The sequence below is a fragment of the Nymphaea colorata genome, chromosome 14 (assembly GCF_008831285.2).
Source record: "Nymphaea colorata isolate Beijing-Zhang1983 chromosome 14, ASM883128v2, whole genome shotgun sequence".
Classification (NCBI taxonomy): domain Eukaryota; kingdom Viridiplantae; phylum Streptophyta; class Magnoliopsida; order Nymphaeales; family Nymphaeaceae; genus Nymphaea; species Nymphaea colorata.
In genome coordinates this window covers 1,098,813-1,165,094 of record NC_045151.1, presented here as the reverse complement: position 1 = coordinate 1,165,094, position 66,282 = coordinate 1,098,813, and the positions used below count along the sequence as shown (strand labels likewise).

General features: G+C 36.4%; 5 protein-coding genes across 6 annotated transcripts in view; 3 read left to right on the top strand and 2 right to left on the bottom strand.

The window, feature by feature from the left end:
- The first annotated feature begins 13,016 nt into the window (after positions 1 to 13,016).
- LOC116267418 (alpha-amylase 3, chloroplastic) lies at positions 13,017 to 30,448 on the top strand. The gene is made up of 13 exons (XM_031649121.2): positions 13,017 to 13,455; positions 15,138 to 15,268; positions 15,697 to 15,751; positions 16,152 to 16,274; positions 16,372 to 16,492; positions 18,040 to 18,368; positions 21,791 to 22,533; positions 24,020 to 24,209; positions 25,887 to 25,993; positions 27,703 to 27,952; positions 29,382 to 29,504; positions 29,751 to 29,918; positions 30,012 to 30,448. The coding sequence occupies exons 1-13, from the start codon at positions 13,192 to 13,194 to the stop codon at positions 30,168 to 30,170; spliced, it is 2,763 nt and encodes a 920-aa protein (XP_031504981.1). The 5' UTR covers positions 13,017 to 13,191; the 3' UTR covers positions 30,171 to 30,448.
- A 7-nt stretch (positions 30,449 to 30,455) lies between these two features.
- On the bottom strand, positions 30,456 to 33,202 carry LOC116267419 (uncharacterized). Its single transcript, XM_031649122.2, has 2 exons — positions 31,899 to 33,202; positions 30,456 to 31,597 (listed from the first exon to the last, which is right to left on the bottom strand). The coding sequence occupies exons 1-2, from the start codon at positions 32,029 to 32,031 to the stop codon at positions 30,465 to 30,467; spliced, it is 1,266 nt and encodes a 421-aa protein (XP_031504982.1). The 5' UTR covers positions 32,032 to 33,202; the 3' UTR covers positions 30,456 to 30,464.
- Positions 33,203 to 38,918: 5,716 nt separating this feature from the next.
- LOC116267622 (pectate lyase-like) lies at positions 38,919 to 42,875 on the top strand. The gene is made up of 5 exons (XM_031649477.2): positions 38,919 to 39,484; positions 40,041 to 40,689; positions 41,107 to 41,210; positions 41,517 to 41,655; positions 42,305 to 42,875. The coding sequence occupies exons 1-5, from the start codon at positions 39,243 to 39,245 to the stop codon at positions 42,524 to 42,526; spliced, it is 1,356 nt and encodes a 451-aa protein (XP_031505337.1). The 5' UTR covers positions 38,919 to 39,242; the 3' UTR covers positions 42,527 to 42,875.
- Positions 42,876 to 48,880: 6,005 nt separating this feature from the next.
- On the top strand, positions 48,881 to 52,176 carry LOC116267753 (zinc finger BED domain-containing protein RICESLEEPER 2-like). Of its 2 annotated transcripts, XM_031649639.2 has the most exons (3): positions 48,881 to 49,014; positions 49,706 to 49,840; positions 50,144 to 52,176. In XM_031649639.2, exon 3 carries the CDS (start codon positions 50,170 to 50,172, stop codon positions 52,159 to 52,161), a length of 1,992 nt encoding a protein of 663 aa, XP_031505499.1. In that variant the 5' UTR covers positions 48,881 to 49,014; positions 49,706 to 49,840; positions 50,144 to 50,169; the 3' UTR covers positions 52,162 to 52,176. The 2 variants fall into 2 exon arrangements, with proteins under 2 accessions (XP_031505499.1, XP_031505500.1); XM_031649640.2 differs by lacking the exon at positions 49,706 to 49,840 and having other exon boundaries at positions 48,882 to 49,014.
- A 3,243-nt stretch (positions 52,177 to 55,419) lies between these two features.
- The window catches only part of LOC116267762 (FACT complex subunit SSRP1), a 17,644-nt gene continuing 6,781 nt past the window's right edge, over positions 55,420 to 66,282 (bottom strand). Inside the window, exons 5-16 of the mRNA XM_031649651.2 lie at positions 65,817 to 65,900; positions 65,133 to 65,227; positions 64,880 to 64,988; positions 64,630 to 64,716; positions 64,433 to 64,525; positions 58,981 to 59,178; positions 58,648 to 58,799; positions 58,412 to 58,565; positions 58,217 to 58,315; positions 57,903 to 58,085; positions 56,288 to 56,366; positions 55,420 to 55,845 (exon numbers count right to left, since the gene is read on the bottom strand). Coding sequence (XP_031505511.1) covers positions 55,721 to 55,845; positions 56,288 to 56,366; positions 57,903 to 58,085; positions 58,217 to 58,315; positions 58,412 to 58,565; positions 58,648 to 58,799; positions 58,981 to 59,178; positions 64,433 to 64,525; positions 64,630 to 64,716; positions 64,880 to 64,988; positions 65,133 to 65,227; positions 65,817 to 65,900 — 1,458 coding nt within the window. The 3' untranslated portion in view covers positions 55,420 to 55,720. The remainder of the gene's footprint in view (positions 55,846 to 56,287; positions 56,367 to 57,902; positions 58,086 to 58,216; positions 58,316 to 58,411; positions 58,566 to 58,647; positions 58,800 to 58,980; positions 59,179 to 64,432; positions 64,526 to 64,629; positions 64,717 to 64,879; positions 64,989 to 65,132; positions 65,228 to 65,816; positions 65,901 to 66,282) is intronic.

Below are 66,282 nucleotides of genomic sequence, written 5' to 3'. Positions count from 1 at the left end.
ATGACTCTGCATGTTCTTTTTGTTTCCTTGGTATTTCTGCAAGGGTTCCATTGATTTGACAAGACCATTTTGCTCTTTAGATTTTATATCCGGAAAAGTGAAAAAATCTAAATCTACAGTTCTCATTCGCTGTTTCTCTTTTCTCTTTATGAGTCATTGCATTTACCTGAAACGACCGTTATATTAGTTTTACCACTCATTCTAGTTTTATCTTTACCATGTACATGCTGACCAGAAGAAAATACTGTTAGAAATCTCAAAAATTGTTCCTGGAAGGAAAAAGAAAGGACTTTGGCGGAGGATTTCTTTAGAGTAACATGATGGTTCTTTTCAGTTAGTTGTTTACGTGTCTTAATCAACACTAAAGTCAGAAATGACAGAATCATCAAAATTGTGTGTACAGATTTCCCAAAGCCATTCACGTATTCTAATGATTTGTGCATGAAAAGGTGTTAGTTCTGCTGTAAAAGGCAGAGATTTGGTCGGACAACTGCTATCTGGTGGGAAAGTTACTGATTCTTCATGAGCAGGCAACCTGATTGAGCCACTTGCGTTGTCTTAGACTCGGATCCTTTAATTTTTGTGTCGTAAATGGTTATGTATATCTTTCTTAGAAAACAGGCGGATCCAGCTAATAAGTTCTGCAAAATGTCTTGATAAGATTATTATGGAGGGTCTGATCTCACTCTAAGTTGGGATCTGTCAGTAGGTTTTACAGTAGTTATGATCAAGATTTACATTTGTCTAATTGTTCTTTCTTTTTCTTCTTACAATTTGCACATAGCTTAGAACACGGTGTCAAATGAATTCAGGAGAGAAGAAACGGTTGATAACTCCTGTAAATTACTAGCAAAAGCGCCTCACATGATGAGATTGAAGAAAATAGTATGAAACATCTAAAGGCGAGATGATGGTAACACTTTCGAATCCATTTATCCGGAAAATTTGTCACCAGAAGTGATTTATTTATGTCACTTCAGGTGACATCCACCACTGTTGTCATTCTCCTTTCCTCGATTTATTTGACCATTGAAAAGTACTATTAACGGAGGGCCATGAGAAAGAAAAGGTTGCAACTTTTCAAATCAATATCAACGTCCATTAAACAAATCCACATCATTAAACAATGAGAACCCTTTATAAAACATCTTTGTCTGATCAAATTTCTAATTTTCTACTACGTTTTATTTTACTGTATAAGAGAATGCGCTTCTTCTTTCCTCCTTCTGGTTAAATCGGCCCGGAAATGATGTCTGCCATTAATTTCCTGTTGCTCGTGGGGATTATTGACATCTGAGGTTTACAAGGAACCCACGCTGGTTGGAATAAAGAGGTGAACTGGTAGGTAAGCAAGAGACTTAAAAGTAAAAGATCTTTAACAGTGAACAAGAAGTAATTCTTTTGGCAAAAATGGAAAAAAGAATGGGAATATATGCACCAAGAAACTTGCTTTCTTTGGGATTGTTTGATTATTAAGGCATGAATATCTTGTACCCATTTCATCTTCACTGGTAATCAAGTTGAAGGAGGAAAATATAAACATAATATTAATTCACATTAACAGTATACAACTTTCTTTTGATGCATAAGTGCTGGCATTTATAGGGACAAAGAAACTCAGAAAACTGATAACTCTTACAGACCTAAATCTTGAACTACAAAAATCCATGTCTAACATTTTAACAGAAGATCTATTCTTCCTCCGTTTGTGTTTGTATGTGCAAGCATGTGCTTAAAATTTTATAGTTGTAAGAAGTAGTGATTTTTTTAAGTATCCCCTGTTTTAATACTTCTCTTTAGGTAACCTCACTGTCATGTTTTGCTCCATAAAGTTATTTGCTTTATGCTCCCTGTCGTAACTTTTGCGGTCAGAAATGACTAGTCATGATCTCACCAATGTTTTTTTTATTCAGATGTACTTTATTGAAGTTCACTAAGAAAATGTAGATGGCAATTAAGAATAGAGAAATTAACTTTTTGATTTGATTCTTCCAATATACAAGTTTAGTTGATAAATGTTTTCAGGTCAATCCTAGTACGTGATTGGTATAACTTACTATTTCTTTTCACAAAGGTGGGTTTAGTTGGGTTAAGAGTAGAGTATATTATAGTGGTTAGTTATCAAACTTTTCAAAGTAGTTTCTAAGTGAGAGAAGGAGATTTAGTGTCAGCAAAAAACCGAAACTCCTGGTCAACCCCTTATCCTCATAGAGTACAATGCTTACTTTTGGTGCCTTAAGGCGTCACCCTCTATATACTTTAACTTGTACATTGGTGACCTTGTGCACCCTCCTCAACCCTTCTTTGAAGACTGAGGTTTCTCTTTATTCCTAGCGCCTGAAATGGATCTTCTCTTTGATTGTTTGATTCTAAATCGCATTATGTCCCTAATCATAGTTTCCATAAAAGAAAATAAATGAATTAATTTCAGTCCTCATTGTTCATGCACTTGATTTGTGCCAAAAAAGTTGGCTTCAAGTGAGACTTCGTCCAAACGGTTTAGAATATGTGCTTCTTCTAAAACACATGATCCAATAACACGTCATGTTTTAGGCAAAGTCATGTTGTTTGTAAATCTGCATGTGTATATATATATATATATATATATATATATATATATATATATATATATATATATATATATATATATAGAGAGAGAGAGAGAGAGAGAGATAAGAACATGATGATATATTATAAGAACATGTTCTCTAAAAATAAAATATTCTTACCAAATACCATCTGATAATTAATCTACCTTGCCTAATGGCTGTCTGGACTTGGGTCAGTTCTAATATTAATAGTCGTTTTGAAAATTATTTGGTTTTAGTGTTTAAAAATATCGAATCAATTTTATATTGGGATGTCGATCCATTTTGGGGTGAGATTCAAATGGATATATAAATATTAGAAGAATCAACCTGAAAATTAATGTGATTATGCATAAACCAATAAGTTACATATACACCCAAATCCTCCTAAACAGTTTATGCCTAATCTATTGCAACTAGGGTTGGAGGCCAGGAAATTTTCATGAGGCGGGTTCAATTATAGTTTCAAAATTTTGATAAAGTCTGAAATATAATTTTTCAAAATTTTTACATCAGATAAATAAAACTTTTTAAAATTTACAAGTAAATTTAAAGAAAATAATTAGGGGGTTCAGGGCACCTGCCGTCTCCCTTTGGCTCCGCCTTGGACTGCAACCAGTTTGTAAGGCCAACTCATTTTTTATCCGACCCAACTTCAAAACCAAAACTTGTATCTATAGCAAATATAATTTACCGCAAACCATTAACTTCCTACCGCAATTAATTAAAAGTTACTAAAAGAAATTGATTGTAAATCCAGTTTTGCTCCTTAAGAAATGATTTAAGAAACTTAGAATAACCTCTATGTTTATTTTTTTTTTTGACAAATTGAATTTAACTGGACACCAATCAATTCATGCCAAACAGTGCAGTGAAGTATTTTGAACACCCTAAATAGAATGTAGTGGGACACCTCATCTCAGACATGCGGTCGCGAGATGGAGTGGACATTCTCTCTCCCGTCACACCTTTTTAAATCTGCACCGGAAAACCAAGAAAGCCCAAGAAAAAGTATAATTGACACGGTTGGCGTTGAGATTGTGAAATTTTACTTTTTGATTTTTTCTTCTTTTAGAATAAATGATGACTGTACTAATTTTTGCAATGGGTATCTCTGGCCCGATCATGCAGAAGGGCAGGTTAGGGTCGGAGCGTTTAATTTTTTATTATTTTTATTTAATAATAAAAGATATTATTTTTATATTTAAAAATTTTTATTTTAAAAAATGTTTGGGCTTGGGGCATTGGGGGGGAGCCCGAGCTCAAGTTTTTCCCCTGATTCCACTCATAATCAAAGCAAATCTTTGGCGTTGTACCAAGATGAAGGTGCATTGTAGACAGTTCCTTACATGTTAAAAATTAAAACATAAGTTTGTTCAACTTGTTAGCACTTCATATCTACCTTCATATTCAAATCATATGACTTTTTTTTACAACCCACCAATATAAATTAATTTTGTTAACATATTCCGATGCAATACTGTGGGAGAGTAGGAGTCCTTAACCTTTATTAATAGAACAAATGGGTTGGACAAAACAAACGAAACAACTCACATCCAAAGAAGGGAATTAAAGCACTGTTGAGACAAAATACACTTCACATTCCATCCAGAAATTAGGCCATTGATATATAGATTCATGGTGGTAGCATTGATAAAAAAAAATAAAAATATAGACAAATAAAATTACTTACATAACAAATAACAACATATATATATATATATATATATATATATATATATATATATATATGTATATATATATATATGTGTGTGTGTGTGTGTGTGTGTGTACGCGCGCGCGTGTGCTCACCACATCCGCACCCAAGTTTTTTTTGGAACGTGCTGCATTCCGCACTGGCATCAGCACCCACGCCTCGCACCCATGTGACATAACTTAAGAGGCAAGCTGCATGTCCCTCATATTAAAGGCCAAGAATACAAGACACTTAAGAAGAAGAACATTGCCAAGCATACTTGGAACTCAGCATTTCAGGCCAAATTAGAACCAACATTTGCTGTACCGTGTGTTAAAGGAACCAAACTGTCAACGAAGAGTGATGAGCCCATCTGCTGAGAAACTGAAAACAATGGCGGAGCCTATGAATCTTATTCTAATAAAATAAAACCTAGAAATCGATCATGATCCAATTTGTAAAATTTTTTTATTTTTAAATAAGCATCTTTAAACATTTATCCTTATATGTATAAGTGCCGAACCAGATATGAGTATTTTTAAAGGAGTGTCCTTCCAACCAATTCTTTTGACTCCGCCACTACTGAAAACCCAGTTTTTGCACGTGACCATAAATGAGAGTCACTAGGCAGGCAAGGATTCTTCCACAAACTATTTTTCCATCTCTGCCAAGGATAGACTTTGCGGATAAACTTCAAGATGTCGTGATTTAACATCTCTCCCATTCCATTGAAGAACATCACATCTCTCATCCGCATCCATTTGATAATTCTCTAAGCTTTCGTTGATGAACTAACTGCAACAGGTCCCTATCCGAATTTGTTCACTTGGAAAACAGAAGCTCATAAGGTGGGGAAGATATCCACAAGGAACATTATTAACATATTCATTTTTACATAATGACAAAGAAGATAATTGGCCAGAGTGAGGCGTCGTGGTGGGTGGCTACTGATCCAATCGTTCAACTCATGTGGGTCTATAGGTTGAGAACTTAATTCAAGGGGGAGTGAATAAGACCCCACCTCCCATCACCCAATGTCACCTCTAATCCCTTTTTTAATGGATATGGATGGACTTCTATCCATTATATTTCACTTGTGGTCTCGCTCTCTCTCTCTAAGTCTCCAAATCTTCATCCAATCGCGGCCACCGCCCAATGCGTTGCATCGAGCGGACGTGATTAGACGCATCGCCTGGCCAATGCAATGCATCAGGCGGTGTGTTGCGAGAAGTCGGAAGATTTTTTTCATTCAAACCTAGAGGCAGAGCCAAGGGGGGGCCGCATGGGCCCTGGTCCCACCTCAAAATTAAAAAAAAAAATACAAGTAAATTTTATAAAATTTTATTTGTCCTCTACAAAAATTTGAAAAATGATATTTCGACACATGTCAAAATTTAGAAATTTTAATTCAATCCCCCTCATGAAAATTTTATGGTTCACCACTCTCTCTCTCTCTCTCTCTCTCTCTCTCTCTCTCTCTCTCTATATATATATATATATATATATATATATATATATATATATATATATATATATATATGTATGAATCATGGCCAAAGAGGGTCCTCTTGAAATTGATTATTAAAGCGCATTTTTTGTACAATCTGACTTTATAAATATGATCTTAAACGGTATACTAAATTAATCACTTTTTTTAATGTTCTTGTAATAAAAAGAAATGAACAGCTCTTGTAGCATCAAAATTTTAATAACAGAAAAATCATAAGAAACTCAAGTAAGATATGTTTTTATTAAACTGGTGTTTATAAACATATTAGGACATTTATATTTTGTTTAAAATATTTTTGAACAAAACATTAGGAGGCTTGATGTTTGTCCATGAAATATGAGATATATCAATTCCTGTAGTTGGCAACCAAAAAAAAAAAAAAAAACTTCAATTTGACTATATTTCAGTTAACCGTCCTAAAGTTCACCGCCTTTCTAATGTATCACTCCTATCAAAGTATGCAAAAAACAATAACAAAAACGTATCGTGGGTTATTAACTCTTAATGAGTGTTAAGCTTTGTGGAAACTTAGCTTTATGAAAATTAAAAATTTTCAATGCATGATCCAAAATTAGTTTATTTGTTTGAATGATACACTTGAAACCTAGCTTTCCATAAATAACTTGAAAGGGGTTAGGTTTTTTTATTCCTTTTTACAAAACAAGGTTTTGCTAAAAACTAAGTTTTCCTTTTAAGTGCAGTTTTGATGGCGCCCAAGCACTCTAAAACATAGTTTTGAAAGCAAAACCAGGATTTGAGGCGTCATCCAAACGCTCTCAAGCCTTAACCCTTTTTTCACCATGAATGGTTACAATTTTGCTTCCTAATCCAGTTGAGGGTGATCTTATTGGTATCTACGAGTCAGTGTGATGCAGCTATTACCTGCTAAGAGCTCCGGATCATCAAATTTGGATATGATATAACACCATCTCATTATCCGAAATCTCTATGTCAGACCTCTTCTCTCTTCATTGCTTGCACGCATGACTAAACTAGAAGGCTTCATTTCCATACAGGTCCAGAAATGTAATAGCTGCCAGTGGCCGAGCCACACATAGGTAGGTGCGGGCAGTTGCCCACACAGCCCAATAAAAACTCTTTGTTTGTATATTGACTAGTTAAAAAATTTGCTTGTATGTAATAAGTGGTGCGTCTTATATACCCCTCGACCCAGAATCCATGGGCTGCCCACTAACTGGAACCATCGATATGGAAAGAGTGTTGGCTAGCTAGACGGACCAACAACCAGACACTGGTAGACAGTCAATCTTTGATTTCAACCTCTTCCTTAAAGGTCAAACAACTCTGCAGTCCACCTTCTAAGGCTACTAATGTTTTACCTATTTTTTAACGTTTCATTTTTACTTTTTTTACTGTTACTTAATCATTCTTTTTCAATTAATTGGGTCACATAAATAATTTATTATTATTATTATTATTATTATTATTATTATTATTATTATGTGTGTGTTTTGAGGAATTAAAATCAATAGGCTGTTAAATGTTGCTGCATGACTAAATATTTAAAAGCTTTCTAAAACGTTAATAACTATTTATGTTATGATATAATCATATTCTGCCTTCTTTTCAGTGACCATTTATGTACTTGAACTGTAAATATTTAATTATATGGCAGCCTTTTAAGTGTGTGTGTATATATATATGAATGATTGAAAAAAAAAAATGAAAAAAAGTGTAAAATAATACTACATTATGAAAATAACCATATTTTTTTTCTACAATTAAATGGTTGAGTATATATATACACACACACACGTAGTCTTCTCTCTCCTACCTAGTCACTGGTAGGATAGATAAAAGATTTTATATATTATCTTGTGCTCAAAAATAATTATTTTTTACATTAAATAATAGGACTATGCGGACTTTGTTTTGTAAGTCTTATAGTTCGTAACCTCTCTTACTTGCAAACTATTGTAACATTGGAGTTTCTGTATACCTTTTAGCTAAACCAAAGGACCTTTTTTATGAAAATTTATAAAAATCATTGATAACAAAATTCACATTTCAAATAAATCTCAAGATCATTCCTAACTAATTTCGCACTTCAAATGAATCTCATCATTATACTTTCAAAGAAATATACAAAATAACTAAAACAAAAAGAAAAGTACTTACGTTATTTCAGAAATAACTAAAAAATAACACCTGACACTATTGGACTGGTTAGTGAATTAAATAGGCTTGCCATTAAAATCGGCACAGATTGTTGATAACATTGGCATCATTTCGATTCACATGCAAAAGAGAAGTAACGTTTTACGTAAAAGTTTTATACAACATCTCCAATGGGATTCATCTTATGTGGCAGTGATTCTTATCGCCATCCAAAAACCATCATTCCCACACGAAATCAAGTTGCTTGCACCACCTGATGCACGCCATAATAAAAAATAAAAAAGAGACTTGAGGGACTTTTAGAAATTTTTTTTTAACTTTTTGAATTTTTAACTTTTTCATAACTTGTTGTTTTAGCAATACAAACTTCTCTTTTTACTTATAATAAAAAATAAAAAAGAGAGTTGAGGTACTTTAGAAATTTTTTAACTTTTTAATATTTCCATAACTTCTTGTTGTTTTAGCAATATAAACTTCTCTTTTTACCTAAGCAAAGTATTTTGGTAATTGTACACGGGCTCGAAAGGTGTGCACATAACCAACACCGTTGAAATGCGCGATGATCGGCGGCGACCACCGTCATCCGCTGGTGGCCGTGGCGGCGACGTGTTCTGGTCGCCTTTCTCTTTCACCTCCCTCTTTTTTCAACCGGATGTCGTCAAACAAACGTGTTAAACCTTTCCTCTTTCCCCTCTCGCCGTCGCTTTCGGCCCTTTCAGATGACACCTGGCCCGTGGAAAGCGCAAAAACGCCTGAGAAAATGACACCAGAATCTTCAACAACCACGATTTTATCCCTTTGAAGTTTGACGCCCCATGACGCTCGTTCCATCGTCGACTCGTTTAAATGCACCAACCGGATACCGGTCTCTAATAAGAGAGGGGAAAAGGGTCTGATTTTAGATGTTTGCTTATTTGTATTGTAATAAATGTGGCTTTCAAACAAATAATTTAAGAGTCTTGTTGAAAAATTATAAAACAAAGATTTAAAATCTTGGGCATTTGAGGATTGCAAGATTTACACCATTTATTGATAATAATTAGTCAAGCTTTTTAATTCAGGGCAGACCAAAAAAATTTTCGTGAGAAGGAACAATTATAGTTTCAAATTTTGACATGAGCAGAAATATAATTTTTCAAAATTTTTATATAAGATATATGAATTTTTTAAAATTTTATATGTAATTTAAAACAAAATAACTATAAAACAAATGCTTGGAACTAATGTTTAAAATTAGAGATGTCAACAAATTCGATTTAAATTTGATATGCGACTGAACCACACAAAAAAATAGAATATGGAACAAATTTTGACCTTTGATTAAAAATTCAGATTAAATTGAAATATAAAAATGACATCTGATGAGATTCATATTCAAATAAATATCAAGCAGATTCTGATTCAGAACGGATATAGTTTTTAAATAAATATTTTATACTCAATGTTAACAATATAGTTTGGATTAATCAGTTTAAAAATAGAACTTTGATTCGGATGTTAATCTAAAAATTGGATTTCGAATTAGAATATGGTATAAATTTTTTTTTTCATTTGAATATGAATATGCATTTGAATATAGCTATCTCTAGAATCAAATATGACAAAATATATATTTAATTTAAATTCGATCCATCAACATCCCTATTTAAAATAAGCGGCTGAGATTGTAGTTGCCCTTTGAAGTATGATTCCGCAGATTATAATGAACGCAACTTGCTCCTGAGAAATATCCCGTGAGCCTTGTCAGCTTCTAGTGTATGATTGATATGGCAACTTGCCTAGGCTCCTGCTCCTGCTCCTCACGGCTCAGTCAATCATAATGGCGAATGAGTAAAAGTTTGTGATGACGATGGTTAAAACGGTCCTCCTATGAAAAGCGCTTTTCACCTCCATACGGTGCCTTTCGAGGCCTGGGAAGGTCCTTTTGACCGTACTGTAGTAAAAATAATGTCGTTAAACTTTAGTTGACGGTACTGCCCTTCTCTCCTTAGTCAATCACAAACAAAGCTAATTTGACAACATAAAATAGTTTGCCTCTTTTAAAAGCTTGACAAATTCCAACTCCGCTAGGTGCCATCTTTCGTTAAACATTTCTAAAGAACTACAACTAATATACATACAGGAAAACTAACATAGTGTTCTATGAATATGCGGAGTGAAGGAGGCAACTGATAACAAGAACACTAATACATAGTTCCTTAGGAACACTAACACAGTGTTTTGTGAATATGTTTCAAAGAAACTTTAGAAATTTTGCATTTAGTATTGCAGTGCTAATGTTCTTGTTGCCAAACACCTTCATAAGGACCTCGCCTTTACCTTAAACTGGCGGGAGCACCTAACTCAACCAATTCCAACTCATGTTCAAGCCCCATGATTAAATGCAGACTAAAGGGGGGAGATAAGCAATGAACACTAATATAACATTCTATGAATCTATTCCAATGAGATTCATAGAATATTTCATTCTAATGTTCCATAAATCCAAGGGCGGAGGGAAAGGGCGGGCCTTGTCGCCTTGACCCCCCCCCCCCCCCCCCCAACCCCAGATTTTAACAACTTTAAAAATTTATATGTAAATCTAAAAACTTTTAGTTTAATATATATATATATATATATATATATATATATATATATATATATATATATATATATATATATATATATATATTATTTCAGTCTTGTTAAAATTTTGAAATTATAGTTTGGTCCTTAAAAATATAGCTATTTGATGCTTTCCAACTCAAATTATCAACCTATATCTACCCTAGTGGAGCTATATCTTAGATTCTTTGTTCTCCTTTTTTGGTGTTAAAACAAGGTCACATGATTCTTTAATTTTTGAATTTATTACAAAGGAAACCAAGCGCCAAACCCCTTTGTGGGGTTTGCTGTTTTTGTTGCTAAGAAAAGAAAAAATTGCCTTACACGAGTTTTGAGTTTAAGAACATTTTTGCACAAATAATAGAACCTTTCTTTTTTGTTGATTAAAGAACTAAATGTTTATGCGTTCAGTGTCTTAGGGGTGTAGTGTCGCTGGTCGGTTTGGCATGCTCATGAAAGCTCGGTTGTTAGCTTGATTCTCATAAGTATTACTCATTTAAACTACAAAAGGTGATAGTGTGACACTTTAATTGATTGTTATACCATAGGTCCATTCAAGTCCTAGATATCCCTAGACCTTTGGGAATAGAAGAAATGAGAAAACTTCGCCCAAAGTTAATATATGCTTTCAACATTATTGATGTAAGTTATTTTAGCTTGAGTTTGAGAAACCTTTTTTTCTATCAATAAAATAACTTTTTGTGTTAAAGTACTCATTTACTGACTTCACAGCTTAGTTGATCATCCAATTTGCAGAGAAATTCATTTCCTATTTTTTAGTCTTATTGCGAAGAGGGCCATGAACCTACCCACCACTTATAAAACAAAATTTTTAATATAAAATATATTTTTAATAATAAAATATATATCATTATTGAAATAAAAAATAATTTTTGAAAACATATCGAACCGAATTGGGCCCCATCAGGTCAACGTTGGCCGGCCTGGTTTTTTAAGTTCCGAACCTGAGCTTGATCGGTTCGGGTATTGGGTACCCATCCGGTACTTGCCGGATGCCCCGCCTTAATCAATATGTTCATTTAATACGAAAAAGAATGATCAAAAGACCACTCCTACCAAATATTTAAAAAGTGAAGTCTGTCATTTTCATATAGAAAGAAGAACATTTAATACCAACTTTTGGAAACCTAGTTTTAGAAGGGATTTGTATTTCTCAAGTTCTAGATACAAGGAGGATTTGCAAGTGATGACACCGCTTGAGTTGGAAAATGAAGTTCTTAATTAAATTGTAAACATGCTAAACACATATGGCTTACCAGCTTTAAGTAAAAACCTGCTTTAATCTCTTTTAACTTGATTTGCTTGTTTGGGTGACCCACGGAAAATGACATTTTGTATGAAAGCCGAGAAACAAGGATTATTTATTCCCTTTTTAAAATGTCAAAACTAGTTTTTGGAAAAAATCAATTTTGACGTTCATTCGAACACACCTTATAAAGGTTGATTGTAGATTGGAATCTCTCAATAGGGCTGTTCAACGAGTTGAGCTAACTCGATAAACTTGACTCGACCTCGAGCCGTTTATTAAACGAGTCGAGTTCAAGTTAAGAAATGAACTCGACAACTTAAGCGAGTCGAGCTCGAGTTAAGTGGGTTCGGCTAGGTTAAACTTGGTTAAGCTTGAAAAAGAAAATATATAAAATACGTCTCCTAAAATTATCAAAACAAATAATTTGCTCAAATAGGTATACAATTGGTATGTGAGAGGTTTTATGTTCAAGTCTATAAGTTGCCTCTTCTTTTCAAAAACAATTTTTTTTAATAAAATGTTTGGCTTGGTTCAAGCCAACCTTTTAACTTGAGTTTAATCGAGCTGAATCGAGCCGAGTTCGAGTTCCTTTCCGGACAAACAAGCCAAGTTCAAGCTAACTCAACTGGGCTCTAACTCACTCATGAACTGTCCTATCTCGGAAACCTTAATTTCTTGTGCTGGAAATGAAGGACCATCTACATGCAAACTGAAGCGCGAGAAAGGTGGCACCTTGAGGCCTTATACCATAGAGGGTGAGGGCTTAAGTGAAGTTTCGATTTTTTATAAACGGTAGAATGAAATACTTTTCCAGAAATACCTGTAATTTTGAAAAAATCTACATTATAAAATTATGAAAATGCTCATTTATATAAAGTAGGACTCTCCTGTTAAGGAGATAACATGGAAAATTCCAGAAAGTTTTGAAACGGGAACTATTTTTATCGTTTTCATTATGCAATGGGAAAAAAAAAAAATTGGCGCAAAGTGTTCCTTCTCCCAGGCTTGTATGGATATTTTTCGTCCATGAAAAAAAGGTCACGTACTTTATGGGGAGATTCGGTGTCTCGCTTTCGGAAGAGCCTGATCAGAATATCCGCCACCCATTATTTATTTTATTCATTTTAATTAATTGCTCAAAGCCGCGCGAGTTGGAACGATCAAATTATGAGATGAGGCACCCCTCTCTCCCTATAAATATCTCCCCCCTTTATTTTCTGCCAGTGAGTCGGAAAATTCGGACTCAACACGAACCAAAATATCATCTCTTCGCTGTACTGAGCAGGAGGAGGAGGAGGAAGAGGAGGAATTTCCTTCCATTTTTACTGTTATTTGAGTGTTGTCGCGATCGCCTTCCTCTGCGTGAGCGATCGAGAGGATTCTGATGGCGACTCTGAGAGTCAGGCCGCCGCTGTACCAATTCCGACGAACGTACCCGAGGTTCGTCCACAAGCTCGGCGGATCGAGGCCTTCCAGCTTGAGCTTCTCCCGGAGCGTCTCGGATTTCCGGTGCTTGTGCAACTGCAAGCTCAGGGGGAGGTTTAGGGTGAGTGCAGGCCTCGCGGAGTCTTTCGTTGAAGCGGCGGAGGCTGCCGCGTCGGAGGAGGTCGTCCTCAGGGAGACGTATCCCTTGAAGGTCACGCAGAAGGTATAGATGCATGGACTTTTTTTTTTTTTTAAGTTTCTTTTTTTTTTCTTTTCTCGTTTCGTTTTGTCTTCTGATTTTCAGGGGCAAGGACGAATAATGCTATTTTTTTTGTTGTTTAATCAGCTAGTTGTAGTCTTAACGTTTGATTCCTTTTTCTTAACGTTGATCACTTGAATTTAGATTTGTGGTAGCGTCGTGGCGAGGATGGAATGATGATGATATGCTTATATCTAACTGCTGCTATTTGATAATGATGATGGTCATAAAAATAATAAGAAACCGGAGATATTCTGATCTAATAACTAATTGCAACACAGAAGTATTTGATCAGTCACTTGACGCAATTTTCTGCGGGCAACCCGATCATAAATGATGTTGATAATGATGATGATGTAACGGAAGATATATTCCCCAACGAAGCTAACATTGCAGGAAGTTTTTTAATATGCGGCAGAACATGTTCGGATGGTTATGCTTGACTATTGCAGTGCATGTTACAAAATTTGATATCATCCTCACCAAATGGCCCCCACACCTATGGGCATAGATGCGGATGCAACACATGATGCAGGAGAACATTAGCTTGCCGGATATGGGTTGCTTTATGCAAAAGGTTTATGGTTTAAGTATTGTAGCATTTGTATGGGTATGCAAATTACTCCAGGTCCACTGAGATCGATTTGGAGTTGCTGCGTCTCTCCATATGGTTGATTCTGAATCAGTTTAAGTAGTTTGTAGTTTTAGGGCAAACTCCATCGTCATTCAGCATTGCAAAACTGTCTAAGGAATATATGGGACAGGTTTGGTGTATGCTCTGCTACACTATTATGTGTGATGTACCCGTGTTCGTTCGGCAATTCTGGGACATAGGTGCTTAGACTTCATGGCCGGATCTGAGTCAGATCCTGATCTCATCCATTCTTTTAGGACGTTGTAGCCCCATGTTTTTATTTTATGCGATGAACATTTTTTTATCTCTAATTACAATGGATTATTGATGAACTTACGTGACTATTGCTTGAATTTTGTGGTCCATTGCAATGAATCATGTATGAACTATGAACTAATGAAAATTATATTGCTTGAATCTTTGTGGATCTTGCTTAGTTGTTCCCATGTACCACCCAAACATTTTCAAATTGCTGTGTCATGACCTCCGAAGTCCACATCCATTCCCGTACCTACATTCACAGCCATAGCTGCACATATCTGACTTACGTTCCCAAGAACTTTTGATACCAGCTGAAGCAGTGGCAGAGCCAAAAAAGTTTCAGGAGGGCAAGTCTATTTTCCTTACAAATTTCAGGGAGCTCTAATAATAATTATATTTTCAACAAATTTAAAGGCAGCAGGAGGATTTTTCTCCAGAAATACCAATGGATTTTTAAATGTTTAAAAAAGCTAGGGGAGGCCTGTTCCCCCCGGCCTTCGCTTGGCTCCATCCCTCAGGTAATGTATCAAACCACTTCCTGCTTTCTAGCATTAATTAAAGCATGACCATAGAGAAACATTGACTCCCATAGTGAGTATCTACGTGCATGTTGTTTGTGTTGACTTCTATGTTGACGACATCATGTGAGCTATTTTTTGTTGAATTGTCTGTGTAGGACCAGTTTTTTATGGTTTGACCTTTGTGTAGTGTTGCTATATTCTGAGTCGGAGGTTTTGACTGAATTTAACAGGTAGAGGGGAAGGTATATGTGAGGGTTGATAATGGGAAAGATGATTTGAATTGGAAGCTTACAATAGGATGCAATCTGCCAGGGAAGTGGGTCTTGCATTGGGGCGTCACTTACAATGACGAAATTGGCAGGTATTTTTTATTACCTCAAATTTGAAATTGGCAGGTATTTTTTATTACCTCAAATTTGAACATTTTATTATTCAATCTTAGAACAACTTCATTGGTTCATTGAGGAACTTAGTTGCTTCATTTCATGTTTAGTTTTTCTTGCCACAAAAGAATTGAGACCAAGAAGCAGACTCTTTTATGTCTCTGTCCGATATTCATCTTTCATTCCGCTCTTCAACAGCTTGATAATATTTGAATGGTCTGGGTGAACATATTTGCACAATCTTTGAAGTGCATTTGCAATGGCTGTCAAACTGTCATTCTTACTTGTTACCTTAAATAATATTTGCTTTCTATAAAAAAAAAGTGTCAAAATTCCTTGCATTTGTTTTCTTTATTATATGCACTCTTGGTAGATTCTGAGTTCGTTGTGCTGTTTTCCTCCCCAGTGAATGGGATCAACCTCCTGCTGAGATGAGACCTCCAGGATCTGTTCCGATTAAGGTATGCCTGAATCAGAAAATTTCACTTCCCAAAGTTGTGGTGGTCATGATCAACCAGAATGCAGTTCAAAAATTTGTCCTCAAGTGGAGAAAAGTGGCATTTTACTACAATTGTATATGGGTCTGCCAATTAATTTTCTGCTTGATAGTATCAGGCGAAGAGCTGACTTGTGGTAGGCTAGCAGCCACCTGCGACATGCCCCTGACACATTGCTACCTCTTATTCAAAAAGGAAAGAAAAAATGAAAAAGAAAGACATCACTGTTATTTAAATGTGGTTCATTTCAGTGTCATCTTTAACGTGGTCTTTTTGAATGCATGTGGAACATATGAAATCTGATAGGACCTTCCAATTTGATGATTTTAGAAATATCTATATTCTATAAATTTTGTGTGTTTAGGACTATGCAGTGGAGACATCTTTGAGGAAATCAACTTCATCTGATGGAGAGCAAGAACTTCATGAAATTCAGATTGATGTCAGCAATAGTTATTCGATTGCTGCTGTACATTTTGTTCTAAAGGTTCTTTCTCGCTCTCTTCTCTGTGTGTGGTTATGTGTAGGCCTACAATTTTTCACGTAATTTCAGCTTTTCTTATGCATCACACACTTTTCTGTAGGAAGAAGAAACAGGAGCTTGGTATCAACATCGAGGGGGGGATTTTAGAGTTCATTTTGTCAATTCTGATCCTGCTGATGGTCATATTGACTCTAATGATAAAAGCTTTCAGATATGGCCAGGTGATTTACTGGAATGTTCTTCTGCTCTTTCTGTCACTTTATACTATAATCACAATCCATGTTCTTAAAGGCTTGGCTACTGTCTAGGCTTGCTTCGGCCCCAGGTTTGGCCTGTTGCCTAGGTTAGCCTTGCCTATGTGACAGTGTGTAGGAATGTCTGTGAGATCAATAGCCTAGAGTCTAGACATTTTTTCTTAGAACAACTTAAACTTTTGTTCTTTTTTCCTTTTCTTTTTCCTTCTTTTGTGCAGTTTATTTTTCGCAGTTTCACTTTTTGGCGTTGTTGCATCTGATTTTGCATTTAAAATGTATGTGCATGTACATGTATGTGTATATATGTATATACGGAGACACACTAAGACAGATGCATGTATATATGTATGTATGTATGTATTATCTTCTTAATCTTTCTCTTGCTTATTAGATTTATAATATAAAGTAATTTTTATGAAAGCTATGATTATATTTGGGATTTGTATTCCTTTTCTTAATTAGATGTATGATTGTATTTGGGGATTTGTATTCCTTTTCTCAGTTAGATTAATTTTTTAGTGTTTTAGTATTTTAGTTTTTAAAATCACAATTATGGTTTTAGCTTTGGCATTTAGGAAATGAAAATATTTTGCATGCTCTGGAAGACTGGAAAATTGAGACCCACTGATATTTACTTGGAAGTTTTTTTTCTTTATGATTTATAACTTGTAAATTTTTAATTTTGGAACTCATTAAGTTTGATCTTTCAAACTTTTGATTTTTTTAATTGGTTTATTTGTTACAAGTTGATAGTTATAGGCTTTTCATTGAAAAATTCAGTGCCATAATGCCATTGTTAATTTTAGCAATTAATATTGTTTTTTTTTTGTTTGCTTTTTTCTGAAGGGTACCACTTAATACACTTAGTCTAGTGACTGTGTCTGTAGTTGTTTGAAAAACTCTATATTATTTCAACAAATTTTATGTTATGTGACTGTGTAGAACAACATTTAGTGTTGCATTTTGTCAGTTTCTATGTTTTTCCTTTTTTTGGGGGTATCGCCTTAAAGCACCTCGTCTAGCCTAGGTGCGCCTAGATTCTAAGCTATACTCATCACCTAGACTCTGCCTAACACTTTAAAGTTTAAGCAACATAGGTCAAAATATTGTTTTTGGGTTTTTATTGACAACATTTTTCTCAGATATCAATTAGAAATTTTGTTTTTGTTAGGGAAGTGTCAAAAATTCAAAAGGCAACAAAATATGACAATTGACAACAATGATAAATAAAACTATGAAAATTTGAGTTTTCTATTATTTTCTTTCGTAAACATTGATAACAATTCCAAATAGTTAGCAAAATATTGAAAGAAACTGGAGAAAATTTAAACTATATTAAAAAAATATTTCTTCTGAAAAAAATGAGAATGTATCAAAGAGATCAGATTTTTCCTTGTATGATTGAAGAAACTCATTCTTTCCATTCTTTCTTTGTCTTCATGTTTCTGACAAAATGACATGGTTGACACATGATCCTGGTTCTTTTCTCTGAGCTTCTACTACGTTGCTTGCAGTTTTGGACCAAATGTCTAACATGCTGCTCAAAACAAAGGGGTCTCAATCAAAAGGTCAAGGGGAGAAGAAGATGAAGCAAAATGATGGAATCTATGAGGAGTACCCCATTTTAAAAGAAACGATAGTTGATGGTTTTTTGAGCATTTCCGTTCAAGAGAGCAAAGAGATGAAAAAACATCTTGTGTTTTTTGATACCGATCTTTCTGGTGATATCATTGTTCACTGGGGTGTTTGCAAAGATGACAAGAAAAGATGGGAAATCCCAAGTGGTCCTCATCCTCCAAAGACACATATTTTCCGTAAAAAAGCACTCCGAACTTTTTTACAGGTCAGTATATTCATATTCTTGCTCCACTGGTACTTTTCTTTAAATCCTCTAAAGGAATTGAGCAAGTTTTCGTCAATCCAAGCTTCGATTAGGTGAAGCCATAAGGATGCGAGTTTGGGCTTGTGAAAAATGGTTGTAGTTTTACACTTCGATTCATTTTCATAATATATGATCCATGGCTAGGGCTGTTCACGAGCCAAGTTCAAGCCAAGCTGGGCCAGCTTGAACTCGGCTCCAGTGCCAAAGGGCTACTCTTGCTTGGCTCAGGTCGAGTGTAAGAAGCATAGTTACAAAAAACGCAAAAAAAAATGTGATAAATTAAATTGCAGTTTAAAACTAAAAAATGCGTTTTTTTGAAAAAAACGTTAAAAACGGAAAAACAGCTTTTTTCACTTTTTTCATTTTTTTAATGACAAACAGTTTTTTTTTTTCATTTTCTATTTTTTATTTGTCGCAAATCTACTTATCTTTTGATGTTTGTGTTATTAGTTTCTCACTTATTTTATTTTTCCTCATTTTTATTTTTTTAAAATTTTTAAAAATTTACCATATTTTTCTCATTTTTTTCAAGCTTGCCGTATTATATAACCAAGAAAAACCTCACCTTTTAAAATTTCGAAACGTTATTTGTGACTATGGTAAGAAGCTTAAACTCCACTTTGTTAAAATCAAGCCTACGTCTGGCTTGAGCTCAGCCGAGTTGTTTGAGTTGTTCATTAAAAAAATTATTTTGTAACTTGAAAGAAAACGATCAGTTCGAAGGCTCAGCTTGATGCTTGCTAGCCTCAAGGAATTCCATTATGGCTATTTGTTTTTGTGATATATTGTATGACACATTTTATATATTTTCTTTCCATAAGTTTAATAGAGCATAAATGATTTTAGCCTGCTTAGCTCGAGCTCAACTCGTTTATTTTAGTGAGTGTATTTTTTAACTTGACTCAACTCATTTATTAAGCAAGTCGGGCTTGAGTTTAACTTAGCTGAGCGAGTTCAAGTTGGCTTGACTTGTTGAACATCCCTATCCATGGCGATGAAGTTTTCAGATGTCTTGTGTCTCCAAGTTCGTGTTACCAGTCTTTTCATACACATTTTCATATTTACTCTTCAGGTTGCTCCATAAGAGTTTACAGTTCTTGTGCCTGATGTACTAGGTCATGTTCTTATTTAATGGTGCCAATTGTATCGACCAACTTTGAACTGTTAGATGGGAGACATGCAGTTAAAAACATCTTCACTAGAAATGGATTTTTCTTTTGTTTTTCAGGGTACTTTGTTCTTCAATAGGCATACTTGACCTGTTGATTTTCTTTGCTGGAGACATCCTAGCCACCAATCCTTCCCTATCTAATAGCTTTGAGTTGTTTGACATAGTAGACACAATTAAATAGTTGATACAATCTAAATTCTAAAGAATGTGTGTGTGTGTGTATATATATATATATATTATATAGACACACACACACACACACATTCTTTAGAATTTAGATTGTATCAACTATTTACCCCTAATATGAATGACATTTTGAGAATTTATTTTTATTGTCAAAGTACATGTGAAAGATAATATCTGTATAATATCACAATATTTTCAGCTTGGAAAAATAAGATTAATACATATGGTGATAATATCTTGATATTTTCTATGTTGTAAGTGTATTTTTTTCCATCTTTTGTTTCTTTTATAATTATCAAGTTTTTTCAATATTTCTTGACACTTTTATAAGAAAAGATATCAGAAAACTTAGAATTCTATATCTTCTCTGTATTGTTACGTATAAATTTTTGAGTTCCCGATGATTTGTGAAGAGAAACAAAATTAAAATTCTTTGAAGGAAATTATTCTTGAGAAGTTTCTAGAACAATATAATTGGTAACACACAGGCGCGCATATGTTTGTGTTTGTATACATGTGTGTACTCATACACATACAGAGGCAATACTAGAGTAAATACCTAGATTCTTTTTCTGATGGTGTTAACTTCAAATTTTACTGGAAAGGACATCAGTAGTCAATACATATGTAACTCCCCGTGTTCCTTTGATCGCATGCTTCTGGACAGTTGTCTCCGTTAGGTGAAAATAATTGTGAAATTTAGTAGAACTTTCTGATAGTAAACTTAAAAGCCTTTCATAGAAATCTTTAAAGTTGACTTAGGATACAAGCTGCTCGTCCAATAGATATAGTAAATCTTAGGGGTTTACTGATGTATTTTCTTGGAAAGTTTGGATTAGTTAGTGTTTAGAACTGCATGCAGGATGGTGCTTTGTTATGTTGTAGAGGCAACATGCATAATCTCTTTTTGACATTGTTGGTGCACAGGGGCATACGGGGGTTTGTATCCAAGGTTGCTCTTTGAGAGCTGGTCATAGGTGTGCACCTTAGATGGTCATATGAGTTAGAGCAACCACAATCACCGTATGATCAGGAAGGATGCAGGGTAGGAAAGAACCTGAAGTAAAGAAAACAACTCAATCACATCAGAATAATTGAGAATAGTTAGACAGATCATTCCTTGCAAAATATAAAGACAGCTGTATCCTGTCACTCAATTTACAGGTTCACCTTGATTACACAACTATTGGTCAGCTAATGTTTATCAGAAGTCCTGAGTCCCAACAGATGGATATTTATGGAATAGAAGATAGTTTCATGCAGCTCCTACTTGAATACTAAACATTTTGTTTTCCACATATCTATAAGCTTCCAATTCTTTCATAAATATACATTCCCTAAACAAAACGATTTGAGATTTCTTACTGTAAGCTTATGAACATAGTGTATCTTTATTTTTTGGTTTTCATATTCCATTTTTTTATAATTTTGCATTAGGCCGTATGATGCATCTCATAAATTGCCCTAGATTGCTTCTGGAATCGTTAGATCCATCACATGTCACTTTTCGCTAGTTTTCAATCTGGGAACTTAGGACTGTACTGCAGGTACTGAATGAAATTTGCTAACCCACAGCTGTGTGTTGCCAACATATCTTGCAAAATAACACAAAAAATCATAACGAAAGCAACATAAGTGATATAAACAAAAACATGACATAATGAACAATAACTCTAGAAACAAAGTGAAAATTGAGTTGGAAAAAATTAAATCAAATAAAATTAAGCAGTTTTGATCTAAAAAGCACCAAGTGTGTCCAAATACCCACTTTGGGTATGGGTACAGTGACACGGGTACATGGACCTTACTGAAGTACCCATGTGACTTAGCTTGTTCTGATATCTATGGTAAAAAAATATGCTAATTTACTTTTGCACATGTTGTTCATACCACAAGTTTGAACAACTTTAATTGTGTTTTTGCCAATTCCATACTGTGAAATATAATTTTGCAGCATTCTCAACAAGTTATAGGGTTCTCATTATTTTAAATGTTGGTAATTCTCATGGTCCATTTCCTTGTACAGCCAAAAGAAGATGGAAGTGGCAGCTGGGGCTTGTTTTCTCTGGATAGGAAGCTTTCAGGATTATTATTTGTCTTAAAAGTTAATGAATACACTTGGGTGAATAACATGGGGAATGATTTCTATATTCCCCTTCAAAGTCAATCGAGTCTATCAACCCTGATGGAAGAGATTTTGGAAGAAGCTGAAAATGAAAAATTTGTGACAACTGGGGAGTCTGATTTAGCAATAACTGATGGAGCACTAAGTAAAGATGAATCATCTTTCACAGATGGGACTGTCCTTGGGACATCTGAAAACGAAGATGAAGGAGCCACTGATGTACAATATACAAATGAAATTATTAATGAAATTAGGAACTTGGTTAGTGATATCTCTGCTGAAAGGAGCATAAATACCAAGAGCAAAGAAGCACATGAAAGCATCCTTCAGGAAATTGAGAAGCTTGCTGCTGAAGCGTACAGTATTTTCAGAAGTTCTCGTCCCACATTTTCAGAGGAGACCATAGCTGAAGTCGAGGCTTCAAAGGAAGTAGCAGTATCCTCTGGAACTGGGACAGGTTATGAAATACTTTGCCAGGGTTTCAACTGGGAATCTAATAAATCTGGAAAATGGTATCTTGAGATGCATGATAAAGCTGCAGAACTGGCTTCACTTGGTTTCACAGTAGTCTGGTTGCCTCCCCCAACAGAGTCTGTTTCACCTGAAGGATACATGCCGAAGGATTTATACAACTTGAACTCAAGGTATGAATTTCATCAGTAGGTTTCAAAATCCATCAACATTATTTAATTCCAACCCGTGGTTAATTTTTTTTGGGGAATGTAATCTTAATTAGTGAAATGTTTGTTTTGGTGGTGCATTCTTCGCTGTGATAAATCTTCAAACTTGCAGGAAAGGTACCTTGTGAATCAATTCAGTGCGTGCAATTAATCACCATCATGGTCAATGTAATGAGAAGACGTTCAAAAGTTTGACGGTTTCTATTTTTGAGAAAACATTTTTTAAGTACTTTGTCTTATAGAATATTCTTTCTTATTGCTGCATGTGCCATGGTGGACAATGAACTGGGTCAAAATTTTAGTTGCAACATGTAAGACCATTTTATCTTTTCTTAGTGCAAATCAGAAGCTTCCATTATTAACACTTACATGATATAATTACTCACTTGATTTAACAAGTACACTCAACTACAATTAGGTGAAAAGGGATATAATGGAACATAAAAAAATAATAAAAATGCTTTATTATATCCTAAATGCATAATTAGAAGGTCAAGAAGGCCCTTATGGTGCAACAAATGGAACTGCTCTAGCAGTTGAGAGTGCTCAATGGTAGTCATCTAGCCGTGGTACATTCCCAATTTTTAGAATTTGTGCATTACATTTATTACATAAAAAAGAACAAAAACCAAAATAAAAGAGACAAAGAAAGAAATATTTTCATCACTATATATTTGTCTGTGTATATGTGTTCTGCGTGTTAATGCCATTATAATATACATCCACATGTACATACTTGTATACGTATCTGTGCACACACACACACACACATATATAGTGATATAGACACACATATACATCATAGGCATGCACACATATATCTTTACAATATGCCCCTTTAACTGCAGGTTTATATGACTGTATCTAACTTATGGTTAGCTTATGATTTCTTTCAGCTAATTTAAGTAACTTAGAATAGTAACATTTTTCTGTTACTGCTTGTCATTCTTCTTTATAATTTAGGTCTGTTTAAATTTTTGATACTCTTATACATTTTTTTCTCTAGTACCAATATGGATCACATCATTCTATATAAGAAGCTTCATCTCTATTAAGAATTTGAAATCCGTGTTGAATTCTATGATGATGTTCCAGATTGCTGTATGGCTGTAGTAACTGTGTCATGCTCTTACTGTAACTGGGTAAACCCAGAATTCATTCGTTTATTTATTTCATGATCCAATTAGATGTAACCTATGTTCCATGACCATTAACTTTTCCATGACCATTAACTTATTTTTGTTGATCATTATTTTTTTTTCGTATACCCTTTCTATTCCTCAAGATTTTACTTCAGATAACAGCCTATGACTTTTGATATGGATCTTCTTTAAGATACATAATGGCTATGCTTGCATTTTCATGACTACATGCAAACTTTGACTGCCTCATGGTGCATCTCATCTCTCTTTCCCCTTTGCTTATATGACATGGAGGGTATATATTTCAGGTATGGAACTATGGAGGAATTAAAAAGCCTTGTTGCAAGGTTCCATGATGTGGGGATTAAAGTTCTGGGTGATGTTGTCTTAAATCATCGGTGTGCACATTCTCAGAACCAAAATGGCATCTGGAATGTCTTTGGTGGTAAACTAGCTTGGGATGCTCGAGCTATCGTAGCTGATGATCCACATTTCCAGGTATTAAATCAAACTTAAGGAGGCTTCTCATTTTAAACTTCATACTACTTTGTGAAGTATGAACTGGGGCTGAGCTAATGAAGATTAACTATATTGATTTCTTTAGTGGCTGCATCGTGTCCTTTTGTGGTTAACTATGAACTTTTTTTGTCTTGTATTATGACTGTGTTATTGGAGAATCAACGATTTATGTCTTGGTGCATTCTTAGGAAAATTCTTAAATTACATGTTCTATTACATGAGCAGTTGCATCTTTGAATATGATACTACCTTATTATGTATGGCGTTCAATTTACAAATCAGATGTTTCAAATGCTAGTTAAACTAAGATCAAGTGCCCTTCCAGTAGGTATGTGCTTTTGTGCATGTCTAAGTGATCCTTATAGGTATGTGCTTTTGTGCATGTCTAAGTGATCCTTATAGGTATGTGCATGTGCATGAATGCAAAGTTGCAGGAAATTCTGAAAAATTATAACATCCAATCATGGAGTTGCAATGCTATTGAATGCTGTGTCATAAACTGACAATCATACTGCCAGAGCAGGTAGTAATATTGCCAGGCAGTTTCTCATTTATTATGATTTGGATACTCATTTTTAGCTTGTAAGTCTGAAACTTATGAGAACACTCACAGCTGCTATTAAACAACTTTGATGTATAAAATTCTCTTTGGTGCCCTCTGAAAATATCTTATTTTAAATATTATAACTCTGATTTAACATGAATAGATAAAGGTAGCAATGAGGTGGTTAATGTTATTTGAAGAGATAGTTACTGCATGAGTGGGAGCAGGTAGATGCTCAAACAGGTGGAACCAGATGTAGAGGGCATTATTATTTTTTCAAATATTTGAGGAGCCTGTTGAGGTTATTTTTAAACTTCAAGAAGCAGCCAGGTTCCCCTGGTCCCTGGCCCTGGGTGCACATTCTGTTGCCAATTGGACAATCCGGCACACTTGATGTCTGCTCTGAGTCCCCCAAGAACTGTCACCCGCTGCTGCACAATCTGTAACGCACCTGGTCGAGTGGCTTTTGGATGAGATTATGCTCTCATTTGAACATCCTTCTGTAGGGCCAATTCAAAGAGCAGATTCAAAGAGCAGAAATGTACCTTCTTGCAGGAAAGGCAAGGAATTGTTGAACTCCCAAAAATCTTGGAGATCTGTTATAATTTTTGCCTATTCTGAAAAGAAAGGAGAACAGAACATTGGATCATGTCTTGCGAATGAACAAAGAAAACCTCCAAACCTTCTACATGAGAGAAATAAGATCATTGAAGCATATATTGAAAATGATTAAAGCAAACACATACACACACAAAATGTATGTATGTATTCAAATATATTCTACTACAATGGACGAACAAGGCATAGACTTTTGCCTCATTATGCCAACGGATGCTCTAAGTATCGAACTGTTGGCTGCTTCTACTTGAAGACCTTGGGCTAATCACTGAGTTGGATGTAATCTCGAGTTAAATGTTGTAACTATTCATTTGTGATGAAAAATAAATTTTTCTCACATTATTGAATTAGAATGTTACGCAATGATGATCAAGTTTGAAAAACATGGGACCCTATTTTTACTTTGCCGCAAATTTTCACATCCATTTTATTTGTTTCTGGAAGTTTTTTGTTTTCTTTCAATAACGGTATTCTTACAATGTTATAATTTGCAGGGGAGGGGTAACAAAAGCAGTGGTGATAATTTTCATGCAGCCCCAAATATTGACCATTCACAGGAGTTTGTGAGGAACGATATAAAAGAATGGCTCTGTTGGTTAAGGTCTGCTAGTGTATATTCATACATCAAATCCTACTGCTATCAGTGCATGGTTTATAATGTGTTTTGGTTTCTTTTCATCAAATTAGTTTTCTAGCGGTAATGAATGTGAACTATGACAGTAGGAACACTTTTGCAACTTATTATGATACCTGGCAACATTATTTTTTAATGAATAACTAGTCAGACTCGGTTACTGTGGGTAACATGTCATGTGTCATACATGTGCTGCAGTTTATAGACACAGTCATGGGCCACATACTACAAGGCATTCTGTTGAATGCTGAAGCATATTTACATACGGTGATACAGGACATGAGCTTTAGGATATAGTCTATCATACTTTCCAATATAGCAAGCAAGAAACATCAATACTAGCAGACTTGACGCATGATCAAGTGGTGCTTGGAAGGAGTCATGTAGCATAAAAAAGTATCACAGCATGAGGGAGGTATACTGGTAGCATAAGTTTGGAAGAAGATAGTGTGCACTAACTTGAAACCTGATGATGCTATATGGTTGCCTTTCTCAGACTCCTATCCATGGGGCTTTTTGGAACTGCGAGAACCTGCTCATGGAATCTGTCAATCTCGGGGAAACTATGTTTATACCTCTTCAGTCTTCACTATTTTCAGTGCACTCTCCAAACCAAGTTACTTCAGTTTTGGTTCTGAACGGTTAAGACAACAATTAAAGTAGGACTTTTTGTTAGTCTGGTTGCTTGGCTCAAGGTCTCATGACGCTGGATATTGGCAATGCCAAACTGTTGATTGTGGCCTTTGCTTATAAGTTATAAGATTTTAGATGAGTTTGTAAGCTTTTTATAATTCTGTTGATGGACTCATCTAATAAGCTATTGACAGCTGTAGCAGTCTACTTAGCTGGTAACTTGATTAAGTTCTATGTGCATCTGTTCAAGGGTTCAACTATTTCTTAGTCATTACATTATAGGAACTAAACTCAATACAGGAGCAGATCAATGAACATGACATCATATGGAGGAAAGAAATAGATAATCTTTTTGAGAAACATGGCCTAGAGGAGGGAAGGAAACACTAGCTCTACGTGTTACTTTTAGGTGCTTTGATATCTTATAGCATTTGCAGTTTGTTAGTTAGGGCAGGGGAAATAGCCTTTACATAAGAAATCATCAGTGTTTGATTATGCCACTCCTAGATGAAGAAAATCTCTAGGCGACCTGAGAATATAGTTTTTGCAGAATTTGCTACCACTTTATAGGTTCTTAGATAGAATTATCCTTTGAGAACGACATAAAATGGAAACCATCCATTTTGAAATGCATATTAACAATGTGACTACATATGGTGTATTAAAGGAAGATCGCTGAGATAATCCAAATTCTTTATTTATGCCATAAAACATTAAGCATTTACATCCTTTTTGTCCCAATAAAAAAGGAGGGGACTAAGTTGCTATAGAACATACGTATGGACATTCCTATACACTTTGTACAGATGCCTTGGATATGATCAAAGCCTATGCATTTCTTGGACTGTGTCATCTTTGGCAAAGTCAATTTTTTGTTTTTTGTTTTTTAAATTTTCTTTATTATTTTGAATCAGTGAATAATCCTTTTCCTTTTCACTTATGCATGTCTGTAACCTGTGTTGTTTATGAATGTATTTGACTTTGTTGACAATCTCATGTGCGTGTGCATAGAGATAAGCCTATAACAATTGCACTTTATGCAGGAAAGAAATAGGATATGATGGATGGAGGTTGGACTTTGTTAGGGGCTTCTGGGGAGGATATGTCAAGGATTATATGAACGCAAGTGAGCCATATTTTGCTGTTGGAGAGTATTGGGATTCCCTCTGTTATACATATGGTAACATGGATCACAATCAAGACGCACATAGGCAACGCATCGTTGACTGGATTAATGCAACAAATGGAACTGCTGGAGCATTTGATGTCACTACTAAGGGGATTCTTCATTCTGTAAGTTCATATAGGGACTTCTTTTTTTCTGCGCTTTGAGTTTTTGTGCTAGAATATCCTGTTCATCTGATTATTTTTCTCCTTACATTGAAATTTCCCATTTTTCCAACCATCAGATCTATATTTAGGTGCAAAAATTGTTGAAGGTTAGTACGTGGCACTGATCTTCTTTCCAGATAAACCTAAAACTGATAATTTCTATGTCCATTTGGTTTAGTTATTTTAAAAATTGTTTCTTTTATACATGAAAGAACCGGCTGGCCTAGTCGGGAGTATGCAAATTCTGGAGCATCCTATCTTTAAACAGAGATGTTTTGGATGTTTGATCAAGCCTTCTCTCTCTCTCTCTTACACACACACACACATGTACACACAATGGCATGCATGTACTAGTCAAAAGACTGGACACCCTCAAGAGTTCAATCCCCAAAAAATGCTCTATTTGGTGCCTAGATGGGAGTAGTTGGTTAGTAAGGATCCCAAAAGAAGTTTAGGAAGGTTGGCTTAGAAAACTATAAATTATTTGAAGTTTGAACAATCACGTAGGTAGAAATCTCCATGTTTTTTAATGTTTTGGAAGGCTAAATAGACCAAGAAAAGCAAGATGCTGATCTGCCCCTAAGAACTAGGCTTGTGTAGTAGTTGAATGTTTGTGGAAAAGGGAAAGTGATACACTGAAGGACATGCGGAAGCACGAACTCTAATCTGCTTTAGGGTTCGGTACCATATGTCAAACTAAGATACAATTCTTAGAAGGATCATGATTCATATGGCTTCCTAAGCAGCAAGGCTCTAAATGTGTTGCCAGCTTAAATGAACTATTTATATACGTTCTAATTGTCCATTATGGGTTTTGTATGATTCTATTTCTAGTCACATAAATCAGATTGTTATGTTCTCTCTGGTGTATACATTCTAATAACCTATTGTCTTCTAATGTCTTTGTGGACCCCAGTAGTGTTTCTTATGTTTCCATGAAGTTGTATATTATTCTAATAGTAGGTCTGGTTCTTTTGGGCCACTCTGGACATCAGAATTATAAGAGAAAACGGTTTTGATGTAGTATGGTTTTATTGATAGCATCTCTTGCTAATTGCATTACTGTATCAGAGAAGGAACTTTGAACAATCTGTTCCCCTCTCTTTTTCACGCACATGCACACACATGAGCAGACACCCCTTGGTCTTGAAATTTCGGTCATAGAAAGTACAATGTTATAGTTCTTTGGTCATTATTTTGTATATGCATATAAATAAGGGTCATCAACTGTTCCTGTTTATTATATGGTTGCAAATTCCGCGAAAACTAAGCACATAGACCACCTTAGTCAAGCTTTTTGTCACTGTGCATGCTTCTCCACTTGGAAATGCAGGACCTCATTTTTTCACGTTATCAGGCGATGTAAGATGCTTTCTTTTTGTCTGCTCAGGTTCTGGACAAATGTGAGTATTGGCGGTTATGTGATCAGAAGGGGAAGCCTGCGGGAGTTGTTGGCTGGTGGCCGTCACGTGCAGTCACATTTATTGAGAACCATGACACTGGCTCCACACAGGTTTTTAACACAACCTAGTTCTATCATTGTTACATCTTTGTGCATCTTGCTTGATGGGGACTTGATTATGAGATTGCTCACGAATTTTAGATTATGGAAATTTGGTTTTCTACCGGTGGCTCTGATACGGCAACGGCAATTATTTCACCTTTTCTTTTTTTTCCTTCATGAAAAGAGCCCTTTGTCCTATATACCCATTTGCGGTCATGGTAACTGCTCACGAATGTTACTTTTTCATATGTGAAGGGGCATTGGAGGTTCCCTGCTGGGAAAGAAATGCAAGGATATGCGTACATTCTGACACATCCAGGCACACCGGCAGTGTTCTATGATCACGTTTTTTCACACCTAAGGGGAGAAATTGCAGCTCTCATATCATTGCGGAACCGTGCTCAGATCCATTGCCGGAGTACTGTGAGTAGTCCACCTAGCGATGAGCACCACTTAATTTAGCAGCACAATAATATGCTGTTTCTTAACTTGTTTGCGTTAATTTTCATGCCACAGGTTCAAATAAACAGAGCAGAAAGGGACGTGTATGCAGCTACAATTGATGACAAAGTTGTGATGAAAATTGGACCAGGTTACCATGAGCCCCCAAGGGGCTCCAAGAATTGGATTTTGAGTCTTCAGGGCAAAGACTACCAAATTTGGGAGGCGTTATGAACACGTATATGAATCAAATTTAGGCTTATAATGCAGGTCTCTTTCTCACATTAAATATGTATAGAACACTTCCCCTGTAGCCAATTACATCATTCATCGTTATTCTTGTATTTGGGGGGCTTTATTTGTCCCTTTTAGTCCTACTCTCTCTCTCTCTATATATATATAGATATATGTCATTCCTTGCATGGTATGTGTCTACTGTAGAGAGAGAGAGAGAGAACAAACTGGTTGTGCATAATGTTTTATTTAATAATACATCTATACGTATAAATTCAGACGCTGTTATTTACTTCAATCACCAGCTGTCTTAAACCTGTGGGATAAGTACAAGCCAGCCGATAGAGCTATGAGAGCTGATGCAACTGCGACCTTGTTTTTCTTCATAGCTTGGAGAACTTCTCCAATCGTCTCGCTTTCTAGTGCGCGTCTCCACCCAGCACTTTCCCAGATCCTTCTCAGCCCCATACCGCAGTCCTCTGCTTCCTTCCTCGTCTCGGTTGAGCCCTCGGTGTTTTCTCCGTTTTCGCTTCCTCTCACCACACTTTCCCTCTCTCTTCTAGATTCTTTTTCTCTTCCTTCAACCCTCCTACCTCCAATCTCTCCTCCACCAGCAACAGTCCTCCCGTCTTTCCTCACTCCCATCTGCCCACCGATTTTCTCTCTCTTCTCTTCCTTTACTTCATCCCCTTCTCCCCCAATTTTCTCTTTCTTGGTTGCCTCTCCATTAATTATTCCGCGCTTCTCTTCCCCTGTTCCTTCCTTCCTGCCAACTTCCTCCTTCTCTTCTTCCGTCGGCTCCCTTTTTTCATCGACATGTTGTCTCGTGTCCTGACCCTTGCCTATTGTCTCTTCTCCACCAAATTTCACCCTCTTTCTTCCCTTATTCTCTTGCCGTATCCCACCTACTTGCTCTTTCTTTTCTTGCCTCGTCTCCCCTTCTTCCTCGATCTTGTCTCTGTTCTTTTCCTTTCTTTGGGCTCCCGCACCAACTTCATCTCTCTTCTCTCCCCTTCTTTTCTCTTCCTGCTCAACGGTCTTTCTCTTTTCTTCCTTCCTTCCTTCTTCACCGCCAACTTTCTCTTTCTTCTCTTCTTTGGCCCTCTCTTGTCCACCAGCCCTCTCCCTTATCCCTTCTGTTCTTTCCTCGGAGAGCTGGCTTTTGTCATTCTGTTCCTGCTCTGCTTTGCCTCTGCCTTCTCTGCCATCTTTTTGTTCTTCCTTGATTGCTGGCAAGATCTTTGGCAGGATGATGTAGAGGAGGCCACTATCGAATCTCGCCGAAATGCTTTCGTAGTTCACATCTTCTGGCACTCCAAAAACCTGTTTGAAGCGCCTGTATCTGCTGTCGCTTACCCTTTTTTGTCCACCAATAGTTAAATTACCGTAGTTGTCAAGCTGCACCGTGACATCTTCCTTGGTGAACCCTGACAAGGAAAGGAAACCATGACTCAGAGGCTCACCACAGTGGTGAAAAAAGAAAATATGGCAGGTATTACTGCTGTAGAGCCCATGTTGGTAGCGCATGATCTGACCTTAAATGAGAATTGTAGATACATGTTCCGTCAAAGCAATTTGACGTCTAAGAAAGCTGTTCGCAGGCTTGAAGGTCTAATTCTCTCTCTCTCTCTCTCTCTCTCTCACTCACACACACACACACACACGAATGAAGACATGCACCATCAGGATAAAAGAAAACAGCAGAGGTCCAAGGATGACAATAATTACCAGGAATCTCAATGAGAAGGATATGACCATCACTATCTTGGGCCCAATCATATGCTGGTAAGAAATCTTCATGGGTAGTTTCTGGCCCAAATCGTTGAACGGGCTGATACATTCTTCCTCCAACTTTCTCCATTACCGCCAAACTCAGAAGGCACCAATGCTGTGTAAGGTTGTCGCCCCCTTGTAGACGTTAAACCTTCAAATTGTCTTTGGGAAATGGACAAATTGGGAGGGAGGGCACATATAAGCTGTGGGGTCTTGGTTGAACAGAAGATCTCTAGCTTTACTTGGGGAAGAAACAAGCTTTTATTCCAACCTTTTCATGTGAGGTTAAGATGAAACTTGTGAAATTCTTTGCTTCCTCGATACCTGGAAGCAAAATCAGTCGAATGGTTTTCATCTGTCATTATCAGATGTTGACCCAGAAAGCAAGTTCTCTTTTGACTTCCATTAATGGTTTTTTCTCATGTCCCATTAGGCTCATTTGAAAAATATAGTTTACGTAATCTGGATGCATTAGTGTCTGCAATGCATCTGATTCGCCAAGTTAAGCTAAGTCTAGGTTCTTACCATCCTTTTCAATCTTGATCCAAATCCAAACAAAATTCAACTCCAATTTTCTTTTAGCCAGAAATTCTTTTAATAAGGAACAAGAAGGTGTACAGACTCATCAAATTCAGGGTTGAGAAGCGTAAAAGGTACAGATAGGAATAGGCTACATGAAAGATTGGTTGAGTTTAGATTGGATCAGGTTCAAGTTCCCAACCTGGATCCGATTCGTTTACTCTCCTAGTTACATCTTCCCCAGCAAAGGATACATTTGGAGATTGGCCAAATCCAATCCGTTTATATCCAGTTCAAGGTCCAGTGAGTCCTATGCTTGGTTTGTCCGGTACAAATTTTAACGGTCATGGGATTAGCCAACTATGCCTTACTTGCATTACTTTGTCCATGTAGAACATGCTGGTTTGATGTTTGGTTTTGTTAGGTGTCTACCAAAAACTGGTCTGACCAGATATAGCAGCCATACCACGTAGCTGGATCACGCCCAGTCAACTAGTACCAGACTGCCAATTCAATCCTTCTTGGTCCCATATCTTGCCCATGAGCTAGCTCGGCAGGACTGGTTATGGTTCAATTCGGATGTTAATCTAAAAATCAGATTCATACTACAAATTCAGATTTCAGATTCGCATATGATATCAATTTTTTTTTCATTCGAATTCAAATATGAATTTGAATGTAAGTATATGAATATCCGGAAAAACGGATATAGTGTCAAATCTGATCCATTCACATCCCTAATTTTTTCTAGCATCCCTGAAGAATGTGAGACCTGTTGTGTACATAACTAGTTTTATTAACACAAGGCGGAAGATTATGAGATGTAAAGGATAGTGGATTTGCCACTACATAGAGATCAGAAAATTCAAATTTGTGTAGCATGGATTGTCACAAATGCAATACTCATAGCGAGACTAATTGTAATTTCTGCCGTTTAATAGTAAAAAAGAACTGCATACTTTCTCCTTCTGTATTGGCAGATCCATGATCCACTTTTTTTCTCATTTATTTAATAAAAATGTTTGTCTAAAACGTAATTCCCTCATTCTTAATTTACACAAAGATCCTCAAACATACGGCATGTGCCTGAAATCCGTCGGAAAATATGGCAAAATCCTAGACCAACCAAAGTGCAAACTTAGGACAAAATAGCTTGTTAATCACCAGATATCCGGCCGGATGCCTTTTTTCATCAGTCAACGTCAAGAAGTGTTTGCGTTCCCTAAGACCGGCAAAATTCAGACCTGGAGACCAAAATTTTGAAGTACAAGGTTCTATTCTTGCCTACCCAGGTGACGCATCTCTCCATGAGTCATTTAACTGCTTACTAAGATGCTTTTCTATATATATATATATATATAACACACGAAGTATCTGCCCAACAGAATAACAAAATTTATGGATAGCATGAAATTTTAATGGCCAAGGAGCTTCTATGCACAACAGGCTGCGTTCTCTCTCTCTCTCTCTCTCTCTCTCTCTACCAAATGATGGGTAGCGCAACAGGTCAGGTTAGGTGGCATGTAATAACTATGTTCTCATTTCAAATCAAGAAATCTTGAATGGTGCTATCTTGATGATATTGAGGAGTGTTGATCTTAATGATCTGGTACAAGATACTGAAGCATTTACAGTTATTCAAAGTAGAAAAAAATACAGGAAATTTATGTGAACCCATATGATGCATCAAAGAATTAAACATTCATATTACATGCAATATTATTATTAACTATAATCGATGTTCCTGCATATGCAAATCTATCATGATCGAGTGTCAAACGTTACTTAGCTCGTCTCTTTTGCCATAAAAATTCTTGTAAACATCATTTACAATTTTCAACAAATAACATCATATAAAACATAGAACTTAGTCATGAATGACTCGTTGATATGTCGAGAAACACATTCTTTGATGAAGTCCACTATGCTTCATTTGGACAAACGATCTCCTTATATGTCGTATTCTGCCTTGTGGATGGAGGAAGAAGAACATATTTTTATGATGCCTTATTGAGAGTATAACATACTACAGTACAAGATGTCATACATGCATATGAAATGTGCATGATGACTGCGACATTGTTGAATATTGCATGAAAATGAAAAACCACAATATTTGCTCAACTTTATATGCAAGCCATATTCATAGGACATCCACTTCATTTGGTGCAACTTTAAGGCATTCATAAAGTATGTTGACTTGCAACTTGCTTCAGCAATAATGCACATAAGTGAGAAATATCTTTTCATAAAGTGCTAAAAAATATCAAAGTTCAATATAGCTAACTAACATAACTTGTTGTATTCACATAAAAGAATATAAATTATTAAGGTTTGAGCTTCATGACTTGTCATATTTTAATGAATTAGGTGCTTCCATTGGTCATATACAGATCACACCAAATAATGTGACCTTAATGATTATGTTTTTGTGTAGTTTCTTCAGGGAGTTGTCCTTAAAAGTTCTTGTATTAAAAGAAACAAAGTTGCCCCTAAAATGTGCCATCCAAAAAGAGTTTTCATCTTGCATTTTTTAATATAGTAGTACGTTTACCTATTCACTGCAAGAAAGAAGTGAAATATCAAATGATGTACTCTATCAAGAGTTGTTATTAGTACTTTAGGAACATTTTTCCTTCTCTTTCTCAAAAAGTTACTTGTATTTGATCATTTATGATTCTCTATGATGATAGTTATCTAAGGAAATTTAAATCATATATTGGTAATAGAGCCATCCAAAAGGTTTTGTCGTCCAGGGAATCCTTGGCGGAAAAGTACTATGTAGAATTTTATACTTACACAATCTGGAAATGTGGTTGAATAGTCCATATGGGAATGATGATGCTACTATGTAAGTTAATAAAGGAAAGATTGGAAATTTGAGAAAGGGTTGCATGTTAGAAAAGATTGATATTGCTTTTTGCAACATATTTCATCACTCATGTCAATAGATGTTACTTTACTGTGAATCAATCTCATCACTCATGTCAATAGATGTTACTTTACTGTGAATCAATCAAACTCATTTCATAGGTAAATATCTTATCTTCATTAATTTTAATAAACTTTGTATTAGTGGAAAACATTTATTTCTGTATTTCTATTTTCTAATAGCTGATACAAGTCACGTATCAGAGAGATAAGAGGTCAACATCATAGAATATCCACAACATGAAGTTGAAAACAAGCTCAAACTATAATTTCTAGATTAGTTTAGGAAACATATAAATTTCGAAAATGATAGTCATATCAAACAGTTTTATTGTATACAAAATGCTTCATAACATATATTCATCTCCATAGGTGCAACAGTTACTTCAATTTAATTAGTAAGAGATAGTAAAATTCAATGGGTACCACATGGTCCTCAGTTAATGGCAATAATATTCAAGAAATATCAACAGCTTTCACTGTCACACAAAAAGAGAAAAAAAAATAGGAAAACCCAAAAGGAAAATATTCTTGTTGACGCATATCTAGTTCTTTAAGAGCTAGAGGTGCTCATCATAGTTAGTGGAAAAGGCACTTATGGTGCCATTAAAGATGCTATGGACTTGTAGTATTATGTGAATTCAGATTTATGTTGTTCAAATGAAAACGTTTTGTAGGATGGGAAAACTATGAGTTTACACTCCCACTTGCTAACTCTAACTGTAGATTTGCACAAGGTGAGCTATTTATATTTGTCATTTCAAGTTCAATAAGTATTCTATGTTGAAGATTCTTTAGAAAAATATTAGAAAGTTGCATGGAACCAAATTAAGCGATTTACTAGCCGCGTATCAGAAGGTAGTGCAATAGATGTTACTGCTTCTCAAAGTTGTTGGGACAGTGGCCCACATGATTTTGATGAACTGATAAAATGGGTTGAATATGGTAAAATGGATTGTGTCATGGCAAACATGATTGGTACCATAATTAGCAGGATGCACTTCAAAAGCAAGCATAAAGAAAATGTTGTTCATATATATATATATATATATATATATATAGTTTTCACTTTTTTGTATGGATCATGTAAAGTTAATTTTGTTTCTATACATTATCTATTTTTGAATGTCTCATATATGAACCATTGTGCTCTTATATTTGAAATAAATGAATGACGATTTCAACATTTTAGGTGATTGATTGCTTTTATTATCACATAATTATAATAATAAATAACTAAAAAGTTACAGGCTTTTAGTCTCTTATTCTTGGCGTACGCAAGAAAATTTGGGGAATCACTTTTTTTACAGGCATGGAAAGTTAAAGTTATCATACTTCACACATATTCTAAAATTTAGAGAAAGTGTTTCAAATTTCATATTTTATTACTACATACTACAAAATCTATCTAAAAAGGACCCAAGTAGGCTCTTGGAGGTTACAAAGTTCAAAAGATTTAAGTAGAAACTAAGCAGTATAAACAATAAATGGTGATAATGCCATCAAAATAAAGTGTAATAATATGTCTATAAAATCAAATTCTAATGTTTATTTGGTAACAACAAAGCCTTTTAAAAGAAAATAGCTTCAATGTCAGCCTTGAATTTCGTTTTATTGGAAGTATTGAAATGGTCCAACAAAAATAAATAATTACATGCTCAACTTTTTAATGTGTAAGATAATTAGTCTTAGAAAATGAATGACAATTTTGAGTTTTGTATTACTGTAAAAAAATTTAAAATGAAATTTAAAGAAGATAATGTTTAAATTAGTTGTTTTAAAACACAGTTAAAATGCTATGTAAGTTTTTTAACTATAATGTAAAAACTTAAATAGACAACATCATGTCATGTTTTCTAACTAATGAAAAATCAGTGTTGTGTTCCGAAAGTATTTAATTATTTTTATTCTAAATTTATATTGTAAACATTCTAAAGGCTTTGATAGATTTTAAAAAATAATGAAGCCTCGTGGCATTTATTATTAATTAGTATTAACCTTTTTCTTTTTCAAATCAACAGCAGTATTTTGTTGGGCTTTTATAAGAATCTCTTTTGTTATAATATTTAAATATAGTTAAAAAATATGTAACCTAAGTACATATTTCAATGTTAATAATACCAGGGTTCTACTGTACTGGTCAAAAGGTCTTCACTTCTAGTGTTCAACTACCAACCATACAAACTTTGTAGACTGTGGATGCTCTCTTCCAAGCCCTCTAAGTGGCTCTTTGGGGGGTGTTTGTCATTTTACTAATCACATGAGGGGTTTTCTTGTCCTTTTAAAATTGTAATGTTTCACATTTCTGTATTTTGGCCTCACATTTTGGAGATCAAGTTTTGTATGCCACCCCTATGTATGTAAAGAACATATGCCCGGATGTGAACAATATTACCAATAAGCACATTTACTTTCATGCCCAAATATTACATATGCATATGTATGAGATAACAAATAGGTATAAAATAACAAATAGGTATGAGATAATATTTATGAAATAACAAAAGATTTATGAGATAATGATAAAATGGATAAATGGATGTGCTAGATACTGCTAAACATAAGTATGAAATAATGTTTATGAGATAACAAAAGAATTATGAGATAATGACATTATAGACGAAAATAACGTTAAACATAAGTATGAGGTAATAAAATATTTATGGGATAACAGACGGATGTATGAGATAACACTAAACATAAATATGAGATAATGTTTATGAAATAGTCAAATATTTATGAGATAATTTTATGAGCAGGACAAAAAAATGAAAACGTTTTTTTTTTTTACTGTTTAAAGAGATGTATCGGTCATGATGATATCCCAAAATATTCTTTTTGCGGTTTTCCTTTTTGTTCTTACAGAAAAAAAATTATTACTCATGGACAACTTTTATCATTATTAAAATGGTACATGAAATTTCATACACGGCGTATATAACCAGCTTCGCGCATTTGAGATGTCCTTGTTAAGGGGGGGCAGCTTGAGCACCCTTCTACCACCCAAGGAAATAGTGTAATTTTAGCCAATAAGTAGTTGGGCTTAGGTCAGGTTGCAGTTTATACCCACACCTCAGGTCCAACCTCATGGCTGCGCAGCATGGGCCAGACTCAACTAGAACATTATATATATATATATTGAATAAAATAAAATTTTTAAAAAGTTATAAGGTCTTATTCTGCCAGTCCAATAACTTGTTCAGCCGGCCCAACACCCAAATTTAAGGCATTGGCCGTTGCTGGAATTGGGTACAAGGCGCGGTGCAACACAGATTTCAATAGCATATACCCAAATTTAGGGCCTTGGTCCTGGCTGGACTCGAGTACCGGGCAACACAGATTTTAATAGCCTTTATATATTATTTTAAGTGAAATTATATAAGAGAACAAGAACCAAGGAAATGTGGTGTCAAGAAGAATACGATCTCCTCGGCTAAAGATTCAAGTTTCTCATCGATCGGTTGCCCCAACCTTTTCAATATGTAGTATTGTCCATGCAACCATGTGTGGCGTCCACAAGTCTTGACTTAGATAAAAAAGATCTGCTTATTTTGTTAATGGCTGCCCTCTCTCTTCGTAAAAGAGAGAGAAAGTCAAGAGTCATTGCGCAATGTAGCAGGAGCTAAATATGACCGATTTGAACGGTTGCCCTTCCTCTTCATATTTGGTGCGTAAGAGACAGAGATGGGAAGGACCATTTCTTCTTCAAACTCTCTGTCTGTTTCCACTTTCACTTGGTTGGAGGGATCGATCGCTGCCATGGCAGCTTCCTCATAGAGAGAGAGAGAGAGATTCTGCCCCTGTTCCCTGCACCAGTCGCCACCTCCTTTCTATTAGCAGGCGAAATACATGAGATTTGCATCTGATCAGAAGAAAATGAAAGGCACATTTGCTCTTCCTTATAACCAGCCTCGTCTGGCTTTCTTGTTGGCACTTCTGATCTGCGTGTCTTCCGTCGTCGTCAACGGCAACATCGCAGAGCACGATGACTACTGGAAGATGCGTGCCGAGGCTGCCCGCAACGCTTCTCTCGACTCCTACCATGCCGACCCCTTTAATGTCACCAACCATTTCAACTATGAGGTTCACAGGTTCTCTCTCTCTCTCTCTCTCTCTCTCTCTCTCTCTCTCTCTCTACTTCATTTATAACTTATGAAGTGTTAGGCATAAGGTTGTTTTGCATAACAATTTGGTTTGCAAAAATAAATTTATACATCACCTTGTTTATCACATACTAATTTGGTCAGATGACTTATAACTAATTTAACTGATTTTCATATATAGTTATTCAGTCTTATACAGTAATCAACTAGATTATGACAACCCGTTGTTGAAAACAACCGTAAAATTATATATTGAGTTAAGCCTGCATGAATCATTTAATTTTCTGACTGACATAAGGATGCCATGTCTCTTATACTGTTCTTTACTTATTTTTTCAACAATCTAAAGTTTCTTAATTTTTTAAAATATATATATTTCCGAAACTAAACATAATATGTATGGATATATAGGCAATTTAATTGAATCGCTCAATTGATCTTAGGAAGCCGATGGATTGGAAATATAAGCGATTGAATCTAAGTAAGAATGTAAGATGCCATCAACATCAATAAACGGGCTGACCACAAGTCGATGTTGCAACAGGGAGGAAGATGGCAACAGCACGAGGAGGAACTTGGGACGGTACACGGGCTCGTGCATGGCCACCAATCCGATCGACCGCTGCTGGCGCTGCGACCCGCTGTGGAGCAAGCACCGGAAGCGGCTGGCGGACTGCGCCCTGGGCTTCGGCCGGAAGGCCTTCGGCGGCAAGCGCGGGCGCTACTACGTGGTCACCGACCCCTCCGACAACGACCTCGTCAACCCCAAGAAGGGCACCCTCCGGTACGGCGTCATCCAGGACCGGCCGCTCTGGATCATCTTCAAAACGGACATGGTCATTCGCCTCAGCGAGGAGCTCATCGTCAACAGCTTCAAGACCATCGACGGCCGGGGCGCCAACGTCCACATCGCCTACGGCGCCGGATTCACCATCCAGTTCGTCAACCACGTCATCATCCACGGCCTCCACATCCACGACATCAAGGCCGGCGGCGGTGGGATGATCAGAGATTCGCAAAGCCACTTCGGCCTGAGGACCAGGTCCGACGGCGACGGCATCTCCATTTTCGGTTCTACCAACATCTGGATCGACCACAACTCCATGTCCAATTGCATGGATGGCCTTATCGATGCCATCGAGGGATCCACCGCCATCACCATCTCCAACAATCACTTCACCAGGCACAATGAGGTAAGCCCTAACTACCTCTCAACTTCTCACCATGCATGAATGATGGTTTATATATGGCGGTGCAATATCATGCACATGATACTTATAGAGATCACCCGATGCAATCTCTCATCATGCCATGCTTATGATGGTTATGTTGCAAGACCACAGATCATGCACTACACATGATCATGTAATGACATATATTCAAGGGTTTTAATGAGGACGATGGTTCTTCACCATGCATGAATGCCGCACGCAAAGTTCATCATGCTTATACATGCGGTGCACCATCATGCACATGATGCTTACAGAGATCACCGCATGTAGTGTGTGATCATGCCATGCTTATGATGGTTATGCTGCAAGACCGTAGATCATGCCCTGCACATGATCATGTAATTATATTGAAAAGGTTTAATGATGATGGTGGTGCAGGTGAGTCTGATGGGTGCACATGATGACTACTCAAGAGATGCCATCATGCAGGTCACCTTTGCATTCAACCACTTTGGAAGGAACCTTGTTCAACGCATGCCCAGGTGTGTAGCCGTTTATCATCACCGTAGGTGTCATGTGGAGTACATTGATACATGAACTTTTCAGTTCTTTCATAACACATAATCTTAGAAAGAATTTTTAGTGTTCAACATAACTTATTTAATATGAAACACAAGTGCATTACTGGTTAAAAGTTCAATATGTAATTATATTTGGATGGTAGGATAAAAAAATCTTTTACTCACCAAAAATTACCATGAAAAAAAAATTATAAAAAAAAATATAGGTTTTTTTTATTAAGGAAAGGTAAAATGGATTTTTTTTTAATCCAACTCTTGTTTGGGCAGGTGCCGGTGGGGTTTCTTCCATGTAGTGAACAATGACTATACTCACTGGCAGATGTATGCCATCGGCGGCAGCCAACATCCGACAATCATAAGCGAAGGCAATCGCTTCGTTGCCCCTCCCATTGACTACGCCAAGGAGGTAACCGATGCAGTCTAGAAATCTTCTATTTTGAGATCTTTATATGTTATTTTGTTCTTCGTTTTTGCACTGAGATTTTTAATTAATTAAGAACATGACCACTAATTCTTCATCCAAAGATGCATTCAAATGAACGTTAATCCACGCTCATAAAATCTTTTTTTCTCTCTCTTTCTCTCTAAGTTTTACTTTTCAATCTTTAGGCCGACGTCACATCCATTGTTAAGGGGTTTTGGTGCACAAATCTCATTTCTAATTTTACATATCATTTTTTCTTATATTTTGTTGTACTCTTTACATCTATTATTGTACCTAGATGTATTTTTTTTGTTGGATCATTTTCAGCTTTCTCTCTTTCTCTTGTTTGTTTTTTATCTATGAGACTTCTTGTCTTTAAATTTTGTTATATATTTTCATTTTATCGGCTCTTTTTCCTTCTTCTTTTGTTAATTGTTTGAGCAGTTGGCGTCAATGTAACTATAATAGGATCGGTGGCAACGAACCACAAAGCTAGAAATTTTCTAGAATCTAGAAGATATTTTAAAAAAAAAATCTCGAATATTTTCTCTTTTTTTAAAAAAAATTAATTTTGACATATTTTCCATTTATTTTTCTCCTCAACAATGATTTACTGATATGACATTGGCAGGTGACAAAGAGAGAATATGCCCCGCAGTCCGTTTGGAGCCAGTGGACATGGAGTTCAAGCAATGACTACTTCCAAAACGGCGCATTCTTCAGGGTGTCGGGGAAGAAGTTCAAGAACCCCTACACCAAGGCCCAGAAGATCACTCCCAAGCCCGGCACTTTTGTCAGCAGACTCACCCGCTTTGCTGGTGCACTCAATTGCAAGAAGCTCCTTCCCTGCTGAAGATCATCCAAGCTTGCCTGAAACTAGTTGGTTCCTTTTGGCATTGATCACTTGTTTCATGATTTATATTGGTTGATTAGTGGTGCATGTAACTTCTCCCCAACTACAGAGAAATGAGAGAGAGTGCAGGTTCATTCCTCGCAATCGTTTGCTCATTGTTCAATTGGTTATTGATTATTTTGGAGAAATGCAATGTTATCTCATATCTGTGTAAGTTATGACCCTGCAGTATAGTTTGCGAACCGTAACTCAGACACGGATCCACAGAAGATTGCTGAGTTGGGTTATACTTTTTGTCTTGTATTTTTTTATAAATAGATGAAGAAGATAAGTTTGTGTCTGGATTTCATGTCTGATTCTTTTCATCAACTAAAATTAAATAACATGTAATATGAGTATTTGTGTCTATTTAGTAAAGTTTGTGACATTTCACAATTCAAAAAATGACACTTCAGTATTCAACAACATATGATTAAAAAGAACATCCAAACTTGTTTGTTAATCTCTAACTCGTGACTTATAACTTCGGATTGGCGAATTTGCCTACTATGCTCAAAAACTTTGGCAGAGACAAACCTTGCATCTATGCTTTAGTGGTTTTACTGCGGTCTTTCTCAGCACTACTAATGCCAATACCATGCCAGAAATGGAGTCTGGAATTTTTTTTATTGCAGAGGTTAAACTATAGTTTCAAAATTTTAACATGAGACGAAATAAAATTTTAATAACTTTTATATATATTAAACTAAAACTTTTGAAATTTGCATAAAAAAAATTGATTTTTTTTTTCAAACTGATGGCAGCCAAGGCCCCTACCAGCCCCCCTTGGCTCCGCCCCTAGATATAGCTTTTATCATATGTAATTTATCAAAATTTGAATCTAAGTTCAAATTAGATCGTCATACCTATTCAAAACCAATTTAAATATATATGCTGCCATTTCTTAAATCCAAACCTGTTCCAATTTCTTAATCAGCTGTTAATTTTTTTTTTTTCATGTCCATCTTTTTTGGAGCTGTTCGGTCAAATCTTCAATCCAAATCCAATCCATTTACATCCTTAATTGCTTGCTGCAAACAGGTGAAGGCTCACAGAGAACCTATTAGAATCAAAGGTCCATCGATCAGAATGTCTAGAGTTCCGATCCGAACATGGACCATTTCTATGATCTCTGGTCTCCATTCCAGGCCTCGTGCGCACTTCCATTAATTCATGTTTAACTCCAGCCCGCCAATTTGCTAACCTGTTCTTCTTAGTTACTATCATTTGAAAAAAGAGCCTCAATGGTAGCAGGAAGACTGGTGCTCAATATTTTTGAAGCTTAATTTGTAGAGTAAATTATAACTTTTGTCGAATTCCCATTGTGTCAACTTTTTGTGTTGCTACAAGAAGGAGGCTACCAACGAAAAAGTTGAAGCGCAATAGGGACGACATGCCAAGATACCAAAAGCAGATACTATATCCTATAAGTAGGAGGGGTTGGGTGGGCGATCGGCCTTCAGCCGGCCAGGGGATCTCCCCCACTCGCTAGAAAACAAAGGTAAAGATGAAGACAATTTGCACATGAATTCAACTATTCAAACTTTTAAAAGAATAGTAATTTAATTCAACTTCAAAGTAAGCTGCTAGCTCTTAGGAAGATAATTACTTAAAAACTTCAATCTAGGGCCAACTGCTCTTACTGAGACGAATTAGTTAATGCGGGTGCATGTTATAATCTAGCGTCCTTTGTGTGTGTGTGTGTGTGAATAGATCTGATAGCAACCGTAATGACCCAACTCAAACTAACTCAAATATTTTATACAACGTGCTACATAACGAGTTCTGGTCTGAACTAAAAAAGGTACAGCCAAGATTAATTCAAAAGACATATATAACATAGATAAGGATGTAAGACTGTCGTTGTAAGTCTTTACCGCAAAGCCACACACAGAAACACTTCCGTGTGAGTGTGAGGCCAACAGTCTTATTTTGAACTTGAATTTGTTGCTAATTGGAACAATTAACTTAATCCAAAAAAAAAAGTGTGTCCTTTGTAGTCATTTGATTTTTTTTTTTCATTTTTATCTTACCAAAAACTTATTTTTTTCATGTAAATGAAATGTGCTTTTGTCATTAACCATATTGGCGCACGAAATTTTATGCACTCTATACAATGAGTTAGTGATGAAAACTTTTAGGGTTTCATGAAATGTTGTTAAGTGCATTGATGTGGGCGATGTGTTAATCTCATGAAACAACGTGTATCACGACGACCCATAATTATGCATAAGCATTAGGATAAAAAAAGATTAAGTATGTAATATTCACAAAAATAATTTCAAAAGTAAAAAACAACATCAAAAAATAAAAAATATGAAATAGTTGGCATCCTCATACACTAATGGGGTGGAATCAATATATTAAGTGGCACCTGTTGATGATTTAAGATTCTAAACTAGGTAATGACGTAACCTTGGGCACTTCTCAAATCAAATAAAGGAGGTTGTGGGCTTTGGCTCTTAGCCCAAAAAGTATACTCGGTCCATTCACCCAACCAAAAAACATTTGAAAGGCTTTTTGTCTTGTATATATAACTTTTTCTATATGTATAGTTGACATATAGCTCAGTTCTTGGATCCATTATATTTAAAAGTTAATTTCAAAAAGTTAAACAGCGGTTACTTAAAACATTTCCTTCACAAAACCCTTTTTGATAAGCTAATGTAGGGGCTCAGCTCAACCATATTTGTGTTTATGTTTTATATTGACCACAACTCAAACCTTTTTTTTTACTTTTTTTTTTATGCTTACTTAGATTTTTTTTTTTCACTTTAACTTTTTTGTAATGTTTACTAAACGTTTTCTCATTCCTTTGTCAATGCGATGCACCGGCGATATGGGTTTATTACTTTTTATTTTAGGAATTAATTTAAAATATTTAAGTTACTTTTCCAATTAAAAATCTAAAAATTAGAAAATAAAAGCCTATACGAGAGATCATGCATATCAACTGATATGCCATGTCATTACGCAAACCGATCATTTCGCAGCAATATCAAACACATAAACTATCAAAATGTTAAAAATAACGTAAAAATCATTTAAAAAAGCAATAAAACTTTACAAAAAAATTATTTGTACGTGATGTGTGTGCATCAGACACAAACTATGACCTAAAGTCACATGGGTGAACTGTGACCACCCGAGTCACCTCGGGTGCCGGTGGAGGTGTGGGTACTGCTCGCCACATCACCAATTGAGTTGGAAAATGTTTTTTGTAATTTAAAAAAAAAAACATGTCATTTGTAGTCATTTTATTTTTTTATTTTTATTTTTTTATCTTTAAAAAAAACTTGTTGTTTTTGTGTGAACAAAAAGTACTTGTGTCATTGACTATACTTTTGTGCATCAGTATGACGCATATAACCGGCTTTGATGTGTCTGATGTATCCTACACCTTCTACAATGGACCTTCATATATGTTTTGGGGATTTCAATATGAATTGTGTGGAAGGTGCTAGCTTTTTTCTATTTTAAACAGCAACAATTTTCACGGATTAACGCAACAAATCATTGCCACATAAAGCATTTGGTATGGTCTGCTCTTAAAGGACAATTAATGTGGGCATTCCTCCGAGCAGTTAAGTTGTGTTTGTTTCAACAAATCTAATTTGAGATCTTAGAATATCAAATTCAAGGATTTAAGATCATAAAACACACACCTACCCCTAATCTAATCATAAATACATGGTTTTTAAGATGTAGCATGAATTTTATTGAGCTTGAATCTTGCAAAACACACTTTTTTTATGCAAAAGACTATCAAATGTAACTTTATTGTTGCCTAGTAGCATCTTAATATAGGTGCACCAGGTGGCATCGATGAAAAAAGAAAGGGGGGTTGGGGTACTTAAAAAATTTTTGTAAAGAAATGTACCTTTTTAGACATTTAATATCCTTATAAAAAGTTTCACTTTGTACTTAATCAGGGGCATTTTGGTCATTACATTTCTATGGACACAATTTTTATTGTTTACACAGGTGTGCACATAACCAGTGTTTACCTTTGAGGCCGGATAAAGTTGGTCTCCCACGGATGGGCTTTCTAATCCGCAATGGAAGAAATGACAATTCTTTCTTTTCTTTTCTTTTTTTCTGTGCATTTACTCACAGTGAGTACTCTATTTAACTACTTTTTCAGGAACAACTCTCTTTTATATATGATTTGATTATATTGGATCCCAAAGTTTTTTAATTCTGCAGACATTCTAATTTTCAGGAAAGACTTCTTATGCTTCTTTTCTTTCCCATTTTAAAAATTAGAAACTGAATCAAGACCGGTCCGTATTTTTCTGGTTTGCAGACTGCCAATAATAAGTTTGGAATGAATTTGAAAGATCACCATTTATATAGATGCGTTAATTAATTTGAAGTTGCAAGCAATAGGTTTTCAGCTTCCCTTTTTTTTTTTTTTTTTTCTTTTCAAGAAGTCTCCCCCTTTGATACTGTAAGCGAAAAATCCGCAACCACCGACGCCTAAAAGTAACTTGAGTGTGCGCCGTTTGGTGCACGCAACCCATATACACCAAAAGAAAATGAAGGCGTTTTGGTAATTATATAAAAATAATGTCTTTTCATATTTTTTATTTCCTTTTTTATCCTCACCAAAAGCTTCTTTTTTTTTTTTCCATTATCATTAGTCATATTAGCGCACGAAAAATATGTGCACCAATATGACGTACGTAGCACACCTAACCTACCTTGAACGTGGCAGGCTGGTCAGAGAAAGGATCCATTGCGTTGTCTATGGTCTGTTCGAGCCCCCTCTTCTCTCCTCTGAGTAGGCGTTGATTCATAAATCATGTCCGTTCATTCTTTACCATCTTATGTTCTTCCTATGGCCGTGTATGATTTTTGTACTTATCTTTTGGGATGCCAATGGGGCCGAGGCAGGGGAGGCCGGCAGGACCTTGGCATTTCCCTCATATTTAAAAAAAAAAAACATTTATATGTAAACTTTTAAAATTTTTAGTTTAATCAATATAAAAATGTGAAAATTTGTATTTTAGTCTATGTTAAAATTTTGATACTATAATTTGGTCTCTACCATAAAAAAATCCTAGCTCCGCTCCTTCGTCTACATGATATAATAGTTGTAGATTTATGTATGGTGAAACAAGATTTGCCTCCATTAGTATAGTATTTTATAGCCTGATTCAAATCAAGTGAAGTTTCTACCCATTAATTGGTCTCTTTTGAATAGGAGAGAGAGAGGGGTTAGTTTTGATTGATCTTTCTTAAATCCTACCTCAAAAATTGAGACAGATTCATGAAATATACCGTGTAGATCATAAATCTATTTCATTCTTTGGCTAAATTTATAGAACAATAACAATGTGCTACTATTACCAAACAAGCCTTAATCTTCCCCTTTTTCTTGTCACAACTTTCTTTATTGAGTCAAACTTTGGTGTTCAACCCCTAGCTTTATTTTATTTTTATTTTTTTCAAAAAAGATACTGCTAGTACTTGTGAAAGAGTTGTGTTTTTTTTTACATTACATGAATACGGTACTTCCTTTTGTGAATATATTCTTACAGCGTCTCGACTTTTAACGCCGTAGTTTGGATCCCAAAATCTAAATAATTTTTTTACCCTATATATTTTATAGCATAAATGTGTTAAGCATTACCAAAAAATGTATGAAGCAATTTTTTGTGTGTGTTTATTGACAAATATAATTTCTTTTCTTTGATTAAACCACCATAGAATTTTGTGTTTCTTTTTGTTGGACATAGTCATAAAAAATGCTCCATCGAACATAGCATAGTTGGTAGGGATCTGTTTGAATGTCATAGATACTATCCTTTTAAATTAAATTCTTTTAAATTAAACTGCAAAGGGTGGATGCATTGCACTCAAGTTAACTGATGGGAGTCTCATGATTCTTCATAGTATGGGTATTTTGGTCATTACACATCTTATAGATAATCTTTTTTGTCCACAATGCTCGGTTTCAGCTCGACTTGAGTTTGATGAGGTGAGCTCGATCTAGTCTGGCTAAACCGAGTCCAAACTGAAGCCCAACTCATTTAAACTGGTGTCATTTGATTACTATTCTTTTAAATGAAATTAAAAACTATAAAAAAGTGTTAAAATTCATTAAAATTACTGACATTCTCATGAAAATTAACAAACGAGGAACACATGAGCTGAGTTAAGTTTAAACGAGTGGGGCTTGCATCACTCGAACTCGACTCATTTATGGGACTCATTTATAACTAGCCGTTCGAGAAGAGGCATGTTTCGGGAATTATCTCCAAACATGGGGAGGAAATGGAAATAGGAGCAGCAACTTTTTCTGGAGCGCCCTTTTTGTTTCGGGTTCCGCCCGAAACCCTAACCCTTTTCTCGATCCACCACCGCTCCAAGGCCGTCACACATCAGAGAGAGAGAGACCCAGACCCGTCTGCTCCGGCGACCCAGGCACTGATTCCGGCGACACTGTAAGCAACCCCCTCCCCTTCTTTTTCGGAAGCTCCTTCCTTTTCCCCATGTCTAAATTCCCCAACAGACGGTCGGGAATCCGTTTGTCTTAGCCTCTTTCCCTCCCCTCCCCTCTTCCCCACCCTTCTCCCTCTCTATCTCTTCGCCTTTCCTGTTTCTTCCGGCCGTGTTGTTGACGTTCGGTGGTTCTGCGAGATGGGTGTTTGTTCTTTTGCTTCGTGGTGCTCAATTTCGCAAGAAAATTGGGCATTTTGGTCGTGCTTGTTGCAGGATTCTGCCCCACCTCGCCCCCCCAAAAGGATTGAGAAAAAAAAACACTTGATTTCTTCTTTCAGAGTCCTGCTGAAACTTCGTTTCCCTCTTTAATTGATGCGCTTGGTACTTTTGTTGTTTGGTCTCCGTGTCTTCTCTGTGTGCACGTTCTGAATCTCGGATCGTAAATGAAAGGTGAGGAAATCCGTTCTGGTTTTTCATGGTTCTCTTCTCTTTGAGTGGGATGGACAGTGGTGGGGATATGAGCGGGTCATTGCTTAGGTTCGGATCCATCGTTTTTTCTCATTTGGGTGGCTTGCCTGGAAGAGGCCTGATTTCCCCCTTCCCTTGCCGGGTTGGATTCGGAGTCAGACCCTGCGTTTTGCGAACGCCAGGCTAAATGGGATCTGTGCCCTAACCTGATCCAGTCCTTCGCAGGTAACGGATCGGGTCGACTTGTGTATGTATCCGGACATTCAGGCCCGCCTTCCCTGCTTCCAGCTTGGGCTGTGAATGTGTTGGAGCAGAGCTTTGTGGGCATTCCTCAGCCTTTTTCCCTGCAGGTGTTGAAAGGTCTGCTTCCTAATGGTCCAGAACTTGAAACCAATTTTTTTTTTTTTTGTGCTATTCCAATGCGCACTTCATGTGCAGATTGTTGGATTTGATCATATTAGTTCAAAATTTGAACTACCAACTTGAATAATTGGCCTTAATTCTCTGCTGAATGAATGAATTCTGTATGGTCTGCGTTGGGCTGTGCGAACTCCACTGGGCAAGTGTGTAGATGGTGTGTCTTTGTTAGCTAAAGTGCTACTGTCAATTTTTATTAGTGCCATGTTGTTTGTTAAATTTGGTTCCAACTTTGGCATTGTGCAGATCTTTAGCAATATATCATATGCACCATGTCCATCATCCCCACCACTCCCACCCGGAGTCCAAGTGAAGAAAATGACAGCGATATGGTGCAGATGTCCAAATCCATATCTCGGAAGAGGCCGAGCAGGTTGAGGTCTGCAGTGTGGAATGACTTCGAAAGAATCAAGAAGAATGGGAAAGACATGGCCTTGTGCAAGCTTTGCAAGAGGGAGTTTGTGGGAGGAACTAGCAGTGGTACATCACATTTGAAAAAGCATCTAGAGAGGTGCCCCAGAAGACCCAATCCCGATGGGACTCCGCAGATACTTTCAGTAGGCAGGAAAAGAAAGGAGAGGACTGTCACTGTTAGCAACTTCAAGTTCAGCCCCGAAAGGAGTCGCCTTGATCTTGCAAACATGATCATCCTGCATGGTTACCCGTTCTCTATCGTGGAGCACATTGGGTTCAGAACGTTTGTCAACAATCTTCAGCCAGCGTTCAGCATGGTGTCGCTCGAAACCGTTAAGGCCGACTGCCTGGCGATATATGAGAAAGAGAATGAGAAACTTAAAGGAACCTTGACAAATCTTTCTGGTAGAGTCAGCCTCACTACTGAACTGTGGACTTCTTGCGAAAATGTTGCGTATCTGTGTTTGATAGCACATTACATTGATGATGAGTGGCTGTTGCACAGGAAGATTCTAAATTTTGTGATGATAGGATCACCTCACACTGACGAAGCACTCTTTGAAATTCTTGAGTCATGCCTGATGGAGTGGAACGTTTATCATAAGGTGTTTGCGATGACATTAGACAGTTCATTTACGAGTGAAAATCTTGTTGCCAGAATCAGGGAGTCCCTCTTCCAGAAGAGGATGCTGGTGAGTGAGAGCCAGCCATTTCACATGCGATGTGCTGCCCACGCTGTCAATGTCGTTGTCCATGATAGTCTGGAAGCAGCACAAGAGGTGATTCATAAGATTCGGGAGACTGTCAAGTATATCAAGAGTTCACAGGCAAGGGAACAAAAGTTTAATGAGGCTGTTCATCAATCTCGAATCCATAGCCAAACGAGCTTATGCCTTGATATTCCAAGTCAGTGGAGCTCCACTTATCTCATGATCGAGGATGCATTAGAATATAAGGAAGCATTGGTACGTTTGCAAAAGCTTGATCCTGGCTACATATTGGCACCAGCTCCTAGAGAGTGGGAAATGGCAAGTCATCTCACCAATATCCTGAAGCCCTTTGTTGAAATGTCTAATGTTTTTTCACCAACAAAATCTCCAACCTCGAACCTTTACTTCCCTTCGATTTGTGGCATCAAGTTTCAGCTGAATGAATGGTGTAGAAGTGGAGATGCGTTTGTTCGGTCTGTGGCCTTGAAGATGAGAGAAAATTTTGACGCATACTGGAAGACTTGCAGCTTAATATTGGCAGTTGCTGTCGTCTTAGATCCGCGGTTCAAGATGAAGCTGGTAGAGTATTACTATCCACAAATCTATGGTGTGAATGCTGCTGACCATATTAAGGCTACTTTTGATGGAATCATCGGTCTTTATAATGAATATGCAACCGGTTGCAATTCAACTCTGCCTTCCCAAGATTACAACAGGCGGGTGGGAGGTGGAAGTGATTCAAATGTCACCTTGTCAATGAACATCTCAAACGATCCAAAAGATATGTTGAGAGGATTTGATGAATACCTTTCTGAAACCACTCAAAACCAGCGCTCAAAAACAGATTTGGACCAATATCTAGAAGAAGCTGTATTCCCACGTAACGTGGAGTTTGACATTTTAAATTGGTGGAAAGTTAACACGCCCAGGTTTCCTATTTTGTCTAGGATGGCCCGTGATATTCTGGGGATTCCAGTTTCAACAGTGGCACTGGACTCAACATTCAATACTGGAAGTAAAATGCTGGATACATATCGCAGTTCTCTAGATCTACAAACGCTGCAGGCTTTGATGTGTGCGCAAGACTGGTTGCAAGACAAATTGGATGGTACTTCTGACTCGTTATATTCAAATTGTTAGTTTCTGTTTTATCCAGTTTTCTCTCATGATTTTTGCTGCTACTTTTTTAATTTCAGTACTGTCCACAAGCTATTCTGGTTCCACCTTGAGTGCTCTTGACCATGTTTAGGTTCAGGGTTATACGGTATCGGCTAGTTCTTCCATATTTTTGAATCCTTTTAAGTCCTCTTCCATTGATATGTTTGTGGTGGGCCAGATGTTGCTTTGCAATCCCATGTTTCTTTTTCTTCCGATTACCAATTAACTTATGTTACAGTGAAGTTAGGTTTCTTCTGTGGGCAGGCGACGTTATGTAGAGATTGTATAATTTCTCCTTAGCTGTTAACTGTTTAGCTGAATCAACCAATACATGGACTCTTTCAAATGTGGAGAATGTTTTCTATCCTGCTAGTTACTGGAAAAGAAAAAGGATACTTGAGCAAAAATGTTCCTAAATATTGCACTTAATCAACGGCGCACTAAGTAAATAGATTGTCCGGCTTCATTCCTCAGTCGCCTGTGCTCTTATTCTCAGCAGGGAGTTAAACAACTTGCCGTAGTATGTGAATCCTAGCTGCTAACTGTAATTTATATATTTAAAAAGGGCATGCACAAAGGCACATTTCTTTTGGCATCTCAGCTCCAAGCTTCTCAATAAGTTTTTGACTAAGAAACCTGAATATGTTCATCGGAAGTTAAAGCAAGTGTTTGAAAAATATAATATTAGTAATCATTGATGTAATTCAAGTGATTTAAAGCGAGGACTGAAAAAAGGAAATGTGATTTCCGATAATTATGATCCAAGGTGACCTTGTCTTGGATGAAAATGGACCTGCCGGCATCGTGGAATAAGTCAGGCATGATCAAATTTCCGAGAATAGATGGTTCTCGATGGCGCAAGCCTCCAACCAACAACTTGAGCAATTAAAGTTAGCATGAACTACAAGGAACTGAAAAATGTTGAAAACAGTAACATGGAACTGGGGGATTTCTAGCTCACGTATTTAAGCGGTATAAGAAAGTAATTTCAAAGATCATCACATATTAAGGCAAATCCATCTGCCTCATTCTTTCAATTTGTTTTGGATCTATTTACAAGGAAGATCATTTGGAGATCCTCTTTTATTGGAAGCCTCAAGCTTGATCTTTGCTAAGCATGAAGTATTTTAATGATGAACTACTTTTGGATGTTGACTTGCTGCCCTCGGTGTTGCATTTTCGCTCTTTACTCTTTAGTCGCTCGCCAGCAGAAAACTCTTGGGGTTCCTCGCGTACAACAAAAGTTTCCTGTGTATAAGAAAAGTCTCTCAGAAGCCTCGCAGTGCATCCACTGGTTTGAATCTGGACCATCTTTCATGTTTTTTTTTTTCCTTTTCACATCGTTTCCACCGTTCTCCCTCGAGTACTTGTATTTTGACAGACCTTCGAAACAGTATATGAATTCAATTGGGTCTATATGTTCGGCAAGTTGAGGAGAAGCAGTGTTGGTGTCGGTTGAACTCTGAAATTATATCAGTTTGAATGTTAAAATTGTTTTTCAGAAGAAAATATTTTTACATGGTAACCAAATTCAATAATCCTTTAGAACCATATTTTATCAAATTTGGCTGAAAAAAAAAACCCACATCGGAGACCAATTATTAATCAGATTCTGTTTTCTCCAAATTTAACTGACTAGAATGGACATCCGATTAATTCTAATTTTCTTCTCAAACTCCATTGGCCGTTGAAGCCGTAAAAAGTACCAGCTTTCATGCAATTCACAAGGTCCAACGAAAGAAGAATCAAAATTAATTCACAACACCATGTCGAGATGCTACCAAACTAAATATAACCAACAAGAATCAAAATTTTGACGAGCTTCTAATGATACATGTTCATGCTCCCTATTTCGAAGATAGAAATAGATACGAGAAGCAATACGGCGAACAGATGTCAAGAACTACGTGTTAAAAATACTAAAAGTGCAGATTTGCATTTACTCACAAGCCAACTATATAAGCAATAATGGAATATTCGTTGAAATGAAAGAATGAAATTGAATTAAATATTAAACGAAAAAAAAGAACAAAAAGTGGGAATACGCTTAACACGGGGATAAGTTTATAGTCGTAGAACTAGAATATCATGTGGGCTATACATTGAGGCAGAAGCAGAAAAGATAGTCACTTTTGAAGATACAACAACGAAAAAAGAAATCTTGGGATTGAGAAAGTGGCAAGTTTCCCATTCCGATAGGAACAAGCAATCTCCAAAAGTGAAATGAATTTCAGACAAAGATTGTCCTATTTAAGAAAAGCGTGCTGATTTTAACGTCCTTGGGATGCTTCCGGAAAAGCAAGCTTTCCATTCAACATAGGAGCATTTGATAACTACGAAAAAAACGCAAGTACTGTGAAAAGAAAAAGACAATGCCGTAGAAGAAGCATTGTAGGTAAAATTTACAGATCACGAGGAAAAACCGTTCATATCAGAGGCTCCACAACCTTCGTGGGTGTGCCTCCATCCTCCAAATTAAAGAACGCCTACGACTACCCGTGCCACCTAGCTCCCTGCACAGAAGCCTCTATTGCTTCTCATCAATTAACAGCAGAAGAAACTTGATTTCTTAAGAAACCGGAGAATTCCTAGAAATGTGATTTCTGAACACAAGTAAAATGCGACAATATCTTCAGGCCCTTCTTTTCGAACTCTGCAAAGTTCATGAAAAATCTATTCACTATCATATTTCTGGATTTTTTTATTAGCAAGCTAAAAAATGTCAAATTTTCTTTGACCATCCAAACCATTAATTCAGCATTGTGAATGCAACCTGGGCGTCCGTCCCGAATATATTGGTACCAATCTATTATTTATTTTTCTTCAGATACAGTGACGAGAGTTCACAAGCTGGTATAGGAGATGAGGATGTTTATGAGACACATTTACTGAGAGAGAAGTTTCCAATGTGAAAACCTGGTGAAAATTTTGTATGCAGAAATCATCTTTTTAGGTTCTCCACATCTCAAGAATTACACCAGACAAAAGGGCATAAACTTCTGCTTCGCTTCTTGAATCAATTTGAAATACCTGAAACTTTTTTTTTCCTTGGGCAAAAGAGAGCAGAAGCCCAAAACACGCAGTCCACTCACATCAAAAAATGCAGATCAAAATCTCTTCTAGCTGAAATACCATAAACGCTTTTCAGGATATATGAGTTTTATTTTATCCCGCATATGAAATGAATTCTACAACAAAAGCGTTAATGTTCCTGTTGCTTCTAGTTCCTCAGTACAAAAATGCTCTTGCCAGGAAAGTGATCATAGAATGAAAAGCCAATATTCGCTTTGCACTCTCACTGGTTAATACATACTGCAACATTACAACAGTGACTCCATAATTTTTAACTCACCAAACAGCTCTCAGCAAAAACGGTTTTCCTTTTGACCACTATTACATTCATATATATAAGAGGGAGAAAGAGAGAAAGGAGGGGAGGGGAGTCGAAGAACACTTAACTTATTGGCTGAACTCAAATATCATCAGTATGAGGAAAGCTTGTAAACGATGCAACAAATCCTATCTTCATAATGGACAGGCATTACTCACTGTCTGGTTCATTACCGGAGTCAACATTGACGGGAACATTCTTATAACCAGCCATTTCATCCTTGTAGCGCTTTTGATCAGCTCTCGCCATGGTCTCATACCTCTCCTTCTCTTCAGCTGAATACAGCCAAAGAATTTTGGAGATTAATTGCTTTTTTTTTCTTTTTTACGTTTTTCAGGCTCAAAAACTCATCTTTTTCCTTTAAACATAAATAATTTTCTTGTATTTCTGAGAACTCTTTGATTTTTTCCATTGTTATCCCTAAGGAACATGCATCAATGTAGTTTAAAATACCATACTTTTGAAGGTTTCTGCTGATTTCAACTATTGAAGGGCTCAAAGTCAGACCAATGCTTGTGCACAATATGTTATTTGGTGGGACCAGAAAATTGGTGCAAGAATGAGAGCAGACAGCACTTTCATGTGGAGAAATGGAGCATGTGACTTGCTTATAACCAGCCATCAATCATTCTTTGGCATGTGATTTCCTTTCTTTTTCATTCATTTAAAATGTGAAGCTGGATAATCACAATCTAACGGACATGATTTGAAACATACCTGTCATCTTCTTCCACTTTTCTCCAAGGGCTCTTCCAACATCGGTAAATGACATCCCAGGGTTGCTTTTCCTTAGATTCTGCACAAACAGTAAACAGTTACCTACAGAAGATGAACAAGCACAATCAACGATAAGCAATTAACTTCAATGACGCTGAACACCTAAGTGCTTGCGGCCACAAATTGCAGCCTAATGGAGTAAATAACTTGCTTCTAGATGCTTCATATAATTAAACATATCTTTAGTTAAAAAGCTGAGAAGACGAACAACCTGGTTAAATGAATTCAAATTTGAACAAGCCAGTTCCCAAATTAAACTGAAATGATTAGAAGTACCAAAAAAGGTAGTAGCACACATTTAGGAAGCAAGCAAAGACAAATTGGTCATTGAACCTATTTGCTCTTTACTCCAACATGGTAACCAAAAAATGTAATATACTGCACTATACTTACCTTCCCATCCATCTATGGAAAATCTCACAATAAATTAGAAAGAGTAACTGCAGACATGCCAACATGCCAAGAAACCAAAACTAACAAAACTATTTGCGATCTTAAAGGATACTGCTTTTGAACACCTCAAATTATTTGAGTTCGTGAATAAACAAAACAAGCTTATGATTTAATCATCTATAGTTATTTGTCGACATGAAGGCACTACACATGATTTTCCATTATTTGGAGATAACTCATAATGGGGTCCTGAAGATCAAGGTGAGTTTGAAAAGAGTAGGCAGCACTAATGTTCATTCATAGTTGCAGAGTGAAAATTGGCAACCACGCCACTAGGGGTCTACCATCAAAAATGACATATATACAAGATCAAAATAACATCAAAAGCAAGCCAATTCACATTTGGGTTTCCAGTCCCAGATCCCTGCACACAAGGTTCAAAGCAAGTTAGACAAGATATTTGGTATTGCCTTATTTGCAGACTATCAGACTGCATGAGATGAGCCACGCCTTCTACATTTTAGGTCCAAAGAATGTGAATAGGCTTGCACTTTATCCATTGCATTTTTATTCCAATGGTTCAGAAGAAAGTTCAGCTGGTACAGTGAGAGAAATCCACTCTTTCTAATGATAAGGTAAGGACAATGCATGATGATCAGGATGGTGACAACCAACCGTCTTGTTCAGCTGAACCAGCTTGACCAGTAACTATGTATGGTTCCCAAGCTTGCTTGGTAAAAGAGTTCACTGATTGCTAACAACTCAAGCACAACCCTATATCTAGAAGTAATAAAGGAGAGACCGAGAAAGTGACTAAGCCCTGTACGTTGATTTTTCCTGACCACAGATAATAGGATAGCACTGCATATCCAGTAGCTTATTTTTAAAATGAGTAGATGCAGTATATACTGCATAAGCGAACAAGCCCAAAATTCCACTGAAGTCTGAACTGTTATCTCAGTAATGAAATCAGTAAATTCTGCTAAAGAAGCTAAGATCATAAAAAAAAAAACACACAAAACAAAGGCTAGATGTGGCATATACTGCACAAACAAGCAAGCTGAAATTCCACTGGACTGTTACTCAGTAATGAAATGAATAATATCTGCTAAACAAACCAAGGTCATAAAGGAAACATAAAATAATCATATCGACATCTTACATCTCTTTCAGTTGTGGAGAAAAACATAAATGCAGACATTGCCCTCTTTGGTGCATTGGGATCTTTCTTCTTCTTTGGCTGCTTTTTCTTTTTTGAACCATCATCATCATCATCCCTAGGTTTTTTCTTTCCACTAGACTTTGAAGCCACTGCATCTTTTTTAGGCTCCTTCTTCAGAGGTTTCTGAGTTCAAATTAAATTTATAAGCAAAATATGAGCCCATGATTATAAGCCAAATAAGACTCACTGGAAAATTTTAGTTATTTTGAGTTGATAGCAATGAAATTTTCCAACAAAAGAAAAAAAAAACTTACTTCCTTGTCATCTGCACTTTCACTGGCATCTGACTCCTCTTCGTCTGAATCATCAGTAGGTGAACCAGCATCATCTTTATCAGCAACAAAGTCTTCATCCTGGAAATATCCATCGAGAAAGAATGACCAAAGAAGCAATATTCCAAAAAATACAATATAAAAAATATAATGGTTTTAAGAAACAACAAAACTTGCCTCTTCATCACTTTCTTCACCACCATCATCACGTTGATTCTTTATACGCTCAAGGTGAGGGTCAACAGCATCATCATCATCATCATTAAGGACAGCTGCAACACCTGTTGCAGCCTGGGTGCCACCAAGGTTCAAGATCTTCAAACCCTTTGAGCTGTATTTGCCATTGAGCAAAGTTTGAAAAGGCTAAATTCAAAAACAATAAGTTACCAATTCTAGCACAATAGACTCTGTACCTTATAAAGTCGAAAAGGTTATGATATTCATTCCTCTGGATATTCCGGAACTGATGCTCCTGTTCACTCTTCAACCTTACCAGCAGGTCAAAGTAGTGAGATGACATAGTTGATCCTCCAGCACCATGTCTCTCAAACTCAACATAATCAATCTACTAAAAGAGAAAACTTGCCATCATCTAAATGCACTTAATGGCAAAGAAGAGAAAGGTGAAATATATCAAAAATGTTCACATGCATAGAAGCAGCTTATTTGCATAGAACACATGTAAGACATCAGTGATCAAGGTCATGCTCTCTCTCTCTCTCTCTCTCTGAGAAACACACACACACCTCATCATGTAAAACAAGGGTGGGTGGCTTCGGTAGGAAAAAGAATCCTTTCTCTAGAGGATATAGGACCCCATCTTCAGCTTTCAATGATGATTTCACTGCAAATCCACCCTGAGCACTACGAAACTTCCCAGGTCTAGTTACTTTAGCACCAGATAAACCACGCAATATCTGAGTGAACACTTCAGGCATTAATCCCTGCAAAATACCCACAAGAAAAGGAAGGAAACCATTACTTTTCTAACAAAATGTCTAAGCAAAAAAGAGTAACAATGCCTGTCAATAAATTGGCACAAAGGGTCATCAGCAACACAAATCAGAGAAAAAGCCAGCAAGATAGAGATATGTTTCCTTAGGAATCTGAAAACAATCAAGAGTCCAGGTAGACATTAATTCCAGATGGATGGTTCATAACCTCAAGGAGAATACATAAAAACCTCCAGAATCAGAACCACGATTGTAGATCAGGATTCCAGTCCATATGCAAAATCCAGTCAAGTACCAAAAAGAAAAAGAGAACAGAGCATCCATTTTGATCCAAGACACTCATTCTCAAATATATAACATGCAAAATGAGGACTGCACCCCATAGAAGTACATTTTTATGCCTCGAGCAGTTGGAAAAAAAAAAAGAACTTTCATATAGTTGGGCCATGCTAATAGATGCTTGATAGTTTCCCAGCATACCCATCGGAAGCTTGTCTATAACAACAGTGCCAAGCATGTACGTTCACATACCCCAGGGACAATGAGCCAGATGCTGCTAGAATGAAATTTAGATGTAACTACCTTGAATCTTCCAGAAAACAAACATGCATATATGTTCTAAATAATGCGAGTGCAATCAGCTGATCTAATTTTGAACTTTTGATGCAAAATCAGGTGAACTTTTGAAAGCCTTAACTTTTAATCTAAGTCACAAGGGTACTTCAATAAGGTCCAGTACCCATGTCGCCGTACCCATACTTGGACACACTTGAGTACTTTTTAGATTTTAAACTGATTCAAACTGTTTAACGTACGTGATTTAATTTTTCTAACTGAGCTTTCGTTCTGTTTTTAGAGTTATTGTTCATTGGCATGTAATGTTTTTATTTAAAACCACTTGTTTATGTAAATGTTGCTTTCATTTCAATTTTTTTGTGTTAATTTTCCGTGTTGTTATAGAATCGTTTGCCCTTCTTCTATAACCTTCATAAACTTTTTTTTTTTTTTCGAAAATCATATTGTCTGCCCTTCGCTTTTACATTTAGATGTAACCATATATATATACTGTTGCACCCCCGTACCCACATTTTTTAAAGTTTTCGTACCTGTACCTGTATCTCCATACTTGTACCCATGTGGCTTAGCTTTTAGTGGATGTGCATAAACATTGCATATACTTTGAACCAGTTGGACATCTTCTAGATCTCATTTTCCATGTCCAAGTGTGACTACGTGAATGCATACAATAATGACATTGAACATAAGTTAATTTAATATTCCCAGATATAAATATATTGATTTGAAAATGACAAAATAATAGGTCTAAAATGTGAAACAACTGAAAAAAATCCCTTGAAACCAGTGTTAGGCCTACGACACACATTTCTCATGTGTATCAAAGTTGTATCAGCCGTATCTTTACCATATGGCTGCCGTATCATATGATACGGCCGATATGGTGCAAAGAAAAGGGGCAATATATGCCACATCTAGCATATTTCCCTCCATTTCTAACACTTCTAATAGCTCTGGTACGCTCTAAAGGAGCAGTACTCGTACCATACCGGTACGTACTCGGGTACGTCCGGGGTACATGTTCGACCGTATCTGCTATGGTCAACATACCCGAGTACGCATCCGGTATTTTTTGGACTTGGTCAAAGTTTGACCAAATCCAAAACCGTCTTTAGATTAGGCTTTCGTTTTTTCTTTTTCTTTCAAAGAAAACGCAGAGCCCTCGACTTTTGTCAATGGCCGTGTGTATTACCCACCATCACCGGATGTCTGGTTCTCCGGTGATGTTGGCTGCCCCGCCAACTGGTTTCTGGCAGTTTCCGACAAGAGGAAATGTCTCCGGTAAAAGGGCAACGCAGTTGTTGTTGTTCACCGACTTCTCAGTCGACTGATTTGGGCATTTTTTGTTGAAGCTTCATATTTAAGCTTATTCTTTTTTCGGGCAGTCTCCCATCATCCAGCTATCTATCTATTCACTTCTGACGGCAGGTTTAAAATCGTTTGCCCTTCTTCTATAACCTGCATAAACTTTTTTTTTTTTTCGAAAATCATATTGTCTGCCCTTCTCTTTTACATTTAGATGTAACCATATTTTTTTTCAAATAACAGTGCGTCCCAGCCCTTTTTCTTGTTCGACTTGAACTGGTTTCTTCCTCCTTTTTGTTGCCTCATGTGTGCTCCTATATTACTTTTTGTAAATGACCCGTTCCATTTCAGCATTTAACACTTATATTCCAGTTCCACAATGCTGAGCCGTGGTCGGTATTTGATTGTCTAAGGGACAGCTCAGTTGTTAGGTAGATGATTTTCCTCATTCCGTAGCAACTTTGCAATATATGCAGCAGATGACTTTGACATTGATATGTATTTTGTCTATATGCTTAAAGTTTTTTATAGGTTTCTTAAACACATTGCTGCAAGAGCTGTTGGTATATATTTTCTATGTTGTTTACTTGTTTATGTTGATATATATGTAGGTGCGGGACGGCTTTGCTCGTGACGTGACGTGCAGCAAGGGTGTCTATAACTCTATATATGTGTGTGTATATATGTATATAAACTCTATCACACGGGTACTCCTCCTAAGGAGTAACCGCACGGTACCGGTATGACACTGGTACCAATATGCCCCTGGGTGCGGCAGGGGTGCTGCGTTGACCGCACCGGGTGGACTGATATACAAAGACAGCCACTGATAAATTTTATTGCTTATTCGCTTGATGAATCAATCTTCTTGAAATGTATTGATGCAACAAAGACAGCCACTGATAAATTTTATTGCTTATTCGCTTGATGAATCAATCTTCTTGAAATGTATTGATGCATCTGGGGAGTATAAAGATTGTTGAGTATTTAAAAGGGCTATTTATAGAAGTCATCAAAGAAGTGGGTGAATATAATGTTGCGCAAATTATTACTGATAATGCTTGAGTTTGCCAACGAGCAGAGATGAATTTGGCAAGTGATCTCAAGTATAGTCACATATTCTGGACTCCTTGTGTGGCACACAGTATAAATCTAGCACTTAAAACTTAAAAGTATTTTGCAACCCATCAAAAGATGATCCAAATGCTGGTTTATTGTGTTCATGGATTGAGGAGCTTGAGCATGATGTCAGAAACATCAGAAATTTTGTTGTAAACCACAACAATGCTCTTGGTATATTTAGTAGGCATTCTGATTTGAAATTGTTGAAGGTAGCAGAGACCTGTTTTGCATCCATTATTGTAATGATAAAAAGAATAAAGCAGGTGAAACATGCATTAACACTTATGGCGACTAACAATGGTTGGGAGTTTTATCGAAGTGATGACATTGTGAAGGCTCAGGAAATTAAAAAATGTATTTTAGATTATGAATGGTGGGATAAAATTACATATTTTCTACAGTTTACAGAGCCTATTCGGTAGATGCTGAGAGAAGTTGATAAAGAAGGGCCCATGCTTCATAGAGTTTATGATATGTGGGATAACATGATTGAAAAAAATCAAAACATCATTTTTAGACATAAGAAGAAGAATGTTGCACTTGATGATTCTGAGTTTTTCAATCATGTGCATAAAATTTTAGTAAGAAGATGGAACAGAAGCAATAACCATTTGCATTGTATGGCACACTCCTTAAATCCCAAATATTATGGACAAACATGGTTGGCAGGAGGTACTGGTCGTTTTTTCCTAATCGAGATCCATAAATATCAATAAATAGGGAGCTATGTTTGGGAAGACTATATTTTGATTCTCATCGGTTGAAGATAATAAATAATGAGTTTGCGAGCTTCTCTGGTGGAAGAAATGATTCAATACAAGCTGCAATGGCAAGAGATAAAGAAGATCATGTTAATTGGTGGTTATGTTTTGGAGCATCGACACCAAATCTCCAACAACTTGTGTTGAAGTTATTATCTCAACCTGCAACCTCTTCATGTTGTGAAAGAAATTGGAGCACTTATTCTCAAATTCACAACATCAAGAGAAATAAGCAAACTAGTAAGCGAGCAGAAGATTTAGTTTATGTCCACTCCAACATACGCTTACTTTCACGTACTTCAAATGATTACAGGTATTTCTTTCTTTTTGTATCTTTGATATGTATACACATGTATATCATGTTGGTTGTTTAAAGTTAATATTAACTTAAATCATATTTTGATTTGGTTGCAAGTTGCAGTTCAGGATCATTCAAGTATTGGGATGTTAATCCAAAGGACATTGACGTAGAACTTGAAGGAGAACATGATATGCATGCTCTTAATATGGACCTTACAGAACCTGTTGTTCCTTCTAATATTGATGATGGTTTGTACCCGTACCTATGTGACATAGTATATAAATCATTTGTTACATAGTTATTTAACTTTTAGTAGCCTTATATATATATAAGTTTGTATTAAAGATAATGTAGTTATGTGCATATTGAAAATGGCCAGTTTTGAAGTATATAAAACATTTGTTACATAGTTATTTAACTTTTAGTAGCCTTATATATATATATATATAAGTTTGTATTAAAGATAATGTAGTTATGTGCATATTGAAAATGGTCAGTTTTGACCCGGTTCAGCTGACTGAACCAAATGTGTTGTGTCAGAGAAGCACCAGCACCAGTGTCGGCACCGGTGCGGCAGCCATTTAGAAGCACCCAAGTGGCATACAGTGTGAGTGTGTGTGTGTGTGTGTATATATATATACATACGTGGTCGTACTCCCATACCCGAGTTTTTTAAAAAATGGTCTGTACCCATGCCCATACCCATACCTATGTAACATAGGTTTCTACTTTCTATTTACGTTATGAATTTATTTGTTTGATTGCCATAATATGTTGTTAACATATAATGGCTTATCAATGATGAATCATGAATGTTCATTACTTGTGATGAGTCTTTTATATAGAACATGTTTTTCATCATTATTCTTGATTTTTCTGAATCTTCTCTGGTTTTTCTTATTTTTTAAATGAAAAAACAATTTTATGATACATTACAATATGTTACGATACAGCATATACGTCGCCATGACCAATACGTATTCAGATATGCTTTTTACAATGGTGCTTGAAACAGTAGCCTTGGATGTGAAATGAATAAAGACTCCCACAAAATCACAGATAAAAGCTAGACAAACTCTTCATAATACATAATGTATAGCAAGGAATGCATATTAAGGTGAAATGAAGTGCTTGGCATTAGATTAACAAATGAAGTATAAAACAGGAAAAATCCAATCACCTTATAGGATAATTCCAGCCTGTCCTTATATTTTGTCTTCATCAGATCTTCACTGATTGATAATGTACTTTCAACAACATAGTCTGTTTCAATCTTTTTGAGAGAGGGGGGTTGTGGGGGGAGAACAATTTCCAATTAGTGACAACATAGTCAGCAGGAAATAAACCATCACAGAAAATAAAAACAAGTATTCTTACCTGCATCACAATATGTGGATACAAAGTTTGTCCTTTCCGAATTGGTGGATCTAAAGTAATAATGACAAAAGTATGTGGCTGATTGGACTGCAGTAGACAAAAGTAGAAGATAAGCAAAAACGAACAAGGAAAACCCTGACAAGCCAAACAAGAGTAGTTGTCTATACTCCCAAAAAGATATCATCTATGTTTGCAAAATGAGAAATGGCCCTGTTGAAATTCATAAATCAAAAGAAGAAAGATTTGAAACCTTAGGCAATTGAAAAAGGCGAACGACACTGCTATACTGAATTTTGAAATCATTTGCTTGCCCTTGAAGCCGCAAAAATGACATATGAAGCTCCACATTGTAGCGCCCTCTGCATACAGTAACCGAAAACATCAGTATCTTCCCTAGGAGTAAGGCAGTATTTTAACCTATAATTCCCAGGAATAAGACTGGTCTCATAGATATAAATCTGAAAAACAATGTGGCAAGTCCAATAAGGCAATGACTTTGGTACCTAGGTGTAAGTATAGCAACACCATCAAACATGACAACAGCATCCTCGCCTGATGTACCAACATCAGCTACAGACATTATTCTATCTCGGAAGACCTGTCATTTGCAATAGGATAATATTAGCACCACATAAATGTTTAACTCTAAACTTTCTCATGGATAGGAAGAGACAGTATGCCACATCTGTGGTGGGCTCCCAAGTACTACGACTTTCAAGCCAACCCCTGGGCCACTATTGGCTGGTGCCCAGACTGACTGTCAGCCCAGGCTTAAGCTTGGACCCAGCTCATACAAGGCCCTTGTTCCTGATGGAGAGTCAGAGAAGCTGAAGTCTCATCATTCATGCCTAGGAACTTCAATGTTCCCAGTTGTTGCCTTCCTTCTTCAGTCCTCCATCCTCCACTCTCCATCCTCACTTTTTCAAATACAAGGCAAACACACACACAAGAGACAAAGAGAGACCTTGATTTCTTATTTTTACTTTTTTGGTATTTACTCAAACATGCACTTGAGCAGTGGATCCAGGTGAGACCTAGTCAGCCAATTTCTGGCACAGGCTTCAGCCAGGTTCAAGCATACCTGGCATTTGTCAAGCCCTTGTAAGCCCCTCATGGACCAGGCCCAGCTTGGAATGCCAGCTATTTACCCCTAGTAACAGGTTTTATTGCTCAATATGCTTGATTACCTGTGCTGGAGGGCGTGTTTCATCTCCAAGGAAGGATGTATTGGAATTAGGTACGTGAAAGCTCAACTCCATCAGCGAATCTTTCTGTAATATGAACACATAAACTATGAAACATCAAGTAGAAGTCTAGAAGTAATACTAGCCAATTGGAGCTTCAGACAACACAAAAGATAGGCCATAGTTATTAAGTAGCTCCCAAACAGACAAAATCAAGTTCAAATGATGAACTTGACAAACAAAACAAGATATTCACAAGTGCACTTGAAAGAGAAGACACCTTTGTTAGTTCTTTTGAAAAGCATGGCCAAGAAATAGGGAAAACCACTTTATAGATGTACTAAAAGGACCAACTGAGCTACCTCAGTCTGGTCATGGTCTATTCCTGATGAGAAACTGAGCATAAAATAAAAATAACAAAAAAAAGAAACCAGAAACATAAAAAATCATTTCCAAAAATGAACGACAA

Bases quoted from the DNA above. Each gene is read 5' to 3' on its own strand.
- LOC116267418 (XM_031649121.2), top strand. From the start codon at position 13,192: ATGGCGACTCTGAGAGTCAGGCCGCCGCTGTACCAATTCCGACGAACG. The intron at 24,210-25,886 runs GTATTAAATCAA...TATAATTTGCAG, and splicing joins CTGATGATCCACATTTCCAG to GGGAGGGGTAACAAAAGCAG. The intron at 27,953-29,381 runs GTAAGTTCATAT...TTGTCTGCTCAG, and splicing joins CTAAGGGGATTCTTCATTCT to GTTCTGGACAAATGTGAGTA.
- LOC116267419 (XM_031649122.2), bottom strand. From the start codon at position 32,031: ATGGAGAAAGTTGGAGGAAGAATGTATCAGCCCGTTCAACGATTTGGG. The intron at 31,598-31,898 runs GTAATTATTGTC...TTTCCTTGTCAG, and splicing joins CCTTCTCATTGAGATTCCTG to GGTTCACCAAGGAAGATGTC.
- LOC116267622 (XM_031649477.2), top strand. From the start codon at position 39,243: ATGAGATTTGCATCTGATCAGAAGAAAATGAAAGGCACATTTGCTCTT. The intron at 40,690-41,106 runs GTAAGCCCTAAC...ATGGTGGTGCAG, and splicing joins ACTTCACCAGGCACAATGAG to GTGAGTCTGATGGGTGCACA. The intron at 41,211-41,516 runs GTGTGTAGCCGT...TTGTTTGGGCAG, and splicing joins CTTGTTCAACGCATGCCCAG to GTGCCGGTGGGGTTTCTTCC.
- LOC116267753 (XM_031649639.2), top strand. From the start codon at position 50,170: ATGTCCATCATCCCCACCACTCCCACCCGGAGTCCAAGTGAAGAAAAT.